The sequence below is a fragment of the Perognathus longimembris genome, chromosome 12 (genome assembly GCF_023159225.1).
Source record: "Perognathus longimembris pacificus isolate PPM17 chromosome 12, ASM2315922v1, whole genome shotgun sequence".
In the NCBI taxonomy this organism is placed as follows: domain Eukaryota; kingdom Metazoa; phylum Chordata; class Mammalia; order Rodentia; family Heteromyidae; genus Perognathus; species Perognathus longimembris.
This window is the reverse complement of record NC_063172.1, coordinates 48,613,459-48,685,547: the sequence shown is the minus strand read 5'-3', so window position 1 is coordinate 48,685,547 and position 72,089 is coordinate 48,613,459. Positions and strand designations below refer to the sequence as shown.

The 72,089-nt window shown below is 36.1% G+C and overlaps 1 protein-coding gene across 2 annotated transcripts; it reads left to right on the top strand.

Moving 5' to 3' along the window:
* The first annotated feature begins 22,852 nt into the window (after positions 1–22,852).
* Crispld1 (cysteine rich secretory protein LCCL domain containing 1) lies at positions 22,853–63,806 on the top strand. Of its 2 annotated transcripts, XM_048358714.1 has the most exons (15): positions 22,853–22,876; positions 23,830–24,149; positions 43,035–43,153; positions 43,470–43,602; positions 45,027–45,142; positions 47,035–47,135; positions 48,938–49,078; positions 49,250–49,310; positions 49,420–49,486; positions 49,687–49,817; positions 51,699–51,742; positions 51,826–51,898; positions 56,860–56,935; positions 60,996–61,126; positions 62,897–63,806. In XM_048358714.1, exons 2-15 carry the CDS (start codon positions 23,892–23,894, stop codon positions 62,946–62,948), a joined length of 1,503 nt encoding a protein of 500 aa, XP_048214671.1. In that variant the 5' UTR covers positions 22,853–22,876; positions 23,830–23,891; the 3' UTR covers positions 62,949–63,806. The 2 variants fall into 2 exon arrangements, with proteins under 2 accessions (XP_048214671.1, XP_048214672.1); XM_048358715.1 differs by lacking the exons at positions 22,853–22,876; positions 23,830–24,149; positions 43,035–43,153; positions 45,027–45,142 and having other exon boundaries at positions 43,535–43,602.
* Positions 63,807–72,089: the final 8,283 nt, after the last annotated feature.

The following is a 72,089-nucleotide window of genomic DNA, read 5'->3' as shown; positions in this document are numbered from 1 at the left end:
CACTGATAGCTGTTATCACCACCATTATCATACCCCAATTATTGTAATTATTTAAATGGTAGCAACAATAACTCAAATTCCTTAATGAAATTTTGGTGATTTGTAAGAAAACAGAGAGAAGCTTCTAAACCATCCTTTAATTTTTCTTGTTTTGGTAACTTTACAAACTAAAATTAACATGAAGATTTAGGAAATAACATTTTGAAACAAATCAAGATTATCATAGGATTTTTGCCCAACTGTTTCATTTTCTTAATGAGCTATATCCACATATGACTCAATGTTCAATCACACTCTTACAAGAAGTATCCTGACTACTCTGAAAAATTATTCTAGCCTGTTGCTAAATTCAATTTTCTATATTACATTTTGAATTTTGAGCTTCAATATATCAGTGATTTTGACCTCTTGATCGTAATTGCTTCCACTTTTTCTGTCTTACTTCCCCTTTATGAACATTTGAAGGAATTTCTTCAATGTTTTGTCTGCAATGTTCTATTTATTAATTCTTCAGGAAAACATGGGATCTCTTTTTTCTTTTTCTCTGTGTTATTTTAAACAGAAATTTCTTACTATTTAAAATAGGATCTGAACATTTATTTTTTCAAGGATTAAAAGGATCTTTATGCTCAAGTCAAACCAGTTGGTATTTTACTTTAGCAGTAGAATGGCAGTTTCTAGCAAAGACCTCAGTTTTTACCAAGGTCACTTTGGTAGTTAAATACTCTATCTTTTCAGTGAATTGTGAGTTCTCTGAAGATTATCTGACTTCTAATTATCATATTTATTTATTCATTCTACTGTTTTCTTCCTTTTCCTTGAATTTCTTAATTTAGGGCTTCGAATCAAAACAACTCCATTGTCAAATCTCAGTGACACAAACAAGATCATTAAAAACAAGTCTAAACACAAGCTTAGACTTCTTTTCCATAAATGAGACAATCATGAAGGGTATTAATTTGGACATTCCACACACAAAACTGGTCCTTTCCTTTTCTCATTTGTCAAGATGAGGTAATAGTAAACAGAGCTTGAAATTTTCCCTAATCACTGTCAAACCAGATTACATGTCATGTAGATATAAGAGAATTGGTGTCTGCCCAGCACCATCAAATCTGCACATGAGATATTCATCAGATGATGCTCAATACATGCTTGTTGGGGTATATTAAATTGATCCAACATTCATACTGTTTAGAATTATTTGAATAAATTTTGAATATCTTATCTTCAAATAATCCTATTGTTTATACTTGTGGAGTTCCTTTGGTGTTTGAAAATTAGGAAAGAACGTGAACGTGACTTTAGGTTAACAAGCTTCAAATAAAACATTAGTTAAGAATTAATTGAATTACAAAATTAAAACTAAAAGTAGTAAATTAATATTTATTAGTAATACAATTAATAAAACATAGTTCTTAAATAGATGCAAATTCTACAGTAGAAACTGACTTTGGGTAAGCTAGTATTCACCCTTTATTTCTATTTTCTAACAAGGATAATTTTCTGTGAACATATTCCAATGAACAAACATGGTCTTCATACCTACCCATTGATACTGCTGTCTTTAAGTATAGATTTTCAAAGTTATCTCTGCTCTAATAAAAACTGACAAATATAAATTTTGGGAATAGTTCAGCTTCCTAAAGAAACAAAAACTCCTAAACCATGAAATTGGTTATCTCTTTATACAAATGAGAAAAGCAAAGGCTGGGAATATGGCCTAGTGGCAAGAGTGCTTGCCTCATATACAGGAAGCCCTGGGTTCAATTCCCCAGCACCACATATATAGAAAATGGCCAGAAGTGGCTCTGTGGCTCAGGTGGTAGAGTACTAGCCTTGAGCAAAAAGAAGCCAGGGACAGTGCTCAGGCCCTTAGTCCAAGCCCCAGGACTGGAAAAAAAAAAAGAAAGAAAGAAAGACAAAACCTTATTTAAACATCATTTGGAAAATTAAGTGATGAAAGATACCAACTTGAATGGAACAGGAGTCTTCAAAGCTTTTTCCTAATACAAGCTTTTCATTCACCCTATTTTATCATTTAACACCTGTTAGGTAAGCAGACAGTAACCATTTAATGAAAGAATATGTAATATTTGTAGAACAAAGAAACTTGTCTCTATTTTTCTTTCCAAAGACATACCTTTGTGATACATCAAACATATGTAATAATACTAATTGAGATCACAGTGGTGAGAAGATTGTGATTGATGGACCATGTGGCTGCAGTCCAATTTTTCTCCTTATTCTTCAGCCTAGAAGGAGCACATTGTGAATTTTAGTGACACAGAGAGTATACCATGCATTGAAGTAAAGCATTGAAGTAAAGCCAGGCTGCCTTTGCTGTCATTATGGAGAACAAGCAATATCAGTTCAACTAGATCAAAGTGTTCTTGCTTGGTGATATCTTCAGAAACTTAAGAGGAATGTCACTTACATATGCAAGTTCATGCTCAGTTTTAGTAGAGGGATCAGTAATAGCAGTATCTATGTTGTTCTTAAATATACTAAACACATTTTTTTCTTTCTCTGTCAAGTGATAAAGCATTATTTTGGTCATGTGCAAATTTTTAAGTATAACTCTGCTTTATTTTTTAAAAACTATGGAGTCTCTCTAAATATACATGCTGTGAAATGAATTTCCTAAAAGTGGTGTATAATTCAGGAAAAGACAAAGGATAAGCTTTGGAATACTCTATTTTAAACAGCAATGATGAAACATGGGTAAAAGCACTGTAATTATTATAATTAGTGTTTATATTGAAAGAGATAATCACCCTAGATTCTTTTTCAGTATCCATCGATGATAAGGATATCTACATATAAGCTTCATTTGTTGATTTGAGAATGAAAATAATTGTGTTCAACTATTTTCTTGAAAGGAAGGGTGAGTTCCAAATGTTACCCATTCTATACTCCTTTTCTTTCTAAAGATTCAGAATAAATTCATACATAAGTTTTTTACTTGGAATAAAATAAAAGTTTAGCCATGATGTAAAGCAAAGATTTATTTTAGCCAGTTACTTCTAAAGAGATTTTTAAAGTATCACTTTCTGAGAAATACTCAAATAAACAGTTTGCTCTTAATTTCAACCCATTGTAACAAAGCTACATGTGATATTTTCCCTTTACAATGACTTTGGCACAACTTAAAGTGCATTTGGTTTGGGGCATTTCCTTTTCAGTCAAGAGAGAGCTTTGATACACAAAGTCACTTAACTTCTTTTTATTGATTCTTGTATCTCTGTTCAAAACCTGCAGACTATACTTGGATTTCACTAGTTTTCCCCAGTCATCATTTTTCTTTTCTAGAGTCTTATCCAGCACTCCACACAGTGTTTGCCTATCATATCTTAGTCTTCTCTGATTTACATGATCTTAGCCTTTTCTTATTTTTATGATTTTGAGAATTTGTACAGTATTTGTCAGGTATTCTGTAGGATTCATCTATATATTTGTCCTTTTTTCCCCCCATGATTAAGTGCTATTTTGAGCTTGGGGATAAAACCCCCACAGAAGTGAGGTGTTCCTCCTTTAATATCCTGTCAAGGAATACCTGGGCATTTCAGAGCAGTTTTGGATTTATTAAAAAAAAATAGAAAGCTAAGCCCAGTGTCAGTGGCTCATGCCTGTAATCCTAACTACTCAGGAAGCTGAGATCTAAGGATCACGGTTCAAAGCCAACCAGGGGAGGAAAGTCCCAAGTGGTAGAGTACTAGCCTTGAGCTGAAGAACTCAGGGACAGCTCCCAGGCCCAGAGTTTAAGTCTCATGACAGACAAAAACAAACAAAAAAAGAGAGCTGTATTTCAGAAGTTCCATATATGCCATACCTACTTTCCTATATTATTAACATCTTATACCAGTATAGTACATTTGTGATGAATAAAGAATGAATACTAGCACATTATTACTAACTAAAATTTATACTTAATTCACTTCTGAGTTTTTACTCAGTACCCTTTTCTGTTCCAGGAAGCCTGGGATAAACATTACATTTAGCATTGCGTCTTTATAATTTTTTTAAATTTTTTGTTTAGGTGGTACCAAGGAATTGAACCCAGGGCCTCATGCATACTAGGCAAACACTCTACTACTAAGCCACATTCCCAGGTGTGTCTTTATAATTTTAAGACTGCATGCAGCATGAGTTTCTCAGGCTTTATTTCTGAGAGTCTTGTCAGATTTGAAGGGTACCCATCAGATGTTTTGTAGCATGTTTTTATTAAGATTTGCTAGTTATTGGTGCTTTTCCAGTAATTGGTGACTTAAATCCTCACAAGTTTCTTAGTTTTATCAGGAAAAAAAGAGATGCTTTAGCAGAATAGACACATTGTGAACTGCTCATTTGTGAGCTAGGTTTTAAAATGTATACTGTAACATTTAATTACTTACCTTAATTTAATTAATCACTGCTAATTAATCTTGGTGTGATATCTGTCAGACTTTTATGATGTTATTATAGTCATGCTTCCTCTTTCTTTACATTATGTTGGAATTTGAAGATGTTGAGTAAAGACATATTTATACACACACACCTATTTCCTGTAGCTTTTTTCTTCTTGTTTCTTTCATTAGCGTTTTTTGTTGTTGCTGTTGCCATTTGGTTTTGAGAAATAAGTCCACAAATACTGGTAAAGTTTTTAAACCAGTCTGTTATATATTGTTAAAACAAGCTTCAAAGACTGCTTACTGTAACTATGGTAAATGTAACTAAAGAAAGCAATTTTCACACCTGGAAGAGAAGGCATGTTTAGAAAGGTAATTTGAATAATGGTATTCATTGTTAACTAGGTCACTAGCCATTCCTGGTCACTGGCCATGTGTGACCAAGAACTTCTTTCCCACCTCAAATCTGGTGAAACTAAGAAATTCCCTGGAATCCCAAACCTTAGCACACTTCATAAATTGTCCTCTAGAGGGTATCAGCTTCCTCACTAATTTTGAGCAAGAGACAAAGGGTTTTAGAAATAAGAGACTAAATCCCAAGGGTGACAGCAATTTCTCCCCCCAAAGCAGCTTTAATGTGTGGAGCAGTAGGGATCATTTCTCTTTTTGGCTGCATCACAATATTTATTAGACTTCAAAGGGTCTAACCATCCTTCACAACCTTCATTCTCTGAGGAAAAGAACAAATTCCATATCAATGTTTTGTGCAATTGCTTTGGACAAATTCCATTTATACATGACATCCCTCCAGTAATAACCAAGAACCAAACAAGACAGAAGAAGGAAAACTTTTTTTAAAGCATACTTTGCTGGTGGCTCACGCCTGTAATCCGAGCTACTCAGGAGGCTGAGATCTGAAGATCGCTGTTCAAAGCCAGCCAAGGTAGCAAAGTCTGTGAGATTCTTATCTCCAGTTAATCACCAGAAAACTGGGAGTGGTGCTGTGGCTCAAGTGGTAGAGCACTATCCTTGAGCTGAAGAGTTCCCAGGCCCAGAGTTCAAGCCCCAAAACCAATCTAAAAACAAACAAACAAAAGGCTTATTTTGTTTCTTCTAAAGTGCATGGTTCACTGGATCATGGCATTTCAGGTTTTCTCCCATTCATCATCTATTCTCTCTTAAAAAGAGACAAAAGGAAATAAACTAAATTTGAGGGAAATGTGAGTCTTGGCAATGTCTTCTTTATAAAGGATTAGAAATAGTACTTTTAGCTCAGTAGATCTTTTCTCCCAGTATATGGTTCCCCTGGTTTCCTGAATTTAATCTGAACCATAATCATCTCTAAGGACACCGAGCCATAATCATCTATCAGAATACTGGTCACAAGTATTTCAAATATTCCTAGGCTATGACGTTTTCTCTGCCTACCAAAAGTAATAGTGCTCAAAGAACCTATTTTAAAGCTATCCTCCAGGGCCTTAGTTTGAGGGCTTAGTTAATTATAAAACTTTTTAAAATAGTTTATAATAGCAGCTTTGTTTTGATTATTGAGTACATCTACAAATCAATGTCTTCCCATTTATTATTTTATCTTCTTTTAAAATGCAACAACTTTCCAGAAGAGGGAGCAATCTGTCCAGTCTCTAAGACCTTCTGAATAGAAATGTAGAGAGATGAACAAGCTTTAATGTATAATCAATAAAGCTTTGAAACTTAGTAGCTACAGTTTGCTGTAAATGTACTTTTAGCATTTTAACATTTTATTTTATATTTATCTAAGTTAAAGGTACAGGAAATTTAGATTTCTAGGTCATAGTAAGTAAAGACCATGTGTAATTTGGGATCAAATTGCTTTTACGTTACCTTACTTTCCTGAAGAAATTAAATGAATTTTTGACATGGAAAGGAATTATGGAATAACAGATGTAAGTAGGAGTTGTAATGACTTCAAGGTAACTATGATTACCAACTTCTTTCCCCTGTTGTGTTGCTGCCATTCTGACCATTTAACCATTAAAAGATCTGGGCAACGGTGACTCATGCCTATAAATCCTAGCAACTAAAGAGACTGACACCACAAGAATCTGTTTGAAGTCAGCAAAATGTCCTCAGAATGTCCTCTCCTACTAGCCAGCAAAATCCCAGACTAGAGGCATTGCTCAAGTGGTAGAGCACTTGAGCAGGCAAGCTAAGTGAGAAGGTGAGGCCCTGAGTTCAAGGCTAGTATACCAGATGAAATGGTGTTAGACACATTTTGGTCTTCTACTTCTTGCTTTTATGGCTTCTCAATATATTGTATAAATTGACTAATATAAATTATTTTGAAGCAGCAACTTGAATACTGGATGAAAGGAATGATGCATACAGTTTTCATTTTTATTACCAATTACAACATATAATGTATTATAAGACCTAGTCCAAAATTATTTTGTGCCTTCAAAAATAAGCAAAATATTTAGTTCAGCCTGATTTGTCTTATAGACTATTGTTTATGATAGATATAATATTAACTGAAATTGTATTATATATAAGTATACTCTTAAAGAATGAATTGATTGTATTGAAATATGAAATCATGAATATACAGTATAACATAAGATTCAGTTATTATATTTAAATATAGAACTATTTTGTTGGGGGAGGCGGGAGGGGAGAATGAGGGAGGAGGTAACAAACAGTACAAGAAATGTATCCAATGCCTCACGTATGAAACTGTAACCTCTCTGTACATCAATTTGACAATAAAAATTAAAAACAAAAAAGAAAAATAAAGAACTATTTTGTCAAGGCTACACTGATTGAATGAAGGTGAATTTTGGTTACTATGGCCTAGACATGTCATCAGTCTGAGACTCAGGAAGAATTATTGTGCCATTCTTAGCAGTTCACCTGGCTGAAAATGGCTGCAGGTTCTGCCATATTGCTGAATTCTCTTTTTCCAATGTCTCTTTTAAGCAAAAATGCACTCGTCAGCTCACTCAGTCTTGGGAGAGAGCCTTGGGAAGAGTGGATACAATCCAAGGGTGTTACTGGAATTAGGGCTCCGTGGGGCCAGGTTAGTATGAGGATGGTTGTGGTGTGGTTTTAAGGGTTGTGTTTTTTTTTTTTTTTAAGTTTCCTTCTGTGTGAAGCTGTCCCTATTTGAACCTCCCCTTCTCTCTTCCATGTGGCCTAGATGGAAAGGCAGAAGAGAGCTGGATTTCACATGGAGTCCTGTTTTCCTCTGTGCCAAATGTATGGTCTGGCTATAATATCTGTATACTATTTTGCTGCATAACGGTTACCCAGGATGCAATAATTCTTTAAATTGCTAGGATTCTAGAAAACACCTGGGAATAAAATTTATTCATAGTGACCCCATAAGTAATCTAATTCCCCATTTCAGTGCACAGTTCCATAGCACAGAGAGTCAACAGTGCTAATCAGACCTTTCTCAATTCAGAATATTGAAACATCTTCCCTCATCCCTGATACATTGTCAAAGGGTAACGAAGTTCTCTCCAAAGATAACAGAAGCTTTTTCTGTGAGACTATATGACTTCAAACATCAGTGAAATGGCATATGGCTTTTCATTTTCTTTAACAGTGGAAGAGTGTGAGCTTTGGCAAAAAGGTGGTGTTCTACTCTTCCATGGTTTTCACTGGAAAGAAGGCTCAAAATTCTCCAGTTTTCTTCCAGTTTTCAGGTTGGTTTGACAGCTAACATTATTGCAAGGCCAATAGGAACTAACAGGACTGGGAGCAACACTCTTCTCTCCTTAACCATTTGTTAAATTTGCCTCTCTTTTGACATATGTCGACAGGTGTGGGACATGCTGAATGGAATGCTCTGCTTAGAGAATAAGCAGAGGCAGGTTAACCTTGGAGCTGAGGAGGTCCAGGGTTCAAGGTTCATAACATGTCTGGGTTCCTGGAAAGAACAAGGAAATGCTTTCGTGGAGTCTTCTCAACATCAAGCTTTTGTAAAAATTGGAAACTTTTAATTTGATTCCCACTCACTCTTTTCCTCCATCACACTTTTCCTCCTTCCCAGTGACATGGAAGCACTCCAGAGGTGCTCAATGCATAAGCAATGAAGTATGATCCATTGAATTTAGAATTAGAGTAATAAGTTCGTATTGTCTATATTCTTTCTGGCTGTAGTTCAGTTATTGCTAGCTCTCTGAATTTGAAATGGTTCCTTTGATCAACTACCTTGATTTGGGGTAGGTGGGTGGACTGACATACCTTTTAATTAAGTGTTTGGGGAATGGTACCAAGTATCATCATGTAATGAAGACACAAAGATTATTCATCCAAAGTATAAAAGATTAGGTGTATTTGGAAGTATTTCATGTTGTAACAGATGTGTGTGTGTGTGTGTGAGAGAGAGAGAGAGAGACAGTGAGACAGAGAGAGAAACACAGAGACAGAGAGGGTGTATGTGTGTGTGTGTGTGTGTGTGTGTGTGTGTGTGTGTGTATCAACTTGGGATCATTGATTTCTTTCCAGGGTGTGTTGGTAGCTTGTTGTCACTCTAATGAAATATCTAACCCAGAATACTTATAAAGAAGAAAGTTTTACCTAACAGTTTTCAAGGTTCAAAGGCATGAAACCTACTTTGGCTCAATTCTGGTGTGGAGAGATAAAGTGGAAGGGAGAAAGGTAAAAGAGAGGGGGGGTGGGAAGGAAAAGATGGGGAGCAAGGCTTACCTCCTTTTTGGTCAGCTTTCTCATGGGAATTCAAGGGGGTCACATGAGCCCTACCTTCCAAGAGTATGCCCACCCATGACCTTAGGAACTCTCACTAGGACTCACTACATGGTTAAGGACCCACCACTTTAAATATTCACTATACCAGGGACTGAACATTTATCACATAAATCTTTGGTAGAAGGCACCTGATGGGACTGTATTCAAAGCATCATATAGGATAATGTGGCCAATTTTCAGGATCTGGTGTGGAGGTCAGCATTGTTACCAACAAATATTTACTGAGAACTGATTAGATTCTAGCCACTATATTAAGAAATGGGAACTTTAGGATTTCTAATTTCTAATCAAATTAAATTATTTCTTCTAAAAGAATTGGTCTATAACCTTGGATTGATAAAACACATTGTATTGTACATCACAACACATACCTGTTGGAGGTCATCTCTTTAGAGATGAGTAGGAAAGATTACTCTTTCAGAGTAAGAAACAGAAAGCCTCAGCAAGTTTGTGTGACTTTTCTGTGTGACTTTTATAAAGCACATAAGTGGTAGAGCTGCAAGCAGACATCATGCTCAGACTCCATGCTACCACTTTCTGTGCAATGTAGTTAAAATTAAACCTTGGTTAAAAAAAAAAGAATTGTTGGAGCATATTAGGTTTGTCTATTTCAATTGTGAACTCTGAACAAATCAATGAATATCTTCAGTTTCTGTTTCATTGTATTTGGGTGGAATGATAATTGTTTTATTGACTTGCTATGAACGTTTGTAGCCACAGGAGGTATTAGAAGTGGAGCTCTGGGAAGAGACTGCTCTGGGAGGGTAGGGGCGAGGAGGCCTAGACAGACAAATAGTGACAGGGTTACCTTTGTGTTTATGATCTCTATCTCTCTAATAGCTAAAAGATGTAGTTATCTATTAAATAAAAGCCTTCTTTGTATCTGACTTTCCTGAGTACATTCTTTCACCATTCTATCATCTCTCCTAACAGTGACTGCTATTCCTCCATGCTAGCATGTCCTTTCCAAGCAAGTTTTATAATTTGTTTACTCATATATAAATTTATATCAGCAATAGGATGTGCTTAATTGAGTTCTTGGTCTACATTATGGCTCAAAATGTCAATATGTGAAGCCATTCTTTTGGGTTACACCTTGTTTAAAAATCAACCTTTCTTAGTTTCCAGTTCTCATAATGGGCAGAGGGAGATTGGGTTCCAGGACTCCATGCCACAGTCTTTTCTGAGTTAGAAGCAGGATGGCAGATTTTTTTTTCAATTCCTTTATAGAACCAATACTGATTAAATTTGTGATGCATAAATTCATCTTTCCACAATGAAGACAATTTCTTAAAAGTCATTTATTGAATGGTCCAACTCAATTCTTCACATTGAATGCCACATTTATTATATACCATATTTTCAACTCTATGCAAAGTAATTGTGTATCAGTGTCAGTTCATTGGTTAAAATGTCAATCCCTGAACCAGCATGCATTTTTTTTGTGTGTGTGCCAGTCCTATGGCTGAACTCAGGGCCTGGGAGCTGTTTCTGAGCTTAGTTTGACTTAAGGCTAGCATTCTACCACTTGATCCACAGGTCCACTCTACTTCTTTTTTCTTAGAGTTTAGTGGAGGTAAGACTCTCCCAGACTTTTCTGCCTGGGTTGGCTTGGAGCTACCAGCACCTGGCTCCATCATGAAATTTTAATGAGAACCAGAGAAAACTTTGTAAATAGGACGTTACTGCGCAAAAGTCAAGCACAGGGACATTTGTTACTTTTCCTTTAGGTCTCTGTTGTTTGAACATTAGTCACCATAGGGTGCTGTCTATAAAGTGGCTCCCCACCAAATTGGTAGTGTCTTTTTGACTTGATGATAAGGCAGTAAAACCCTTTAGAAGGGCCTGTGAGCTACCATATCATGGAATTCACTAATAGACAATCTAAAAAAAGAGAGAGAAATTTGGAAGAATTCGAAGGTGGTTCTTAAACAAATTTTGTCAAATGTTATCAACTTCAGTATCCCAACAGTGACAATAACCACTGCTTTTCATATTTGATCTTTCCATGTTCTGACTAGAGGAGAAGTCATTGTTCATATTCCTAGCCCTTGTTCATGACTCGTGAACAAATCCTGAAGCCTTCTGAACCTGCATCTAGAATTATTGTGTTTCTTCAACATTTGTTCAGGTCAGTTTTAGAGAGGGGAGAACTAGGGTCTATTTAGATGTATTTTGTTTGTGTTTTTGTTTGCATTTGGCTTCATAAGATAAGGTATGATTATGATACATAAAACATGGGATTTCTCATACAGATTGTAGAAAATTCACTCCATACTTGTATTCAAGGAAAATAACTGAAACATATCTGAAAAGTTTCTACCTAGATAGAGTAATCGAGTGGAACTCATGGATTCATGTTATAATCACATAGTTCACACATTAAGCAAAAGCTATGTTTTCCTCATGATTATTCTCATGTTTGCTTCTCATGTTTTGTTGTGAACAACAGCCTGGGTAGGAGTCAATAGGTCACCATTCTGTCAAAATAGGCTTGAGATCTCATCTGGCATAGCCTCAAGGACTGATCTCTGATTTGAACCAAAAATTACAGAACAGTTTCCCAGAAAGCCCAATCAATTGAGTCTTTGATTAGAATTGTCAACATGTAGTGTCTACTTTTGGACCCATCCAATATGACTAGGTTCTATTTTATTTATAAACTCTTTAAAAGTGCAATAAATGTCTACAGAAACATAAGAAAGGGCATAGAACATGTCCATGTGTGCTTAGTGGCCCATTCTTTTGAAATCAAGTTCAACTATAATTGTATCAACCTTGAGGAGACAAGCAAAAGTTATTTCTTGCATTGGAAATCTAGAAATAGAAATGAACTGAAAAGAAAATAGTGGAGTTGGCAAAATAGGTGGAAATATTTCCTCACAATATGGACCAAATGCTGTTAGTTGTCCTTAGCATGAACGATGGCCTTTGAGTGTACCAAACTTAATTAAATGAATATAGTAATGAAATTTATATCTTAAACACATTTTAATTGTTGAGATACTATCCACACTGATTAGACCTCAAGTCCCAACTGACCTTTGGCTTTCACTATTCTCTCAAAGTCATGAAAGTCATGATTTTACATTTGACAACATACCAAGTCAAACCAAATCATGACATTTTTCTGGCCACAAAAACCCTCTTAATATTAGTGCAGTTTTGACATAAAAAATGTTTTGTAACAATTTAACTTAAATCATATATACATATACAGTAGCCCATGTTTATTTCTTTTACCTGAATTTTTAAATAAACATATAGAAAGAGAGAAATTTTCCTTTTAATATGTATTTTTGATCTAGTATTATGTCAATACTAATTTAGAGGTGCTCATTTTTATAACCGCTCAAAGATATTTACCATGTTATTATAAAATGGATGAGTAAGTAAAATCTAAATGACGAATAAAATACATTTCCAGAGGTTTGCTGAAACCTTCCCCAGGTATTTTCATGATGTTGATTACCATTGGAAGTCAACCAAAGTCCTGAGGACTTATGAATCAGGAAGTCATAATTACTGAGTAGTCATGAAATGCCAACACAGTGCTACTTCTGTCTAAGGATATTATATTCTCTCTTACATGGCCAAAAGTAGTACCGTGATGCCAGGGTTATGCCACCACAAACTGAAGATCAATTGCAAGGTCTATTTTACCAGATTAAATAACTTCTTTTAAAAAGTTCAGAAAGCAATCCTTAGTGAAATGAATGTTTAAGACTTAATCTTCTTAATATTAAAACTAACACAGGTATCAAAAAAACTAAGTTGTGTTTTAAAAGATATGGAAGAAAACAGGAACCGTGAATAGAATAGTAAAGTTAAAATGAGTAGGAAGGGGACATTATCTAACTTTAAACTATTTTTCTTTATTATTTCATTCCTTGAACTCCATTCTTACCCCTTGGTTTAGCAAACTCAGCCAAGGGCCGACTTGAAACGAGTTGTGAGAAGCGAGAAGTGGGACAGGAAACTCTGTCTGATAAAGTAAAGGCAATTTGCTCAATATGTGAGACCAGTGCTTCATCTTTTTAATAGATGGTCTGGGACCTGAATTGTTACTAACAGATAAGCTATTAATTTAAAATAGAAATTGAGTCTATCTCATGGGATTTGTACAGATAATGGTTTTTCTTATATATGCCCCTCTCCTTTTCTATAACTGTAGGCTATCTTTACTGTTAAAAATTCCAAATGTATAATTAAAGTTCCACTTTTACCTCCTTTTACAACATTAGATCTTGAGTAAACTTGGAGAGACCCTTGCTTTGGCAAATGGAGAAACGTGTCTGGAATTCTTCTGATTCCCTATTTAGCTGTTCTGTCTGCCATCTGGAGATCAGCCATTCTTCACTTCTCAAAACACACACACCTACTTCTTCCTTCCTGGCACAAACTTGACCTCACTTTTCAGAACATTTCTTCCTTTACATAATATTGTTGAGGGCAGAAAGCCTTTGTACTTTATTTTTTTTCCATACCAAGAAACAGTTCTCACCTCAACACTTCCTGTTGTTCATTTCTTCAGTCAAGTTCTTTCACACAATCAGATCTTCTTCTCAAGTCAAAAATCCCACTCAGTTTAAACTGTTCTTTCAAGATTGTCTTCTTCAGGGCTGGGGATATGGCCTAGTGGCAAGAGTGCCTGCCTCGGATACACGAGGCCCTGGGTTCGATTCCCCAGCACCACATATACAGAAAACGGCCAGAAGCGAGCGCTGTGGCTCAAGTGGCAGAGTGCTAGCCTTGAGTGGGAAGAAGCCAGGGACAGTGCTCAGCCCTGAGTCCAAGGCCCAGGACTGCCCAGAAAAAAAAAAAAAAAGATTGTCTTCTTCAAATGTACTTCTTTGTTTAAAATACTGCATAGTAATAGCTTCACACTGACTAAAACATTCTAATATTGGAATCAAGAAATTGTTAGAAAAGCAATGTGATTCTTCAAAGGAGAACCATATACAGAAAACAAATAAAAGAAGAACAGAAGGGAAGAAAAGAGAAGGAAAAGATTTCTATTCAAATAGTATTCCCTTGTTATCCCAGCTACGATACATGTCAGTCAGAGTGTGAGATCCTATCTCAATCATAACTATTCAAAAATGACTAGAGGTATACATGAATAGTAGACACTTGCCTAGTAAGTATAAGGCCCTGAGTTCAAACCCTGGCACCCCTTTTTCTTTTTACTTGTATATTTCAAAAACAAGAATAATGGGGTCAGAGAGGATTCTGATGAATATATTAGCTTTGAGAAAAAGGTGTAATCATTACATTCTGTTTAGTTAACATCTTTGCTGTTACTACTTATTCCATAGGGTTGGTATATTAAATATAATATTCATCAGTTAGTCTTTTGCTATCATAGTTTTGTACAGTACATAACATTAAAATCCTAGATGCCCAGAGACACATTTACTGGATATTTAGGGATATGATAGATTGGTTGTAGTCTTGACTGGCTTGAGCTAGATTAGGCTGATCTCTAAGATTTAGGCTAATCCATAGAAATCAAAACTAAAACAGCACAACCTACCTGGACATGTTCTTTTTGTGACAAAAAGAAGAAATTCGAAGAGGCTAGGTGAAAAAAATTCATGTCCCCAAAGGTGTAAATTCCTTATAAATATTCTATCATTTCCATCCACAATCTATAGAGCAAAGCAAGTCACATAGTCAAGCCTAAAATCAATAGCAAGGGAAACAAGGCTTGTAAACAAATAACTTCATCATTATCAACACGTGGGATAGGTTGAGTTTGTAATGAATGTTTAAAAAAAGGGGGGGGGGGAGGAGAAAAGTTAATTCCTTAAAATTTCGCATTTTCACACCTTTAAATTCTAGCAAATACATATTAATTTGTATGTGTTACGAATTTAGGATTTTCTATTTTTTTCTGTGTGGATTGTAAAAAATTGTTTCATGTTGTATTTCTATACATGCATATAATGTCCTGTGGTCAAATTCAACCCTTCATTAACTCTCTTCTCTTATTCTCACTTTCTAACAGATTGTAGTGGGCTTCCCTAAATATTTTAATACAATTGTCTATATTTTAAATTACCTGATATCAGGATCCTTAATGTAATTAAACATTCCACTTAACACAGTCTTCTTAAATCTTAAGACCTTGTTTTTCAAGAGAAACAACAATGAAAGCAATACTTGCAAAACTGTTTGGTGTAAGTGAACTGAACACCTCAGGGGGGGAAAGGGGGAGGGGGGAGGGGGGTATGAGGGACAAGGTAACAAACAGTACAAGAAATGTATCCAATGCCTAAAGTATGAAACTGTAACCTCTCTGTACATCAGTTTTATAATAAAAACTTAAAAAAAAAGACCTTGTTTTTACTGTTAACCTTCATTTTTATTCAGTGTCTTAAGGTACATATAGATTTTCAAATATAGGTACGAACTGCTTCCATATTTAGATAATTAGGAATTACTTTTTGGAGGAATTTAGATTTAAGATTAAAGGAAAACAGCAGGCACAGTGCCATATGCCCAACTGGGAGAGATGTTATAATTTGAGCAAGAATTTGGGCAAATGGCACAATGAGAGGAATATTAAAAGGCAGTGAAATGCAAGAATGGGTGCCAGAATTAAGGCTACAGCACAAACCAAGACAGAAGCAGACAAGACAGCAGCTAGAACTAATGCAAGTGCATGTTTCAGATTCACTAGAGAATACTAGTTACTTAAGCACATTTCCTATTTGTTCATGTGCTCTCATTTATAAAGTTATAAGTTTATAACTTTTGTTTATAACTTCATAAATCATAAGAAAATCTTCTATTTTGTGTTAGTTATATTTTTAAAAATCAAAAGCATTTCTAAAATCTGTGTTATTTCTTGGGTGTGCTCTTAGGAGGATAGTTAGAAGTAATATTGCAAATGAAAAGTTCCCTATTTACTTTCATTTCCCCAGAGTTTGTTCCTCAACTTGTCTGATTAAATTTTCTTATTGTCTCTTCCTGATACCTATTGCAGTAATTCTTCATTTTCACGCCCTACATACACAGGTATTAGTGCATAATTTCTTAATTGTAGAGGATATATATGTATTTACCAGTTGCTAGGAATTTTATTTTACTTTGTTAAATATGATTCTTTAGAGTTACCATTTAAAATGGACTTCAACTGATTTTGGTTTCTTTTGGGGGGGGTTGTTTGGGTTTTTTTTTTTTTTTGCAATCTTGTCTTCACTGGCTAAGTAATGATAGGAAAGCTTTCATCTCTCTTCTGTTGGAATGAAAAGCCTATTTCTGACATTAATTCTACAGATGAAAGGGTGAATACTTTTCCTGTTATAATGCACTTCTTTCAACATTCCTTCCAGGCAAACCTGAAAGACAACCTCTCTAACCTAAGTGCATTGTGAAGTACTTCGGCAGATCTAGAAAGAAAATGCCACCCTAAATGTATTTCAAGACTATTTCCCTAATATTAAGAGTTTCTAGCATCATCCACTTTGTTGGATATTGGCTTTAGTCCAGATGGTCAGGATTACATCAATGAAAAACTCTTCAATTTCCTAACTGTGATTCTTGCTTTCATTTGAAATATGGAAAGACAAACACTGTACACAACAGATCTTAGTATAGGCTGTAAAGAATTGTAAGAAATATGTCATAGATGAATAAAAATACATAGCATGAATAGTAAAACATTATTGAAATAGACTACCATTGTGAAATATACTTTTACTCTTCTCTCATTAGGAAACATTCTCTTGTATATGTTTAGTCAAGATATGTTTAAAAGGATAATTAGTTAGAAATACATGCATTCTGGGTTTCTTTGTTTTTTATTTGTTTGTTTCTGGTACCAGTACTCATGCTTGAACTCAAGATGTCATGCTCTTGTTTGGCTTTTTCACTCAAGATGGGCATAATCACTTGAGCCACAGCTCCACTTCTAGGTATTTTGCTGGTTAGTTAGAGATAAGAATCTCATGGACTTTCCCGTCCAGTTTGGTTTTGAACCATGATCCTCAGATCTCAGACTCCTGAGTAGTAACTAGGATTACATGCAAAAACTGGAACCTCCTGAATGCATTCTGTTTTATTTAAGAAAAGTTTATATACACTAATTTTAATCTTGGTCAGTGGCTTGGGGCAGTACCTCTTAAACTAGTAAACACTGAAAACCTGCTACAAGCAATGGGTACAGTTATTGTGGAGATAGTTAATACAATGCCCATTTTTTACTATTAAAGTATTCTCAATTACCTATTTACTCCAGTAAAAAGTGTTTTTTTCAAAGGACGTATCTCTAGGTAATGATCATCTCTATCTTGACCTGTTGTGTTTCTTTTGTGTATTTGTATGTGTGTGTCCTTTTTCTGAGAAATATACACTAGTCTCCAATTCAACCATTTGTTCATTTAACATGCATTGTAATACAGAGGTCGTGTAAACATGATTTTTTTCCCTCAAGGAGCATGTAGCATTGCTAGAGAAATATGACAAGTATGTGAATAGCTATAATTTGTAAAAGAAGATTTAGAAGAAAATGAATAGCAGTGAAAGGCTGTTTAGAGTAGGAAAAGTCTTTGTGGAGAGAGAGGATCTGGATTAAATATCCGGAAAGGAATGAATGTAAGAGATCTCAAGCAGTGGAAATAATACGGAGAAAGGCAGGGGGCACATTCTCCCCCACCTCCCATGGGATTCATATGGCTCGTACAATAAAATCACAAAATGAGTGATTATATTTGATGAATTTAATGATTAAAGAACAAACTTTAAATGTATGAAGAAGCAGATCTACTGCACATCTAAACATAAGTTTAAAAGTAATTGCCTTACTTGCCATCAAGAAGTAGTTTAAGGAATTCCTGGACTATAATATCAATATTATATTTTAAAAATCTGAATCATCACAATCATTTTAAATTCAAATAATGGTGACAGTTTTTGAAATTTACATAGAACAATTTATGGAGACTTCCACAGTGTTGCCTACTAGAACCATAGACATTTTATACAGTCATTGTAATCTTAAGTTTTTTCTTTTGCATGCATTTACACCAAATCCATTCCAGATGGATACAAACCTCATTGGAAAATGCATAATTAAAAACCTAGGAGATAGCACAGCAGATTTTTCCTTCATGTTCTTGGGATAGGCAAACACTTTTTTGATTGGTTCCACACATCGCTAATTAAAAAGATGATAAAATATACTTTGTTTTTAAATGAAGACAAATGAATCTTGGACATATGAATCTTGGGCCAGATGAATCTTGTTTGTATGCAATAAAATAATTCCAACACCAAGGACAGACAATGGAATCATCTACTCTATTCTTTCACTTGTGTAAAGAAAGATAAAAGACAAGAAAAGTTGATATTTAAAATTAACTATCTCTGGAAAAATAGGGAGTCAGATGTTAGAGAGATGGTTGTTGTACTCTCTGCATTTATCTGAGTAGTTTTAGGTATCAGCAAGTTGGGAAATTTCATTGAGCCACTAAAAATTTTTATTTTAACACATTTATGTTACTTTTCAATAATAAAGTATTAAGAATCAGTTACACTGTGGCATTAGAATAGAAAGACTATATTTGCTACTCACTAAAATTGTATCACATAACATAGACCTACTAAATATTATTGATACCACAGGATTTAGACATACTACTTATTACACATATTAATATATCTACAAATGTGTTTTAGTTAAGAATGAAAACTGTGTCCTCTGGTAAGTGAGGCTGAATACTATTTCAGTTCCAAGGAGAAATTCAGTTCACATTCCCAGAAATACTAGAGATTATTACTTTGATTTTTTTTTAATTTTGTGCTAGCCATAGGGCTTGAACTGAGGTCTGGTCTCTGTTGCTGAGATTTTTTTGCTTAATGCTAGCTAGCATTAGGACACTTGAGCCACAGCTCCCCTTCTGGCTTTTTTTTTTTTAATTGATTGGAGATAAGTGTCTCACAGACTCTCCTGTTTAGGCTGGCTTCAAACCATGATCCCCAGATCTTAGCCTACTGAATAGCTAGAATTACTGGCATGAGCCACAAGCACCAGGCTAGACATTATTTTTATCATGTCTATAGCCAGTTACTTCTTTTCAGAAGTTTACCAATGAAACCATATTATACTCTGATTAAAGCCCCATAACTTCATAAAATAGCAAATATAAAGCCTCTAGATAACTCTTGTAGAACTGTACCTAAACATTATTGAGTATTTCTATGTGCATGTGATTTTTAAATGCTTTCATGTATGAACTTACCCCAATATATAAAATGACCTAATGAGAAGACTAGTTATGGTTCATTCTTTTTCTTATTTGAATTTTATTGTAAAGGTGATGTACAGATGGGTTCTGACAGTTAAGTAAGGTAATGAAAGCATATCTTTTTGAACAGTGTTACCCACTCCTAGTTCATTCTTAAAGGTCTCAGGCTCCCAGATACCGAGTTGTAGCTCAATATCTAATGACATTTCGAACATCTGACTTAGGCACCTAAAAGTTCTATGTTTTAAAAGTCTGAACTACACTGATTTCACTTTCTAAAACATCAACCACAGAAAGTTTGTTCTCATAAATGTCTTCTAGTGAAGGACAGACTTACCAACAATGTGGCCATAGATAAGACATGAAGTCTTATTTAACATATTTCGTGGGTGAATTTGTAGCAATGCATATATACTCCCTTCTGCAAGTTCAGGGAGAGAAAAACACATGCAAGTACATTTAAAGATAATTCCTAACTAGCACGCAAATAGAAAATACAACATTAGCAGAAAAAAATGCATGTTTGTAGTAATATTTGTAGAACTATCTGTTAGAGTGTTATGTGCTACAAGTAATGAAATGTTCAAGTCAATGTGAGTTACACATGCATTGATTATCTCTTCCAGCAAGAAAAATAGATGCAGTTTCTCTAATGACTACTCAATGGCAGGGTGACTGACATACTCCACTTTTTACTCTACCAAGGAGTTTGTTCAAATGTGTTCAGATTTGCTTCTCTTTGACCCCCCCCCCCCATAACACATGTGTCTTTAAACTTCACAAATGATCGTTTTAGGAAACATTCCTTCCTTCCTTCCTTCCTTCCTTCCTTCCTTCCTTCCTTCCTTCCTTCCTTCCTTCCTTCCTTCCTTCCTTTTTTCACCTCTTTTCTCACAAGAGAACCCATGTCCTCTTCCCCCAAGTAGCTATCTTCCTTGCAGTAGCAAGCTTTGCATGTTCCTGGCATGTTCCCATCCAGTCCCTCACTGGTAGGGTTAGTTTGTCATGCCTGGATTGCACTCATCAGCATCTACTTTCCTGAGAAGGCCAGCTCCTCAGGAGTAAATTGGAGGCTACAGGATTAGAAGGAATAGGGGTGGAAGGCTGGTTGTTGGTCAGGGAAACCAACATCATTTGCCACAAGAAAGTAGCAATGCTAAAAACAACCATGGCTTTACAAGTAACAGCCTCCACCACAAACCAGAGGGCCATTTTGACACAAAGTTTGTGTGGAGAAGACATTGCATTCTGTCTGAACACAGATTTCTCGAAAAACACATTAAAATTCCAAACAGTAACTTCTTTGAGTGTTCAAGAACATTGTATTTGATTTTACTCTTCAAAATAGATGTATGTCAATTTGCAAAAGACACGTGTATATACTAAAGATCATCAACATGATGAATCTTTGTTATTCTTTAATAAATTAAAATATGACCAGCAGTAGTGCAATGAGTACAAGCCAATAAAAACATCAAGTCAAAAGAGATACATTTCTTTCTTGTTGGGAGAAAGGTTTGGGATTAAAACCTTAAATTTTTTTTTCTTCAGTGTTAGATTTTATATGTTAGGGTTGTATAGTGTGTAGAGAGGTATTATTATCTTAACTCACTTTTTTCTGATTTAAGTTCTCCTTGAAAATGCTTCAAGATAATGTGATCACTGTTGACATTTTTAAATATAATATTTGGTAGACTTTTAATATCACACAACCGTTAACAGTATAGAGGCGTGTACTTCATCTACAGTAACACACGATTATTATTTTAATATGAAATTTGGTGGTAGGGGACTTCTATCAATTTCAAAATGTATACTTTGGAAAGTACACATTTAACTGTCTTGTACTAAAGGCACAATGAAATTGTGAACTTACACCCAAGAAAGTTTCATGTGCACCAGGAGTCTATACCTTCTGATACACATGGTCCCACATAGCAGCAAAAGGAATTGCAAATCCACATTGGAAAGGATGAGAGCAACTGGGATGCTTTGAGGATGCTACCAGAATTCGTCATGTGCTACATTATCCCAGTGTTCAGGCATAAAGAAAACTTCTATGAAGATTTATTGCAGAAGGGAAGCAAAGATTATTTACATGTTTTCTTCAACAACAACATAACGATGTGCCTGGGAAAGCAACACTACACTCAGTGGAGTCTTTCCGAATTTAAAATTAATCCTTTTCCTAGATTACAGCATGCCCAACAGAACAAAATGTCTTCTCTATGCAAGATTTATGTACCTGGTAGGGCTAACGTTTGGATCCCTATCATTCCAGATAGCTTTTATATTGAGAATAGCTTTTATATTAATTTCATATATATACATATATATACATAGTCAACAAAAGAGTGCTGTAGTCATTTTGAAAAGACAATGCTCATATTTCTTTTTCTTCTCCCCCTTCTTCTACTTCTTTTCTTTTGCCGGTCCTGGGGCTTGAACTCAGGGCCTGGAAACTCTACCACTTGAGCCACAGCACCACTTCTGGCTTTTTCTGAGTAATTTACTGGAGATAAGAGTCTCACAGACTTTCCTGCCCCAGATAGCTTCGAACCGTGATCCTTATATCTTAGCCTCCTGAGTAGCCAGGATCACAGGCACGAGCCACTGGCACCAGGGCTGCTCCCTGTTTTATGCTTGCAATTCTAGAAGGCCCTTTCTTATGTGGTTGTCATCAAGGTTTAATGGAGGAACTTCTAGGTACTACATCCTGGAAACCGATGGAGACTTCTGGAGAAAACAAAAATAAAAGCCTTTCTCTCTGCATCTAGGCCCAGGTTTTAGCCGGATCAGATGGGGGTAGGAGGAAGTTTGAAACCCAGAGGCTGAATGGGGCCAGAGGAGTTGCGGGCTCCCTCCTTCACACACCTCTACTAGGTCGGAGAAGCCCCAAAGCCCGCCCCCAAAGCCCAGCGCCCAGCCAAGGAGAAGAGGCGCTGGCTGCTCCGGGGCAGGGGCTGGCTTCGCGCCAGCGTTGGGTGGAGGTGGAGGTGGGGTGGGCGAGGAGGGGCGCTTGGGTCACGTGCGCCCAGGGACCGCAATAAATGGCCGCGGGCGCCCGGGAGCTGGGCGAGCGCTTGGCGCCTGGCTCTGCGCTGAGACGGCACCCGGCTGGAGCGCGAGGTCGCCGCGGAGTCCAGCACGCGTCCCCGCCACTCCCCCCTGCTCATTAGGCTCGGAGACGTCCCGGCGCCCACCCTGGCAAACTAGCTTGGCGGCTCCCTTTCCGCGCCAACTCCGCGATCCAAGTTAGGGGCGCTTTGCCCGCCACTTCTTGCAGGTTTGAAAGGAGCCACGGGGGCAGAGGATTGCGATCGTCTGTGATCTGCGCCCTCCTAGCTTAGGAACCACACAGTGCAGAACTCCTTCACGACCCCGGCTCCGTGCGGGAGGTGAAGGCTGCGGGAGGCCGCAGAGGGCGGGCGGTCGGCGGTCCGGCGGCGCGCTGCTCTCCGGGGGAGCCCCACGCTGGAGGAGGTAAGAGCATTCCTGGAACGCCTCGCCCAGTCAAGCTGCCATCCTTTCACGAGCTCGCTCACTTCTTTTACAATTCTACCCAAGGGGGAGGGAAAACGCAGAGTGGCTGGGATCCGGAGAGTGGGTGGGCTCCGAGGCAGGAGCCGGCGCTCCTTGCTTTCATCTCCTGAGCTGGCGGCATTTGCGCGCGCTCGTACTGGATGGGGGGGGGGGGGGGGGGAGACGGGGGTGGGGAAACTTCCCCAGGGGCCGAGAGTTGGGGATGGGAGACCTGCTGGCCTTCTAGCGTGCTGGCCACAGGTTAGCAAAATTTCAGGAAAATGTTAAGGGTTCTTGAACAGGTCCTGGATAAGAGGAGCATCCTTTAGGGACCCCAACCTTTCCTTTGCAGTCGTTCCCTGGACCCCCTCCAGGCACCCGGAGACACCTGGATGAATAGAGTTCCCCCAAGTGTCAGAGTTTTGTGAACATTTGGAATGTCTATGAGCCAGAAATAAGGAGGAGGAAATAAATGGCCTCAACTACAACAAAAAATACTTTTAAAACGTTATAGAGCATCATGGGCCTCTGGATGGAAACAAAACATGAGAGGGAGAGGATGTCCATAGCAAACTATCGGTGATATGTATGTAGGTAGTCATTTAAAAGTTTTGTAATTGAAAGTTACATTCAAGCTTCAAGTCTCTGGACTACTTTAGCCATTTATTTTTGGTCTCTGGGGTATCTTGGAAAGTATAGTTGTCTGTTTCTTGAGAAATGTATTAGGAGTCTTCTGAAAAAAAAATTTAAGCACATGGGTTAGAAATCTGTAATTTCGAAATGTGGATTTTCGTTTATTGGCGTTATGTGGAATAATATTGGGAAATCTCTTTTGTAGCTCTCGTTTTGCTTCTCTTGTTCCAGAATTCTGTCTTTTGATAGTTTCATCCTAATCATGTGACATGTCCTTGTAGCCCAAAAGAGTGGAAGAGCCAGTGCTGGAGACTGTCCCAGGGAAATCCTAAGGTCATTCATTATGAAGTGTACCGCGCAGGAGTGGCTCAGAGTAACCACAGTGCTATTCATGGCTCGAGCAATTCCAGCCATGGTGCTTCCTAATGCAACTTTGTTGGAGCAACTTTTGGAAAAGTACATGAATGAGGATGGTGAGTGGTGGACGGCCAAGCAAAGAGGGAAAAGGGCCATCACAGACAATGACATGCAGAGCATCTTGGATCTTCATAATAAGTTACGGAGTCAGGTGTACCCAACAGCTTCTAATATGGAGTATATGGTAAGGATGGTTATCCAGTCGTCTATACAAAAACTATGTGTTTATGCTTTCAGCCGCCATGATTACATTACATTCCTGCACGCTCTTCTTTAATCCCTTACCTGTATCCTGTATGAATTTAAAACAAAACAATTAATATTTTCTTCCAGGATATCTTTCTCTACACTTTCTTTTGTGTTCCTTTGGTTTTAAGAGCTCTTTGAATTTTAGAGTATAATTAAACACCTTAAAATGTGGTGCTTCTCGAAAGTATTCTAAACTCTGCCGTTATTGGGCTAATTGTATACTTCTGATTAGCTAAAGTGTTGGTTTTATGTTTTAAAAATCACTTAGAACACTTATGTCTTTATGCTTAAGTGACAAATGGTGGCTCTGGAAAGTTCACTAAGAATTTGGAGAAGCCTTTGGGATTTCTCTCCTGACCCTTTGTTTCTTACAAATACATAAATGACATTGTGAAACATACATTTCTGTAGTTGCTTTATATTATGTTTTGACAATGGATCCCCCTCACTCATATTTATTAATTGTGAATTTTAAAGTATAATGAAGATTACATTTGTAAAGCATTTGATTTAGTCTTACTAATCTTCCATTTACTCAGCATAACTTAGTAAATCCAAGAAGCAAAATTACTTCTTTATGATACCTTACATACGTAGGAAATTTCAAAAATCTATCATATAACTCCCATTATTTAGGAATGCACTAGCTAACCCTGATAATAAATAGTAGTTGGTGAAAGCAAAGCTTAATGAACATTAAAAATGATCTTTCTCCTCTGGATATGTTGCAGTGTACAATTACTTTTAATGCATGTTAGTTTTTTTCTTTTGGGGCATTTACATTTATAAATATATTTTTATTTGTAAATGCAAAAATATATTTATGCATTTAAATAATTTTTAAGGAACATGGAATCATTCTATTTTTCTGTCACTATTATAAAATACTGAATCCTATGGATTGTACCTCTAAGAAGATATTAACCATGAGAAGATAATTGGGGCCCTGGATTGAGTAGGATTAAGATGTGGCAGTTACTCCAGCTAGCTGTGTGAGGCTGGGCACTGATCAGTTTCTATGTACTTCACATCCTTGCATCCAGAGGATGGTTGTGAAGATTAGATGAAGAGGAATATAACCTGTATGAAGTTTAGCTCCTCAGCAGACAAATTCCAAGGCCTCAATCTCAATAAATGGTACCAGTATATATATATATATATATATATATATATATATATATATATATAAACAGTTTTATTTCTCTTCATACTGTTTAATATTTAAAGAAATCACTTGTTCTCTTTAAAATCCTGTGCACAGTATATCTCTCATGCCATATAATCCTGCTTCTTAGGTATCTTAAATATTTGTCTAAAGTGAAAAGTTCAATAACTTCATCTGTGAACCTGCCTACAGAGCTAACTGTTGCTTTTACAAACTAGTGTCACCCTAGGCTTAATCCATGTGGATAAGACTTTTAGTTACTTTTTGTTTAAAATAGGAAGAACTTGAGAGGTCCAACCCACAAAAGGAAATTTGAGGATATTTGTGTGTGAGTTAAGTAACATGGGAATTGTGAAACAAAGGTTCTGTGATCTCTTTGCACATCTGACTTCCAAAAAATAAAATAATAACTGCCCGTTGTATGATGTCTGGCTGACCCAGGAAGTTTATATAAGTTTCTTTTTAGTTTTATTGGCTTCTTTCTCTCCTTGAAATGTAGATTCGGAAACTAGCCAGAATTTGTGTTGTGTTGTCCTTAGATACTATTAGCACTGGAACTTGATCTTGGCTCCCAACCAGGCTGCAGAACAGCTTTTGTGGTTCACTGGAATACTGGAAGACATTTTTTCAGAACTCACATTTAAGAGAGAAGTTGCATTTTTTATGCTACCTATTGGAAATACTGTTGAGCTGTATAATATATAGCAATGTAGGTACAGATGACCTACATCTTTTAAAATACAATTGATTGAAAGTTATTTAATGTTATTATTTAAAGGTATTTATGTGTGTATATATATACACACACACATATACATATACACACACGTATTCTGAGAAAACAAAACTAAAAACTGGCTTAAGAGCTGTTTTTATTTTATTTTTTAAAATTTGCAGTGTTCCTTGAAAAATGTCACCACTGTGGCCACTTACACTTTATCTATCATTTCACATGACATATTTCAATAACTAATTACCTTATTTGCAATTGGTGCTCATTCCAGTTCAAAGACAGCCAAGCCACATTCACATTTATTCTTGCCATACCTCTGCTCCTGCTCATTTAACTCATAGGGTTAAAAATTGATTCTGGGTAGCTATGTCTTTTCTTGAAGAGCTGTGTCTTTTGTTACTGCAAAGAAAGAATAGATGTCCTTGAAGATTTTCTAGTAAGTAAGGACACAAGATGTCTTGCTTATGTCTATGCCTAATGGCAAGGGAGCAGAGCTTAGTGGCGTGTTCCTGATTGTGAGGGTTCATTATTAAGGATGTTGAGGTGTGTGCTCATTTTTTCAAGGTGCTCAGGCCATACACTGAAGGAAGGAGGAGGTCTCCCTTCAGTTGGAGGGAAAAGAGCAGATATGCCTAGTATGCATGATAAGAATAGTTACAGAGAACTAGAGATACAGCCAGGTGATGGTAATCCTACTATTGTGGCAGAATCAGAAAAGAAAGAAATGAGTTGTTGATGAGAGGACTCAGTCCTCTTAAGAAGACAGACTACCCTCATCCAACTTAAAGTAAATTGAAAAACTAGAACCTTTGGCCATCCAGGAAGTTGTTGCTGAAAGAGGTTGTGGAGTTTAGAGGAAAACACTGACTTCACATCTAGGGAGCAGCAGCTTCCTATCTTATCTCGGTTGTTTGTTGTTTACTGCCATGTGAACTCCTTATATTGTGCAGATTTGGGGGATTGAACTCTGGTCCTCACACTTTCCTTTACCTTTTTCTCTCAAGGCTAACATGCTACCACTTGAGCCACATTTCTACTTCCCATTTTTTTTATAGTTAATTGGAGATAAGTTTCTTGGATTTGTCTGCCCTGGCTGCTTCCTACAGTGATTCCCAGATCTGATCCTCCTGAGTAGATGGGATTACAGGCATGAGTCAAGGGTGCCCTGCTTGGAGTGCAAACTCTTGTCAGTTTGCTGTTATTCTGAGCATTGTTTTTTTTCATTGGTAAAATTTGTGGAAAAATATAAACCCAGAGGTTATAATGAGATAAGACATTAAATATTGTTGAACAGGTCTGCATTCTTTGAGACCCATTATTATTATTATTATTATTTTTTCATCTCCATGTCTTTGTTTCCAGAACACTTCTAAGTTTGTTCCCTAGACTTTTGCGTTTGGCTTTCTTCCTCCCTGCAGGGTTTTATCAATTTTTTTAATTTAAATATCATGCATTCATGACATTCTGGCCTGTATGTTCATTGAGAAACTCTTCCTGTATTCTTTCTCTCATTTCATCCTGTCCATTGGATCACCTCTATGTTTTTTCACTGTACAATAACATCAAGAAGAAGATATCTATAAAGAAAACTAGAGCTGCCTTATTCTCCTCACTGTTCATGAAGCTATTTTTTCCTTGACTGATATGCTATCAGTCAACTGCACAAAAACTCTTTTCACTTCAAGTTAAATAAAGTCCTCTATAATTAACTGAAAAAGGAAGCTCAATCCAATATTATTTCCTTTCACATTGAACTACTCCTTGATCTTAATGGTCAGTGAGTTTTACATGCCTCTTTGCTCATTCAGTATGCACTATGCCTCATGTCTGTATTCTATCTCCTCCTTAAAAATACTGCTATTGTCCTTTCACAACTGAACTCAAATGTTGTCTTTTCCTGTAAAGCTTTCTCTGGACTGCTCATTTCCCTACCACACTCATAAAGTACTTTCATTGTAATGTATTTATTGCATTATACCTTTATTTAATTGAAACAGTTGAATGGTTCTGCAACTTTGAATTCTTAGAAGGTGAGGATATACCTCATCTAGCCTTATAATCTAAATGTCTAGTACATAGAAGTAGTTCTTGGTAAGTGTTTATTGATTGAATATTGTTGAATGCTCAATAATATGTTGAATGAAAGGATGGGAAGAAGAAGCAGGTAAGATCCTACATGACATAATTGTGGAATACATGAAAGAAAGAGAATTGAAATAACAAAAATTTGAATATAGGACATCACCAAAACCAGATATTGTTGTGGGAATTGAAAACATTTGAGAAACAGTCATAAATGCAATTATGAAGGGTTTGTTCTATTTTCATAAATATTCATAGGATGCTAAAAATATGTCCTATACATAGTACATAGTAGTAAATACATTCATATATTCTGGAATTTAAATAATGAAATAAGTTAATGAGTATTTACTTCTTGTCTTAAGTAATTATTTGGAGGGATATGGTATTTGAATTCAGAGACTAGTGCTTGCTATGTTGGTGTTGTACTATTGAACCATGCCTCCAATTTTGTGCTCTGATTGTTTTAAGGTGCTGCTTTTTGCTGGGGAACCATGTAAACTGCAACCTTTCCATTTGAGACTTCTCACTATATCTGTGAAGGCAGGCTCCCACCATCACCTCCAATTTCTTCCATTAAGATGGGGTCGTACAAACTTTTTTTGTCCTGGCTGGCTTAGAACCACAATCTTCCCTATCTCAGATTTCCAGGTAGCTTGAGTGCCAAGTACACCCAATTGCACCCAGCTGCTCTTATCAAATTTTAATGTAGCATCTCTTAAAATATGATACATTGACTAAAGTTTGAAATGGTTTGCTTCTGTGCACAATGTACCTATGTCTAGAACATACTTTAGCAACCAAGGCACTTGACATAAAAAGAGCACCAAGGCCAATTATGTGAACTCCTTCCAACTATTACTACTATTTCGATGTCTCTGAGAATTGTTGGCACAGAGCTGGAGGATTGAACACTGTGCATACTTATTTTCAATCCACATATGAAAGATGATAAAGGAAAGTATTGGCCCAACATATCTTCTGTTTCAATATAACACGTGATTCCAGAAACAAGACATGAGAAAACTAGATTGTTCAACAGAGGGATACCAATTCAGATTTGCAAAAAGGGTCTTTAGCTTGTCAGTTGTTCCATTTTCTAGCTTGAGTCCATAGTATCTGTCTTTTTTTTTCATCAGCAGCATATATCCAAAATGCAGATGAAGAGACATGGGCTTCATAGTTTGTTTGCACATTCCTTACTGTTTACATATTACTGAATCAAAATGTCTCAGAAATTTATTGCAATTGATGTTTTATTATAGCTCTTGAGTCCTACAGCAGTAGTTTTCTCTCTGTATTGGTACTTGTCTAGTAATTTTCAAAAATTAATTTATTTTAACTTGTAAGTATAGTGTCTATACATATTTAAAGATATATAAAATTACTCCATTACTTTATGAAATGCCATCATTTAAACTTGCTACAATTTTTTTAATTCTAAAGTTAGATGGCTTATTTAGGATTCTTTTTTATTGATAGAATTCATGAGTTCTATTATTAACCTTAATATTTGCCAGTCCTGGGGCTTGAACCGTGGGCCTGGGTGCTGTCCCTCAGCTCCTTTTGCTCAACTCTAGTGTTCTATCACTTGAGACACAGCTCCACTTCAAACGTTTTCTGTCTTTAGCTTGAGTTAAGAGTCTCACGAACTTTTCTGTTCAGGCTGGCTTTGAACAGTGATCCTCAGATCTCAGCTTCCTAAGTAGCTACGATTACAGGCATGAGCCACTGGCTCCTGACTGATTTTTTTTTTTTTCCACTAGTAAAGACATTGGCACTTTCCTATATTTTCCCTGTTGGAAATTCCACAATGAATGACAGTACTGTAGGAGGAAAGTGACATTGCAGACGAGTTCTACTGAATTTAGTACTTACTCTGGAGTAACTCTCTGGAATTCTGGGAGATTAAGAATTCCTCCTTATATATGGGAAATAAAACTGGTCATATTTGGTAACTCCTAAATGGATGTTGGAAATGTAGATTACGTTGAAATATGTTTCTTACTTTTACATATGGTTGGGTTTTCCCAAGATAGTTTTATTTACAGCTGTTAGAAATCAAAGATGTTAGAAATGTTATCTGTAAAAAAATAGTTTTATTTACAGCTGTTAGAAATCAAAGATGTTAGAAATGTTATCTGTAAAAAAAAGTTTGTGTGTGGATTTAATGCTTTCCACTCAAAAAATTTTTTTCTCCTTAAATGCAGGCAGCTTAGGACTTTACAAAGGCCAGGGAAGAGATGTGGTAATTCTATTATTCATTTCATCCTTAAGACATCCCTTGGGAGGTTATATTCCAGGCATTGTCTGGGCCCCATTAGTGACCGTTACACACATTCTCTCTTGCACTGAAAATGTGAAGAATAGAAATGAGAATCAGCAAATTAACACAGATGGGTGAAACCATAAAAACTGAGGTTACAGGTTTAACTGGGAAGAGCAGATATAGGTGATTGTAAAGATGTTAATGTTTACTTAATGAAAACAATTTTATTTGTACATTTGAACAGAGGAGGAGCTTAGATTCTGCTAGCTCAGGATTATTGTTCCTTTGTTGAAATAAACTTTGGCTGGTGAAAGTCTAGGCAAGTGTGTGGGCAGAGAGACAAAAATTGCAATTATCCAGTCAGTGGTGGCTAGACTAGAGGCAGCCATGAAGGTGATAAGAAGTGGCAAGTTTAAATGTGACCTATTTATAATCATGAAATTAACTTGAAAATTTCGAGAAAGTTTTGTGGCAAGACCAATGAAATAGAGTTGACTAGCCAGTCCACCTGTAGACTTGGATTTCCTGAATTTAGTGCAAAATCCAAATTTAGCAAGCCTTAGCAATGAGGTTTTGAAAAGTGGTGGCATTTTCATTCTCGTTAAAGTTTCAGTGGAGAAAATTCTAAGTCTCTTACCTTCCAGAATGTTTCCAGAGATTCCAGAAATGAGCAATGACTTGATATTTAACATAATCCCAGGAGAGTAGAGTTCAAACCCAAACCTCACATATCAGATGGAGATACCTTCCCCCTGGACCTGCCCTCTGCTCCCCAAACCTTCTAGGTCACTTTTCTTTAATAGAAGATGAGAGAGAACTTTAGCATAAGCTGTAGAGCACAGCATCTTGTCAAGATGATCATTGCATTATCATGAATGTATTATTGATTTCATTTTGAGATAGTACAGATTTTGAGTACAAGATATGCCTATGTACTTCCCCCCCCCCCCCCCGCACCGAGGATCTCACTTTTTAAAATAGCAAAGGATACAAATATACACATTTTTGATAGGGAAAGGTGGAGCTCAACTTGGGACATATTAAATTGCATACATATCCAAGTGATTTGTCAAGTATATAATTAGGCATGTAGCAATTTCTATTGTTAACTTGGAATAAAAATTTAAGATTCATCTACATGTAGATGGTGAAATCTCAAGGAGATATGAGACTTCACAGGAAAAATTGTAAATAGAGATGGTTAAGAAGTGTGCCCTGGAAATTCCTTTAAGTGAAAAGTGGGGTAGAGACTAAGAAAGAAATTCAGGAGAGAATGGAGTCCAGGAGGCCAAGTCAAGGAGAGATAATTAACTCTATTTATAAAACATGAGTGAAATAAGACTGACAGTTTTATAATATATTTAACAATAAGGAAGTCAATGGAGATTTGACAAAAAAATAGTTTGGATAGAATGAAAGTAGTCTAAAACGGGTTAAAGGAAGAAAAAGATCGGAGATCTTCACTCTTTTAGTCTTTAAATATGCCACATCTTCTCAGGGGCAGAATAGTCTCCATGTTGACTCAAGTTAGAAGTTAGCTTTTAAAGTTAGCTTTAAAAGTTTAGGAGAAATAAATCAGTTAATAAATAATTCAAGAAATATTCAACGTATCTAAAGTAACTTTCAATGGTTAAGTAACTTTCAATGGGAAAACACAATTTCATCACATTTTTCTTCAGTTACCTTATATTGAATGCCTTTGAGAAGTTGAGAATATTTTTATAACTAAGTATAATCACGGTTAAGCCTACTAGTTCAGGAACATCATCTTGCTATTGCTCAGGTTGTGTTCTTACACTTTTTTCTTTGGAAATTCATGCAATTAAATAACCGCCTTTGACTTAATTTTATTGGGTTGTTATTACAACAAGGACACCTAAGTAATCATTTCCACATTTTCTTGAATGTAGGTTGACTTTATGAGTTTTAGAAGCTGTGACAAGTCTTTTATAATTTGTTAATTTATGTGCCTTGGTAATTTACAAAGTCTTAATGGCAGGAGTAAGTTTGGAGTTTCACAAAGGCCAGTATAACTGTGTCCTTCGGTGGTAAAAGAAGTAAAAACATAGCTGACATGTAAACACAGGCTAGTGTGAAAAAAAATTTGGATTCCACTGAGTGAAATGAAAAGCCACTGGATAACTTTTGCATGCACTGATGATCTTGTTTCTGGCACCATCAAATTAGTTTGACTTGAAGGCTGTGGCTGAAATCAGGGGGCTGCGTTAGAAAGCCATCATGGCATTTTTCTGAGTGAGAAAGGGTGGTAACTTGAGACTAAGATGAGATTGGTAAAAATGGAGAGATGTGGGTAGTTTGGGTGACTATTTTGATAAAGAGTAGGGTCAAGGCTCAGGAGGAACTGGATATTCCCTTCTGTGTTTTTCATCTTCTTGGTGGGTAGTGAACCATATGCTAAGGCAGAGAGAAGTGTAGGAGACAGGAAGGATGAAACCAGAGGTGTCTTTTTAGGTAGTCTCAATTTGAGGTGGCTTCCAATCCTCAGTTGCAATTACTGGCTAGTGAAGAGGTTGGACTTCAAATAAAAGTATAGAACACATATAGCTATTAATAGGAGCTCCGCTAAATAAACTGGTAAACATCATTCAAGGAGAGACTTTTATGGACAGGAGTTAAATATCTTGGATTGAGTGCAGCTTTGTGTAGAGACTGAGCAGAAAGGAGTTTCCAGAGCAAAAGGTTGGAAGAGAGGATAGAAGACTGGTGGTCTCAAAAGCCAGGGGAAGAGAGATCAACAAAGAACTCCTACTTTGATAGAATTGCTAAAAAGCTGAGATGAGGAAGAAAAGTCAACAGTGGTAACCCTCTTAAGAGGAAAATCAGTGGTAAGGTATGCCCAGAGAGGAGAGAAAGGAAGGGATGAATAAAGAGATTTTAATCCCTTATAATGTTTCTGTGAAGAGATCAAAGAAATGAGAGAATAACTAGAGGGGAATATGGAAACTCTTTCTTTCCAGAGTATGTTTATAGGTTAGTGGGAATCAGTAGGTTGACAAAACACTTGAACATAGGAGGGAGAAAGTCAGCTCATTTATCTCAGCAGGAAATCTGAGGCTATTGGTATAGAAGCAAGTAGAGAAGGGCATTTGATAAAGAAAAGAAAACTTTCATGTGAATGTTTCTACTCTTTTTGAGTGAGCTATGATGCAAAAGCCTCAGCTGAGATTGGATGAGTAAGAAGGAAGTTAACAAAATTTAATGAAGTGCAATTAAGTGAATTACTTACAGATGTCTTATTGAGGGGATGAGAATAGAATCACCTAATTGTTTCAAATTGCCTGTAAGTTACAAATAGCGGCCAGGGGAGTCTTCTTAGATCAGGTGTATTTGACAGAACATTGAGAGAGGCTTAGTCAGTGTGTGGTGAGCTGTGGGGCAGAACATTTGATGATGAGAGCTGTGTGAGATAAAAAATGTGTGTGTACCCTATCCCAAAGGAAGAAAGTGTGGCAGACACGATCTGCATGAACTTATTCATGCTGCTTGAGTGGACATATTTTCTCAAATGATGAAAAGAACTTTCTTTTATCAAGTGTGACTCATGGGAGACTTGAGCCCCATAGTCTACGCATTCTTCTGCGTAACTATAAAGAAATATTTCATTGTGATAATTAATGGTAGCATTAGTTTAAGATTTTAGTGAAACAGTTAATACAATTTGTAAACTTCAGGTTTATAATACTCAGAAGGATTCATATGTATAAACTATATACTATATAGTATGTGGATGTCTGTGTATAGTATAAAAACTTCAAGTTTGTTAAAAGTCTTAGTCGAAATGTCTTAGTGGAACTTTAATGCTAGCAAAAGACCCCAGTTAGTTAATTATCAAGAGATGCAAATCAATGCTAGTAATAAATAACTGTAATCATTTTTTAATAATGAATATAGTCTCAGATTCATGTTCTGAAAATGGTTACTTCCTCATTGAAACTTTTTGTGGTTGATTATTTTGGCTTTTCAATGATGAAAAATTTTAGGCTTGAATTTTGCCTTAGTCCTATGAATACCATGTAAATTAAAATCAAGAGATAATGTGAGGTAGTTAGCTAATAAAAGATTTTGAGATTTTTTATTCTCAGATACACACTTCTCATAAATGAGGGTACATGTGAAAAAAAAAAAAAGAAATTCCTGTGTGCAAAACTGGACAGGAATAAGGTGACCTACAAGAAATGGTGAGTGAACAGGCTTTAATAGTGATGTTACAACTTCGCAACAACTAAGGCCTAGAAATATGGCTTATGTGAGAAGACAGAATCATCACAGAGAAACAGAGAGGAGGGGGATCAAAGGGAGTAATATATAAATTGCCCTCTAACTGCCTCTGCCTTCCACTGGCCAAATCCATCGGGAAGCTAAGGGCATGAGAACCTGAGAACACTCAGTGTGAGTTGCTGAATCTTCGGTAGCACAGAACATGGCAGCAGGGGATAAGATGGCTATATGACAAGGGATAAAATAAAATGCTAAAATGTTCTTTCTCAGATATTCAGTCACAAATGTATGAAAAATAAACACACACATAATGCACTAAAAAAATCAGCATTCTCATTCTGTAGGATCATTATAGTTATTGTGTAGATGTTCAGGACAATAATGCTAAAGGCACATCCTAAAGTAATGCTGAAAAGTCTGATAAAAAAGCTATGATCACCAATCTGGCTTTGAGCTTTCTAACTGACAAAGAAAACAGGATACTATACAGTTACATGGCCCTCATTGACAGAAAACACTGTCTTATCATTCTTGAGCTTTAATGTAGTATTTCCAATATAGGAAAAAAGGAACTGATTCATTTCAATAGTATGTAAACCTATAAAATGCATTTGGACGTTTCTTATATCCACCTTTGGCTTAAGGAAATGGTTTAGTATTAAATTGTAGTTGGCAGTTTCTCCACGTTGGCTAAACTTCTCTTTTACTAATTTATTTCAGTATTTTTTTAAATTTGTTAATCTATTTTTTTAGTTGTGAGACTAGAAATAACCAACATAAGTACATTTTGGTGACTTGTTCTAGGGAGAAGCCAAATGTCCCTTATGAATACAATGAACTAGAAATGTGAATGGACAGGTGCTAGAATTTGCTGATGGAATTATGGTCACTTGGGAAAATCCTTTTACTTGGTGTTAGTCATGTCATTAAGATGTATCCCTCTCAAGGACAACTGAATAAAAATCTAAACCTTAACAGGATTCTCTGTTAGCTGACAGAACAGTAAAGTTTGCTAGCGGCCCATGTTGAAGGGTGGGATATTAATGCCTTGACATGAGGATATAATATTAATTAGAAATCTTGTAGAAAATGTAAGAGTTGTGTCAAGTTAATGGCTACTACCTCATAATGATAGTCTCCCTATATCATGCATATGTTATCATTCTGTACAGTAGTACTCATTTAATATTGAAACAATGAGTTTAGTGGAAATAATCTTATGAGTGCACTTGTATATTAAATTTCCCTGGTAGAAATTAATTTTGGTTTAATGAAGCAGTATTTCTCTACATGATTAGGATACTGCCAGATTGTAAAAGCCAGTTTAAAAAATAGATGTTAAGTGAAGCTTGCCTTGTAGGCCTCACTTCTGTAATTTCCAGAAGATCTTAATATGTGCGTTGCCTTGAGGTATTGCTGCTTTCTCAGAAGCTGGCAGGACCTGTGTGTCTGGAAACATAAAGTATTTCTTTTGAAATTTGAGCCTCATTCCTTTTCCCTCTAACTACAAAGTCTTTTTAGCACCGGTGAAGCACAGCGGTTAAATACCCCAAAGTAACCTCCAGATCTTCAGGAATGCATTGCAAGCCTTTTCCACAGTGCTTTTTCATACCTGGTGACTTAGTCACTAGAAGAGCAGACACCCTTTCACACTTTGTTTATTTAGTTCATTGGTGTCTGTTTGGGTAATAAGAAAGTGGCTTAAGTGATTGGATAATGAGGAAATATATTTGGAATCAGCACTGGATATCTTCTATCTAAACTGTTCAAGAGTGTTACTTCCAGAGAATAATAAATTGTTGGAATGTTTTAGAGAGAAAAATCACTGAATGACTCAATCAGATTTGTGATTACAGTTTTTTATTTGAATGGAAGACCACAAATGATTGGGAGGGATTTAAATTTGAAATAATATGTACAATTAACAAAACTCTCTTTTCTAAAGTAGTAGCCTACCAAGATTAATTTTGTAAAGAGATTTCTCAGGAGAAAAGATAACTGTGCAAGTGTTTGGCTTCTTTAGCCCCTGCTGTATTCATGAGTCGGATGAACATTGCTGGTGTTTTTGTCAGCTGTTCAAAGGACTTACATGGGGAAATCTGTGCCTTCTTTCAGATTTATTACCATCATGTTTCCGCGACTAAGCTGAAGAGAGGCCTGGTTTTATTTAGTTTTTAAGGTCTTCCTTTTCATCTTACTGGGACATTTTATTGCTTTATGTTGTATTTATTAATGTTGTAGAACATTAAAACTAATGACTTGGAAATAAATGATCTTTAATAATTAAGACTTAGAATTGGAAGATCTGAAACACTCTCAGATATGTCATCTTGCACATCACAGAACAGCTTTGCTTCTGTGTGTGTGTGTGTGTGTGTGTGAGTGTGTGTATGTGTTTGCATATGCGTGCATATGGTAGTACTGGAGCTTGAAGTCAGAGCCTGGCTCGGTCGGTCGCTTAGCCTTTTGCTCAAAGCTGATGCACTGCCATTTGAGTCATAGCTCCCCTTCCAGCTTTCTGGTTTGTAAATGGAGATAAGAGTTTCTGAGATTTTCCTGTCTGGGTTGCCTGTAAACCATGGTCCTCAGATCTCAGCCTTCTGAATAGCTAGGGAATGTTCTTTTCTGTATTCTCTGTGACCGGCACTGGACTGCTATTCTTGTTTAATGTATTGCAGTAATGATCTTGAATCCATAAACAGTAACAAATTTCAAATATGAATATTGGGATTATGAAAATTTGGAAAGGATATAAACTTATCAAGGTGAAAAAGACAGACTTGAACATAGTTAATCTTCCTTAAGAGAGAAAATGATTTTCAGCATCACAATATAGAAATAATTACATTACTAAAGACTACTTTTTTTTCCAGAAAAATAGTGATAGAAGTTACTGACAATCTAGTAGTACTAACTCTCCTAAAAACTGCATGTTGGAATGATTTCCAGCTGTTAATTTTACTAGAGTAGGACAACAGATATTTGAAATTAGTGTGTTAATATTCACAGTCAGTTACATTTCCACAGGTATCTAGATAACAACATAATTTTGAACTCTAGAAATACAGTGTTTTAGTATTGAAATCCTCAGGGCTATTTTTGTGCTTTGTCAACATTTAAACACATACATACATACACACACAGGAATGAGAAAGGCTTTATGTTTGATGGATTGAGATAAGATAATCTTTGGAAACAAAGATTGTTGATAGTTTTCTCAATGTTTATTTTAGTCATCTAACTTCACTGAAGAAAGACATTACTGTGCTCTAAGAAAAAACAACTTACAGAAGTAGTTGGAAACTAGAGATGCCTTCGTTTCTGCATACCCCAAGTATTCATTTTTATGAAGAAATGGTAATTTTAGTGTTGGTTGTCTTTAAATTAGCACTGGGTGAAGAGTTTGGGGAGGGGGAACCTCTGAGTTGAATATAAGCCATTTAATTCTTGGCTTTATTATTTGATGCTGCCATATAAGCTTGAACTCAGAGCCTGGGTGCTGTTTCTTAGGGTTGTTTTTTTTTTTTTCTTAAGTCTGGCATTCTACCACTTGAACCACACTTTCACTTCTAATGTTTTGCTCATTAATTGGAGATGAGAGTCTTGTGGACCTGTGCTGGCTTTGAACTGAGATCTTAAGATTCATATAGAGTAGCTAGGATTACAGGCATGAACCCTGGTGCTCTGCTTTCCAGACTGCCTTTTTCTGATTGCTTGGTGATGGAGTCTCAGAGAATTTTCTGCCCTAACTGGCTTTGAACCACATCGTCAATGTCTTAGCCTCCTAAACAGCTAAGATTATAAGTGTGAACTACCACTGCCTGGCTGTATGTCTTAAAGAATCTTTTTAATCTATATTATTGATCATTACCTAAACACTCATGCTTGCTTAGATTCTTGAAATAATAACTTTAAATTGTCACTGATTAATATTAGTTACTGATTGAGATTTGGATTTAGTTTCATAATCATCACTTCAGTTCTTATATTAAAATAATATATGCTCTCACCTTTGTAGTTTAGCCATGCTTTCTTTTCTGTTTAAAATGACTTACACAATAATACTTGTCATATCTTAAAAGCAGTGCATACTATAGGTACATAGTATTTACTAAATAAGTGAATTCTAGTTCTCGAAGTGATCTTTCAGAGTTACCTTGTATCCAACTGACAAATGTAAAGGCATTTGAATATATTTTATGCTTTATTTCAATTTATGTATGGCAAATGTATAAACAAACTTTCGAAACATACATAATTGTAAGTTTAGCGCTAGTTACATATCCTCCTTTAAAAAAGGCCCATCTTCAATGTGTATAGAAAACTGACATCTAGATTCTTAGAGTCATGTAAAAACAAGAATAAATCAACCTTCAACAGGGTCTTCAGGACTTCTCTCTGGGTTCCTCTGGGTGCTCCTCACTCAAGGCACCTTACATATTGTGGAACTGGACTATGAGTAGTTGAGGAATTATCCATAAACAGGCCTTCTCCTTGGCTTGGGGATGCTCACACATCTAGAACAGTTCCTGATCTCTCTGCAAAGTGTGTCCCTCCAGCTCTTCACTGTCACTGGACAGTTGGTTCAGGTTAGTCGATCTGTCTTTAGGAGAACCAGAGAGCCTAACCTAGCCTGAGAAGTCTCAGTCTCTTGTTTGTTAGAGCTGAGAAGCTATCTCCTTCAGAGTGACAGGGGAATTTGCCTTCCCCTTCTGTAGGAAAAGTACTTGAAAGCAATTACAGTATTTTCTAGGCATTCTTTTCAACCATCTAGGATCAATATACAATTTTCCTTTGGTTCCTGGCTTCCTTTTGAACCTGAGCTTGTGGATAAGGACAGTAGGACAGTTTTGCTGTCACTACACACACACACACACACACACACACACACACACACACACACCCCTGACTTCCAGGAATGAAGACACAATTTTGTTTGTCTCTTAAGAACACCTGCTTTCCAGGCAATCTGCCTGAAAACTTGTTTACTTTTGAGGAGTGATTATTTCTCCTGCTTCCTGAAACAAAAGAAAGATGATCATTTTGCCCATTTTTGGGGACAACAGCCAATTTATTATTGCCTAGCTAAATGTTGTTGGAAAGATGACAACAACAACTTAAAGTATATATTTGTATAATAAATAAAATGCGTAATTATAAAATTGAGTAAAAAATAGTGAAATTAACTAACAGCAGGTTCATGTTTATAAGTTAAGTGCTTGCCTGATAGTTATTTGTATATGTTAGTGGTATGTATGTCTTGAAAAAACTGGTCATCTTGAATATTTGACATGAATGCAAAGTAAAAACAAAAATTGGATTTTTGCTAAATACTAACGATACATTATAATAAGAATCTGCTTTGTCAAATTTTTTGTATGAATTTTACTCCAAAACTTGAAAATCTTTTGCACCCTTCCAGGGAGAGGAAGTGTTCATTTATGAATAACTGTGTAGGTAAATAAACTTCTCTACCTGTGTACATTTATATGTGTGCATGTTTCTCTATTCATTTCTTCCTGATATCTTTCCTTTCAGTTTGTGGTCATAATTAAGTTCTTTTTTTTCCTTAAGATTTAATTTAATTAATTTATTTAAATTTTTATTATCAAACTGATGTACAGAGAGGTTACAGTTTCACACATTAGGCATTGGATACATTTCTTGTACTGTTACCTCGTCCCTCATTCCCCCCTCCCCCTCCCCTTTTCCCTTCCCCCCCATTAATTGTTCAGTTCATTTACACCAAACAGTTTTGCAAGTATTGCTTTTGTAGTTGTTTGTCTTTTTTTACCCTGTGTCTCTTGATTTTGGTATTCCCTTTCAATTTCCTAGTTCTAATACCAGTATACATGGTTTCCAATATGCTCAGATAAGATACAGAGATAGTGTAGGTACAACCACAGGAAGGGGTTACAAGAAGATCATCAATAATAGAAGCTAAAATCTAAGAACAAAGCAAGCAAAGTTTTCCATAAACCTTGACTCAACCTTTCTTAACTTCTGTCCCATTTCTCTTTGCTACACTGTGAAGAAAGTGGCCAATCCTTGTGTTCTCTGCTTTTCTAACTCTGTGATCTGATTTGCCTCTTTATTGTTGATCTGAATTTACCTGAATAGCAAATCATTACTTAGCAAGCCTCCTATTTCTTGACCTCTCAGTTGCATTTGGCTTCATTGCCCATATCTATTTCTGATTATCTAGTTTCATCATTTCTGTATAATTAAATATCTTTGCTTTTAGGTTTTTATCTTTCTGATCCCATATTTCTGTCTTCTTTTACTAGCTTCATTTTTCCCCTATTCACAGTTGATAAGTTCAGAACTCTTTTACCCACTGCTCTTCTCATTCTGGATTACCTTCTGTAGCAATTAATCTCTGGGCAAATAATTAAAGAATTAATGACTTCAGAGTACATATTTTTCTTCTTTTTTGTCAGTCGTAGGGCTTGAACTCTGGGCGTTGGCACCTGTCCCTGAGCTCTTCAGCTCAAGGCTAGCACTTTACCAGTTCTACCACTTGATCCACAGTGCCACTTCTGGTTTTCTGGTGGTTGATTGGAGATAAGAGTCTCAAGGACTTTCCTGCCAGGGCTGGCTTTGAACTTTGATCCTCAGATCTCAGCATACTGAGTAGCTAAGATTATAGGCATGAGCCACCAGCACCTGGCTTCATATTTTTCTCCTAAACTGCAATTCTCACTCATTTGCTTGTCTATCATTGAAATTCTACCAAAGGAGCACATAGATACACTTCCATTATAACAGTCTCCTCTCTGTGTTCTTTCTTTCCATTGGATAAACAAACCAGTTGTCACCTTTCCTTTTCCTCCCACCATTTGCCTTCAGTCATTCATCAACCTGGAATAACTGAAATGTGTAAATATCATTTATCTATCCACTGTCTCGTAATTTTATTTTCTAGCCTTTGTCTTCAAACTGTTTCTTGTTGTTTTAACATGCTCAGATGCTGTAGCAGATGTGCCAAGACTGAACCTAGTTCTACCTGAGTCTATGATTTCACTAGCACACTTAATATACTGTCTATTTTTTCAAATTAATAACAACTACTAGACACAGGACTTATAAAGCTATTTCAATAACCACTTTGTATCTTCTTTTCCTTTATAAATTATTTTGAAATAAATTAATCACTCACTGAATTTTTCAGGTTTATTATTCACTCACGTGGTTAACAAGCTCTTATTAATTCCCTTATGTATATGATGAACACAGAACATTAAAGATCCTAGCATGGGTTAAGTGACTGCCCCGAGTGATTCACAGTCTAGTGAAAATAGACATGTGAATAAATATTGATCCATCTGTGAAGTCGGTGGGTGTTAAACCAAGGAGGTTAACAAACTTTTGAGAGGGTGTAAAGAGACCAGACTGTGTGAAACTGGATTTTGAAGAAAGAGTTGGAGTCTACATGAGAAATAGCTGGACAGGGATGTTCATGAAGAGGAAATAATATCAGCAACAATAATAAGCAACAAATACTTTAGATTTCATGTGTATAGAGATATATTGGATTTCTTAGAGGAACCACAAAAATCTATTAATGATCATTTTGATAATTCTTTTTACATTTTTCTTTTCTCTCTCTCCCTCCCTGCCTCTTTCTTTCCTTCCTTCCTTCCTTCCTTCCTTCCTTCCTTCCTTCCTTCCTTCCTTCCTTCCTTTCTTTCTTTCTCTCTCTCTTTCTTTCTCTCTCTCTTTCTCTTTCTTTCTTTCTTTCTTTCTTTCTTTCTTTCTTTCTTTCTTTCTTTCTTTCTTTCTTCTCTCTCTCTCTCTCTCTCTCTCTCTCTCTCTCTCTCTCTCTCTCTCTCTCTCTCTCTCTCTCTCTCTCTTTCTTTCTTTCTTTGCTATTCCTGGGGCTTGAATTCAGGTCTTGGGCGCTGCTTCTGAGCTTTTTTTTTTTTTTTGGCTCAAGGCTTGTGTTTTACCACTTGAGCTATAGTTCTCCTTACAACTTTTTCAGTGATTAATTGGAGACAAGATTCTCACAGCGTTTTCTGCCTTGGCTAGTTTCAAACCACGACCCTCAGATCTCAGCCTCCTGAGTAGCTAGGATTATAAGTGTGAGCCACTGGCACCCAGTTCACTTAGGTAATTCTAAACACTGTACGCATACAGTTGGGGAATAGATGTCAAGGAGGTGGATCAGGAAGATTGAATTGAAATAATTGAGATGATAGGTAAGAAGAATCCAGATCATCCTGTTGACTGTGCAAAAAGGAAACTCCAATAATCCCACAGTCAGAAGACCTGGCCATGTTCTTTGTTTGCACATTGGATATTTATACCTTGTTTCTGTTTTGTCCTGTAGACATGGGATGTGGAGCTGGAACGGTCTGCAGAATCCTGGGCAGAAACGTGTTTGTGGGAGCACGGACCCTCTAGCCTGCTGCCATCCATTGGACAGAACTTAGGAGCACACTGGGGAAGGTAGCTAAAAATACATCATTGTCTCTTCCTGCTCGATACAAAAACTTTGCAACTAAATGCTTACTAATTCATCATTGCAAGTTTTCAAAGACTTGCTCCTATATGAAAAACAACTAATCACAAAACAAACAACACAATCTCAAATGTTGTGCAGAATACATAGTCTAGGTATTTGACTCATTTTTAAATCAGTGAATATAGTGGATATAGATATTCAAAATTCGTCAATATCTTTCTCTCAAACTTCATCATTTTTTGGTGTATTTGGTTTTAGATTTTCTCCAAGTTGTTCTTTGTGCTTATTTTCCTCTTATAGATATAGGCCCCCAACATTTCATGTGCAAGCATGGTATGATGAAGTGAGAGACTTTAGCTACCCCTATGAACATGAGTGCAACCCATACTGTCCATTCAGATGCTCCGGCCCCGTATGTACTCACTACACACAGGTATGTGTTGTGCACATTCCATTTCATTCCTCTGGCCTGAGTTAGAGTAACTACAGAAGAATGTAGTTCCTGAATGTGGGTCATTCTTATGTGTTACTTAGTATGCTTTATTAGAAGAACTTGTAAAAGTGTTGATCACTTGGAATGGGCTTGTCCATTTTTACCAGTAATAAAAGCAGCTATCACAAACCTGTATGTGAAAAGATAATATTGCAATCATTTCATGAACTATGTTTTAATGTGGCTCCTGTGCATGCACATAGAAAGCAGTTCATCTTCAAAGTTTTATTCTAAGGCTACAAATACACCTGGTTTACCAATGACACTCAGTAGCTGCATGTTATCAGGATTTTTATGTACAGTACTCACATTTGTAAGTGTTAGATATGTTCTGAACTTCCAATTAAACAATGGAAGGTGGATTTGAATAGACAAAGCTCCCCAATGATGAGTTTTTGGTGCTATGATTAGTGAGTGTACAGCAAATAATGATTCTGTACACCTTTGCCTGTGACAAGATTAAGGTTAGCTTCAAATGACAATGTGAAAGACATTCAGACACTTTAAAAATTGTTCCAGTGCCTTTTTTTAAGATACAAACTTATCTTTGCTGGTTGATTCTTCATAGAAACATTAATAAGACATAGAACTTTTGAATTTTTTAGAAAGTTTCTAATTTGGAGGTTTTGATTGTGTGTGTGTGTGTGTGTGTGTGTGTGTGTGTGTGTGTGTGTATGCTGGTCCTGGGGCTTGAACTTGGGACCTGCACACTGTCCCTGACTTTTTTTTTTTTTTTTTTTTTTTTTGGCCAGTCCTGGGGCTTGGACTCAGGGCCTGAGCACTGTCCCTGACTTCTTTTTGCTCAAGGCTAGCACTCTGCCACTTGAGCCACAGCACCCCTTCTGGCCATTTTCTGTATATGTGGTGCTGGGGAATTGAACCCAGGGCCTCATGTATAGGAGGCAAGCACTCTTGCCACTAGGCCATATCCCCAGCCCCTGTCCCTGACTTTTTTTTGCTGAAGGCTAGTACTCTACCACTTGAGCCACAGCTCTTCTTCTAGCTTTTTGGTAGTTTATTGGAGATAAGGACTTTCCTGCTTTGGCTGGCTTCAAACTATTATCCTCAGATTGCAGCCTTCTGAGTAGTTAGGATTACAAACGTGAGCCACTGGCACCCAGCTGAAAATGTTGATATTTTTATTTCAGCTATTTTAAGCTATTTGCCTGCAGTTATTTTTTTAAATTGAATTAAGTACAATGCAAAATCTTAGGTAATACGCCCCTTTAAATATTGCCTTTTTTCATTTTGAACAGTACGTATTGTTCTCTCAATGTCGGTGTTTTATTTGTTTTCTTCCAAGAGATGTTGTTCTCTTATTTTGTCTCAGCCTGTTTTCTAATTCTTTCTTTTCTGTAATGTAGGTAGTGTGGGCAACAAGTAGCAGAATAGGATGTGCCATTAATTTGTGCCACAACATGAATATCTGGGGACAGACATGGCCCAAAGCTGTCTACCTGGTGTGCAATTATTCCCCAAAGTGAGTATAATTTGAAATGTAAATTTATCCTTACAACATGTATTTTCATCATTTTCAGTATATGTTGGATAATGTTTTTACTTAGTGTATCTAATATAGCAATGCTTATAATTGCCTAATGCATAATATCAGTGCTTAGAAGAAGCATAAAAATAGATACAATCTTTGTGAAGAATGTTTTCAATTTACCTCACCTACATATTCTATATTCCCATAAATAGTAATTTTGATGAGAAATGATCCACTGTAAATTGAGAAATGTACTTTCATCTGTGCCAAGACCATGAGAGTAAAAAATTCCATATTCAGCTGAGTTCCAGTTCCTTGTACCTACAATCCTCGCTACTCAGGAGAATGAGATCTGGAGGATCCCAGTTCAAAACTAGCCTGAGCAAGTAACTATCAGAAAGCAGGGCTGGAGGCATGGTTCACATGGTAGAGCTCCAGCTGAGTAAGCAAGCCAAGCAAGTAGGATAGGAGGCTTTGAGTTCAAACACTGATACCTCCAAAAAGTTGTTTTTTATTTTTAGTTTTAAATTCAAATTTATGGCCTGTTTTATTAAAATCATAGAATATAAGTGAATATCCCATTATAGAATTTAGTTTTTTTATAAAAGTTTGTTTTAAAAATATTCAGCTGTATATATGGCAAATTTTTGGAACATTTTCAAAAAGATGAGACAATGATCTGTTTTTGAATGTAAGAATGCAAAATACTCTGTACTATAATACATAAATGTCTTAAATGGAACACATTAAGAACTCATTGATGCAAATCAAAACAACATCGAGATTCCATCTCACCCCAGTAAGAATGTCATATATCAAGAAAACTAAAAATAACAATTGTTGGAGGGGATGTGGCCAAAAGGGAACCCTACTTCATTGTTGGTGGGAATGTAAACTGGTTCAGCCACTCTGGCAAGCAGTATGGAGATTCCTCAGAAGGCTAAATATAGAACTCCCCTATGACCCAGCAGCCCCACTTTTGGGTATCTATCCAAAAGACCACAAACAAAATCACAGTAATGGCACCAGCACAACAATGTTCATTGCAGCACAATTTGTCATAGTGAGAATCTGGAACCAACCCAGATGCCCCTCAGTAGACAAATGGATCAGGAAAATGTGGTACATATACACAATGGAATTTTATGCCTCTATCAGAAAGAATGACATTATCCCATTTGTAAGGAAATGGAAGGACTTGGAAAAAATTATACTAAGTGAAGTGAGCCAGACCCAAAGAAACATGGACTCTATGGTCTCCCTTATTGGGAATAATTAGTACAGGTTTAGGCAAGTGATAGCAGAGCATCACAAGGCCCAATAGCTATACCCTTATGAACACATAAGATGATGCTATGTGAAATGAACTCCATGTTATGGAAACAATTGTTATATCACAGTTGTAACTACTTTCAACGTCCCATGTGTATCTGTAGCTTCCATTATTGATGATGTTCTTGTATCACCTTCCTGTGGTTGTACCTACACTATCTCTGTAATCTTATCTGAGTATATTGGAAACCGTGTATACTGGTATTGGAAGTAGGAAATTGAAAGGGAATACCAAAATTGAAAGACACAGGGTAAAAAAAGACAAACAACTACAAAAGCAATACTTGCAAAACTGTTTGGTGTAAGTGCACTGAACACCTTTGTGGGGGGGGGGGGGGGAAAGGGGGAGGAGGGAGGGGAGTATGAGGGACAAGGTAACAAACAGTACAAGAAATGTATCCAATGCCATGAAACTGTAACCTCTCTGTACATCAGTTTGATAATAAAAATTTGAGAAAAAAAAAGAACTCATTGAGAAGAATCTCATATGGTGATACTTTGTATCATCTGATAATTAATGCTCTTTGTAAAACAGTATATCATCTCTTTAGGGGAAACTGGTGGGGCCACGCCCCTTACAAACATGGAAGGCCCTGTTCTGCTTGTCCTCCTAGTTTTGGAGGAGGCTGTAGAGAAAACCTGTGCTACAAAGGTGAGTACTGCATTGTTAATATATTCATTTTGCTCTGTATTTTCAATGTAGCTGTCTGTGTACTAACTTTTCTTGAAAAAATGTAAAAGCAGGCTTTGGGGGTTCAGCTCAGACACAGATTTCTTCTCATGCTTGAAGTCTTCATTCAATCCACTTGACACAACAAAAGAAATGAACAATGGAAAATCCAAAGCATATTTAATTATTGAATGGCTTCTAAAACTGTATTTCACATATTTTGAAGATGTCACTTAATATATATGTATACATATATATATTACTATTTGAAAGTTTAAATGATGATAATAATAGTGTTTATTATACTAATGTATATTGTAAGGAATATTTCATGATTATTTCAGATAGCCACTTCTATCTATTTTCTTCTTTGAATTTCCTCCAAGGTGACAGTATATAGTCTTAATAGTCCTTTTGACACAGTGTTGGTCAGTTACTTTCATAACTAGTTACAAGTTTGTAAGTATGGCAGTTTAGCACAAATCATTTTAAAAGTTTAAAAAACAACTTTTCATGTGTTAAGCCATGACCCATGCTCATTGAATTATATATTCCGTCTCAGTTTCTCATTGCAAACTATATAATTTGTCATGTCATTCTATTCCAAAAATGTATAATAGTATCATCAAACCATTATGAAATTAGTACTCTCAACTGCTTTTTATCATTTCCCATTTATAGTGAGTAAAGATCAAATGCATATGACAGAACTTTGGGAAAAGTTACATATAGTTGTTCAAGTGACACCTGTGCAGCTTTGTAGTTTCTGCTTAATGTTGACTAAATGAAGATTCATATTGATGGTGTTACAAAGCATTAATCTACGGAAGCCTTTTTGCAGCGCTTGTGACGGGATATTCATTATCTATAAAAAGCAGGCAAGAAGCACTCATTTAAGTCAACCTGTGCTCTATTTCATTTTTCAGCTTTTGCAAGTGTTTGTTGCATCTTTTCAGTGACAGTGCTGTTCTTTCCATGCTACCAGCCACTTTCCTGCCTCTCATCAGTGATCACTATGTCTTACTTAAATGTGGCTTTTCTCTGAATTCACACTTCAGTTTTCTCTAGGTTTGTGTTCTTGGACATGGAAATAAAACCTCTTCAAATGTGCCACTGATGAGCCTTTGATATTGGCCTGTCTTAATAAACCTATTTCAAGCTTGTGATTATTCTGTATTTTATATTGTACAGAATTGTGAGAGAAGGAGAGAGAAAGAGATAGAGAGAGAGATAGAGACAGAGACAGAGAGAGACAGAGACAGAGAAAGATACAGAGAGAAAGAAAGAGAGAGAACCTTTCCATGGAACTATATACTGTAAATATCCAGGGCATGGGCATGTCAATCCTTCTTTAAGCTACATTTCCGTTGTGCTGAGTTCTAAATGATTTTTCTTGATGATTCTAGAAGTAGGATTCTATTGGGGAAGTCAAGCTCAAATTTCCTAAGCTCTGACTTTATTAGATCACGGCATCAATTTCAGGGTATTCTCATGAAACACGGGACTATCAGCATATTGTATCAGCAAAGTTTAGAAATGACTATATTGAATATTGATATTAGCCTCAATGAATGAAGTGCTCAAACAAAGGCTTATGGGTATATTTCATTTACCTTAGTGCAGTGCAAGAGGCCATCCAGAACCTGTGCCCCTACCCATACCAAAAAAGGACTGTTTTTCTTGTTTTAAATATTAAGCAGGTATAGAAAAATAATTCTACTTTTTAATAATTCCTGCTCATAGAAGATGAAGTTCATATGTTTTAAATCCTTTCTCTTTAACAGAAGGGTCTGATGGGTATTATCCAGCCAGAGAAGAGGAGACAAATGAAGTTGAACGGCAGCAGGCACAAGTGCACGACTCCCACGTCCGGACAAGATCGGATGACAGTAACAGGAATGAAGTCATCAGCACCCAGCAAATGTGTAAGACCACTGCACATTTATATAGAGGACATATCCATCTATAGTTTATCTGAGTATTTTTCAAATGGAAAGAAATACGCCACTATAATGTACATAATAAGTCACAGGTTACTTTACAACAGGTTAGAAGGATTTTACCTTATCAAAATTGTGTTTGTTTTTTCCTCTTAGCCCAAATAGTTTCTTGTGAAGTAAGACTACGAGACCAGTGCAAAGGGACCACCTGCAACAGGTACTGGCTACTGTTATTCATAAAGTCAGCTGACGAAATTGAAGACTCATTTGAATTAAATACTGACATTGGGTAGTGCTAAATTTTGTTCTCAATTATTTTCACTTAGATATGAATGTCCTGCTGGCTGTTTGGACAGCAAAGCCAAAGTAATTGGCAGTGTACACTATGAAATGGTAAGCACACCAGTGTGATTATTTGGGAGCAGAAACCCTGTCATTTAATACATAGATTTTTACTATGGATTATACAATTTATATTAAATACATATGTGTATACACACATTTTTCTCAGATATATTTATGTTAAAGTCATGTACATAGTTATTTTATGTAAAATTTGAGTATTATCTTTGTATTGCTTTTCTTTCTTTCAGCAATCCAGCATCTGTAGAGCTGCAATTCACTACGGTATAATAGATAATGAAGGTGGCTGGGTAGATGTCACTAGACAGGGAAGAAAACATTATTTCATCAAATCTAATAGAAATGGTGTTCAAACCATCGGGTAAGTAGTCAAATGATCATTTGGGTCAGATGATCTTTAAATTATAAAAATGAGCTAACCTAATTTTAGAACAAAGTTTAGAAGAATTTATATATGCAGAACAGAAGTAGCTTTCTTTTAGGCACATATTTTCCATTAGTAAAAAGAAGAAAAAGGAACTAAATTTGAAGTCAAAGACTTTTGCTTATCAAATGCATGTTAAAACTCTTGAGTTTTCAAAGGTGATGATGAATGTATGGATTTAGAGTTAACTCAGTGTGAAACAACACATTTTCCAAATAGGCTAGAAGATACCCTAGAGAAGGTGCTTTGCATATTCTCTGCCCTGGTTAGAGAAAATGCTTACTTTATGTCACAGCAATTTTGTTAACAGGATAAATTGGGTAAAAGAGAATTTTGAAAAGGTCTCTGATCTATAGTGGTATATATATGTAGGTTCACACAACATAAAAAAATTCAGTACATTTTAAGTCTAAAACCCTATGGATTTTTATGTGTAGAAAGCAGAATAATGTAGGTTTGTTGTTGTTTTCTTTTTTGGTCAGCAGTGGGGCTTGAACTCTGGGCCTGGGTGCTGTCCCTGAGTTCTTCAGTTCAAGGGCAGTGCTCTACCATTTTGAGCCACAATGCCACTTCCCATTTTCTGGTGGCTAATTGGAGATAGGAGTCTCACGGACTCTCTTGCCTGGGCTGGCTTTGAACCTCAGTCCTCAGATCTTAGCCTCCTGAGTATCTGGGATTTCAGATGTGAGCTACTGGCTCCTGGCTAATAGAGGCTTTTGAAATATCTTTGTTTATTATATTTTCCCCCTCAAAGTAAGAAATTAAGCATATTGAACCTTCTAGGAAATATGGTATAGTCACAGTCTCTTTCTTTTCTAACTATATAAATTATACTCCACAATAGGTTTACAACAAAATAAAATATTATAAAAAAATTCACTAAAGTCTTCAAATTTTTGGAAGGACCTTTTATATGTATAATTTTATTGAAAAGCTTGATGTGGAATTCTACCCATTAGCAATAACTCTCTTTAGTAAAATGTTCATTAGTTTATCCACTCAGAAAATTTTATTGCCATTAATGAGTATAATTATTAGCTGAACATTGAGTGCTGTATTAAAAATTCATTCTCTTATTTACTGTTTTCCCCTCGTAAACTTAATTTGGGATTGTCAATTGTAGAAATGTTATTGAAATGTGGCATGCACTATGTTTAAAGGGTAATTTATTTGGCACTTCAAACTATTATTTGGAGGGGTCACATTACAAATAATGAATAGTAAACACTGAATTTTTTTAAGTTTTTATTATAAAACTGATGTACAGAGAGGTTACAGTTTCATACGTTAGGCATTGGATACATTTCTTGTACTTTTGTTACCTTGTCCCTTGAAGATGATATAAATAAAAGATTCTTGAGATCTTAGACTTTGAATCATGAGCAAATGAGCATACCATGTTAAATAGCATTCTTTTCCACCTAACCTCTGCTATAGATGTTTTCCTTAAAATTTGGGTGCAAATAAACCAATTATAATTTTGACATATAATAGTGTACCTAATTTTGCATTCCTGTTTCTTAATAATTCATGTATTGAGAAGTTCTTTCATTTGCAGTAGACTTGTGAAGTAGATATTAGTGTGAGCAAAAAATACTTGCAAGATACTTTTTGTTTTATAGTCTTCTTGTAATATTACTTCTATTTGCTATAGTAAAGGATTAAGTAACTTGGTTGTATTCTTGTATCACTACCTATGTAACTATTTGATTTAACTGATTAATAACCAAAGTACATACAGACATGTAAGTTCCAAGAATGGTCTTGATGATGACACTTGTAAGCAAGTGATTGACACTTCTGTCTTTCTATCTCCAGCAAATATCAGTCTGCTAATTCCTTCACAGTCTCTAAAGTAACAGGTTAGTATTTTTTCATCATTCTTTTATTGCTGTGTGGTATGTTTTTGCTTATTCACTTACTATTACATGTTTTAATTCTTTAGTTCAGGCTATAACTTGTGAAACTACTGTGGAGCAACTCTGCCCATTTCATAAACCTTCTTCACACTGCCCAAGGTAGGTGTGAAGGTGTGTGTGTGTGTGTGTGTGTGTGTGTGTGCACGCGCGCGCCTGTGTGTATGTTTGTGTGTGATCCCTTGTCTGGTGATTTATGTTTTTACCTGAAATTCTGTTATTTGTAGGACTCAAAGTTGTGAATAATCTTAAACTGTTAAGCAAAAGGGACCAAGCAGTGAGATCTCTTTGATCATGCATACTGCAGTGCTCCTACTGTGTCTGCTCCAGATGCAAAGTGCTTTCTGCTGCTCCCTAATAGCAGCATCTAGGCATGTGACCTGTATGTTCCTGTGCTATAAGGAGTTTCGTATTAGCCTACTTGTGGTATTATAACAAAATGCCACAGGTTGGATGACATAGCAGAATTTTGTTTCTCACAGTTCTGCAGTATGGGAAATGCAAAATTAAGTTTTTAACTGATTTGTTCTTGCTAGGGGTTGTCTTCCTAGCTTTCAGATTGTCACCTTCCCTGTGTGTCCTCACAGGGGTTGGGACAAAGAGATTTCTCCCTTTTATCTCTTCCTTTTATAATTTTTTTCTTTTGTTAATTTAATTTTATTGTCAAGGTGATGTACAAAGGGGTTACAGTTACATAAGTAAGGTAGTAAGTACCTTTCTTGTTTTACTTGTTACCCCTCCCTCATTATAATTTTTAATTTTTATTATCAAAGTGATGTATAGAGGGGTTACAGTTACATAAATCAGGTAATTAGTACATTTCCTTTTGAACAGTGTCACCACTCCCTCATTCTCGCCCAGTTTTTTCCATCCCGTCTCCCTTGTCCCAACGTTTCTGTGCTTTTCCTTCTCCTTTCTAAACCAGATAAACTTACATACAAGACAAAGGGTACAGAAATCAAATATAGTGACAAAAGAGAATAAAACAAAGAAAAAAGGAAAGAATTTTTTTTAACTAACCACAAACACAATAAAGAAAAACTACTTGTTTCAATTTCTTGGAGTTCACTTCGATAAGCATCCTTTTATATGGCCATATGCACATAGTTATTGAGCCCTTGTGATTCTCTTCTAAGAATATCCTCCTTTGTTCTCACTGTGTGAATGTTTAGATGGCAGTTTAGTTAATCATGACTAGGTGTAATTATTTGTCTTTTGCTATCCATTGGGTTTACTTGTATATTTACAGCCACATTCTAATTATTAAATGAGGGAAACCATGCAGCCTGTGTTTCTTTGGGTCTGGCTTACTTTGCTTAATATAAATTTTTTCAAGACTTTCCCTTCAGTGGATGAATGGACCAGGAAAGGTGGTATATATACACAATGGAATTCTATACTTCTATCAGAAAGAATGACATTGTATCTCTTCTTGTAAGGACAGGCACTAACCTTAATGGAAATGAGCCCCACTCTTAGGACCTTATTTAACCCTAATTACCCCCATCAAAGGCTACTTCCAAATCTGGTCATATTCAACCAATGAAATTTGGAGTGACAAAAACATGGAATCTCTAATAAGTTCTTCCAACAGAAAATAAAATGGTAGAACTCTTATTTTCTAATATTGTTATCTAATTGCAGTTGGTAAGTTAAAATACTCAAATCTCCATTTTAAAGAATTAAAATGAAGTTTACCTACAATAAAATAATGAAAGGATGACTGCATTCGTCTTGGCCAAGCTGAGGTGAAACTGTTGTGTCATGGTCTTGCACCCTAATTTGTACCCAGGAAAGGTGTTATGTTCCATTATAGCCAGTCCTCAGTCTCCCCCACTGCTTTCATTAATGCAAACATCCATATCATTTCTAGAAGCCATCAACAATATTTACAGGCATAACTGTAGTATGATGTACTGGCTTTACTTAAAATATTTAAGGGCCCTATTTTTTATGGCAGTTTATTTACTTTGGAGAGCCTTCATTACTTAATTTTTTTAAAGCCTTCATTCCTTTTAAAGTAAAATCAGAGCTGGGCATGAGTGCTTTACACTGCTACTCAGTAGGCTGAGATCTGAGGGTAACAGTTTGAAGATAGCTAGGCAGGAAAATCTGTGAGACTCTTATCTCCAATTAGCCACCAGAAAGTCAGAAGTAGAACTATGGTTCAGGTGGTAGAGAGTTAGCCTTAAGCAAAAAAAAGAGCTCAGGAAGCCGGGAGCTAGTGACTCACGTCTATAATCCTAGCTACTCAGGAGACTGAGATCTGAGGATCTTGGTTCAAAGCCAGCCTGGGCAGGAAAGTCCGTGAGACTCTTAGCTCCAGTTAACCAGAAAACTGGAAGTGACACTGTGGTTCAAGTGGTAGAGTACTCGCCTTAAGCTGAATTGCTCAGGGACAGAGCCCAGCCCAGAGTTCAAGCCCCATGACCGACAAAGAAAAAACAAAAAGCTCAGGGACATTGTTCAGATCCTAAATCAATCCTCTGGATAAAAATAAAAAGAAATAAATTTTAAAATCAGTATTTCATTTAAGAAAAAATGAGATGGTGTTCATAAGAAAACAGAAGATATTAATATAAAAGTGATTATTTCTTTTTCTGCTAGCAGGTAGTTTCTCAATTATAAGCATGAAATAAAAGATTAGTTCTTCACATGGGAATTGCTAACCTGCTTCCTATTAGAAACCCAATTCTTTTTGTCTGTATGACAAGTAATGATGTTACTATGTGACAGTTAATAACTAGGGAGTCATCTGTCTTAGCATTTCATTTCTCTTCCACAGCTTAGACAAAGTCTATTCTAGAGAGAATGACTGGAGCAAATAAATTTTAAATATTTAACTGTGGAAGAACTTGAAGGGACCAGATTTACCTGCACAGTGATATCCTTGGGATGTTCCATTACTGTCAGGACAACCCAAAACAACCTCCTCAGTTGCTTAGTACCATAATCTTGCAGAAAATATGGGTGGTGTATTTATGTTAAGTATGATTGTATGGTTTTGTGTGCATGTGTGTTTATGTTTTGTGTGTATTAATGAAAATAGTAAACATATATATAGGCAATTAAGTCTTTAAAATCAATTGAATATTCAATGTAAAAAAGTGTCATTAATAGTTCTCATTATTTTTATTCAAAACTTACAAAGTATAGGTCAAAGAATATTTCCTAAGTTACTACTTTTCTTTTCAATAGCGTATGACAGGTGTCAATAGAGATTAAACTCAAACAAGAAAAAAATTCTCAAATCTTTCTTTTAAGTAAATTCAATTTAGAATTGCTAATTTTGACCATCTGTAAGTGAAGTTCCAGGACTGAGTGAGACTACAAAGCATGATACCAATGTAGAACAGGTGGTTTTCTACCGTAGGATGGGTAGTGAGTATGGTTCTCACCATGAAATCTTTTTCCCATCAAGGATGTCTACCTCCTATAGATACCTTAAGACGTGGTTTTTTTCAATAACACCCACCTTTTAACTCAGTTATTCTAATGCATATTCACTTAATATATACATTTAAGTGGCTCTGGTTAAGGTATATACCCTGGGATATACAAAATTATATGAATTTTTAAGAGATAGAGCTCTGACTATGTCTTAAAAGCTATCTAAAGGACCTCTGACTCATTGACCACCTTTTAGAAAAAAACACTGATTCCATCCTGTGCTACCAGTAATTTTCATGTGGTAAATATTGAGAATCTCATTCAGTATATAAAATAAAATTTTTTGCATTTTATTTCTTTTTAGCACATGAATGTGTATATGAATGAGAAAGGGAGGAGGGAGGAAGAGGGAGGAGAGAAAGCATTAAGAAGCCTTAATTTTTCACTGGCAAGTTGACATTTTTGTGAGCTCTCAAGATGGATTGAATTTTTTGTTATGCAGTGATAAATTCACTGTATATTTAAATAAGAAGTCTTTAAACAATGTCTTTAAATGAGCTAAGCTAATCAGTAAGTCAACAAGAGACCCAGAGAAAGCATATTTCATGCAGAAAGGAGGAAGCAAATTTCATGCAGAAAAGAGAAGTGCAAAGGGCCAGAGGTAGTAGCATCTTGCTTGAGGAATGACCATCAGGCCATGTGCTTGAACAAGCCTGGTGAGAAAAAAACAGTAGACTATAAAGTTAGCTAACAATGGTTCCAAATATGCAGCGCTTATTCTAGGGATCTTCTCATTAATTCTGAATGGCATGGCTAACCATTGGAATATTTGGGGCAGAGAAATGACATGCTTGGATTTGTCTGTCTCAATACAAGTGTGTGGAAAACACTGGAGAGGGTCAAATCAAGCAAGGACACTAAGTTTAACAGTAGATGATGACTTCATGTTGCCATGGTTGAAGAATTTAGGAATGCCCAGATCTTAGAGATATTACAATTGATAATGGATAGCTGTTACTGATGGGTTGAATGTAAGGTGTAAGATAAAGAAAGAGAAGGAAGAAGGACAGAAGAAAGGTTTGGGGGTGTGTGGCTCCTGTAATAATGGTGTTCCCCTGTATTATGAATGAGAGCTGACAGATGAAACATATTTGGGGCCAGGAGAGATTAGGTATTTGGTTGTAGACCACCTAAGGGAGAGTTCTCTATTAGAACAGGTACTGGAAAACTGCGAAAGGTATACAAATTTGGAAAAAGAAACGTCCCCACTGGAGATGCTCACTTGAAAATCAACTCATTATACATAATCATTAGCACCATAAAATTGGATAAAATACCCAAGGTGTGAAAGTATAGAAGAAAAGCTTGGGAGGTGAGACAGATTTACTAAGCTACACAAATTGACTGCTGAGTTCTTAGCACTGAAGTGAACCCTTAATTTAGAAGGCTTCCTGGCTAAATGAGAAAGAAAGAAGGATCATATATTAGTGAAAACTTGGAAATGTATGAAGAAAAAGGAAGCAATTGTGCCTAGGACCTACCTTATATAATTGACCTATTTCAGAAGAGAAAATGTGAGAAGAGGTGTAGCAATGTTGACTTCGCTTCTCTGTATAAAGATTTTCAAAGAATGGTTGGTATTATAAGATAACTTTATACGTAATTTTTTTCAGAGTGTATTGTCCTCGTAACTGCATGCAGGCAAATCCACATTATGCTCGTGTGATAGGATCTCGAATCTATTCTGATGTAAGTACCTTAACTTATACAGCTCTCCATGTGAGTAGATAAAAATATATGTTAAGTAGTAGTTCATGTGTATAAGCCTAGCTACTTAGAGGACTGAGATCTGAGGATTGCAGTTCAATGCCAGTCCAGACAAAAAAAAGTCTGAGACTTTTATCTCCAATTAAACAGTAAAAAGCAGGAAGTAGAGGTTTGTCGATCTGTAGTGTGCCAAGGATTATAGGAGTGAGCCACCAGTACCAGGCAAGGTAGGTATCCATTCTTGAGACATGAGGGTATTCTGTGTGTGCAAGCTGGTGTGTTTATATTTCATGCCACAGACATGTATAAACCTTTGCCAGTCTATAAGCCAAAGAGCTAAAAAAGCAAACAGGAATATTATTTTGAATATGATGGGAAATAGATGAAGTAAGAGAGTCTGAAATATGAACATCTCCATCTTACTTCTTTTGACAAGTTCATTTAGATCTGGATTGTTTTTGTTTTTCGTTTTGTTTTCCAGTTTAGTTTGAAATTCTTCTCCAGTTACAAGTCTTTCCTGTTGCAGATTTGCCTTCTTCTCATCTGCCGCTTTCATGTCTTGGGTGGTAACTTGAATTTGCTAGTGCTCACATTTGTGCTGGTAGCCTTGTTTCAAACACATTAAAAAAAATAATGTTGTTCTATCAAAGTCATAGTCTTTCTTTATATCTCAATTATGGCTGCTTCTCTGGGAGATACATTACTGGCTCTCCCAATGCCAGGATGAAATCATGCTTCTTTCGAACCTTATTACTTTATGTTTTCCTCTTTGCACTTAATGTGTTTTTAGGTGTTTTGATTGTTACCTTGGCCCTTTTATTATTAGTTTGTAAGATTCTTGAGGGCAGCCGGTGGGCAATTCACTCATCACCTTTCCATCACTCTGTCTGTCAACCTGTGAAGAAGAGGGGCTTATTTCTGCCTTGACACACCTCTGAACTCACAGTGGTATCCGCCTCCAAGCCATTTTCACCCACACCAATATGTGTTAAAATAAAGAAACAGAAATGGGCATATCTGGACTCATCCAAGATTTCCAAGATGTCATTCTTTCCAGATTTTCCTTTCCACCACTGGAACTTTGTGGCAAAAGCCTTTCAAAATATTCTGTACACTTCTTTACTTTTCAGTCATCTCTTGCTAGAGTTAGAGCTTTGCTGGAATTTTTTTCCAAAGATCACTTTATCTTTGTATTTAAATGAAGTGGGTAGGTGTTGTGAAGTATCTTATGGGTATCTTGAAAATTCATTTGTAAATATGATGATTATTATCACATGGATGCAGAGATAGAGATGAAAACCATTAGCAGCCTGTTGTTTTTGTTTTTTTTTTCAATTTTCACAAAGGAGATAGTCTCTTCAATAACAGCTAATATGGGAAGCGGGGATTGAATCAATCAATTTCCACTCCTCTCTTTTCCTCCCTGCTGTCTCTTTCATTCCACATACAGAGTTGGATAGAATTTGTATATTCTGCTGCCCAAAATTTTTATTTAGTTTTAATTTCTCATCAATTGTGTCAACTTTTGCATGTGTTCAAAAGATTCCACTGTATTCCCAGATACATTCTGCTTCATTTACAATAAAGGATAGGTACAAAAAAAACCCACAAAATTCTGACCTTTGAACTTGGTAGGAATGCAGGCTGACTACATAGCTGTAAGCAAATTCCCAGTGTTCTGAAAACACAGTAAGTGCTTGGGACTTAGTGAATGTTATATCTAAGCACTTTTGCCGCCTGGGGGGGAAATACTGATAATACCTTTTTCACAGAAAAGGATAAATACTAAAATGTGTATGAAATGATTTTCTAATTCTATCTGCTAGGAATCAAATTGAGTATAATTATGAATTCAGTTTGGAACTTTAATACTGAATTAAATACCTCCTCCAAGTAAGGACACAAGGCTTTGGATATACAGTATTTTGTAGCATAGAAAAAGAATGAAAAGGATTAAACAGCTTGGCCTTCAGGCTCTTTGAGCTAATAAATACTGACAGATGGCACAGAGTTCAGAGCCCAGTGAGAAAGCAAGATCATACAAGAGACACACACGTAGACTTTTAAAGCACAGTTAAATCCCCACAGGTGCATAGATATAAGAAGAGAACTCAATAGGGGCATTGGGGAAAGCAGACCTGTGCAGGTAGTTAGGAGGTGAATTGCTCCTAAGTCCCAGAGTTCAAGTATTTCCTGTATGAGATTACCTCCGGCTACTGTCAAACTTTGGTAGAACCGTTAGATTAAAGCCAAAAATTAAGATCTACGGAAGACTTTGGTAGCCCAAAGAAGTTATTTGACTTTGGGAAGCCAGTAGTTAAAAAAATGCAAATGTTGGACCTAAACAACAAATTTTATCAACAGAAAGCTCCTGTTTGACTCTAATATATAACTATCACAATTGCTAGTATTTCTGTCAGAACTTTCAGACATGGGTGATAGGCTTTAAATCTAGGTAGAAAATTGACATTATTCTTTAGAATTTCTTCTTAAAGCACTCAACCACTTGAGACACTTTTTGTTTTGGTTATTTTTGAGATAGAGTCTTGTATTTACATCCAGTCAAGTCTGAACCATCATCTTCTTACTTTGCTTCCCACATAGCTGTGGAAACAGACACACTCCACCATACCCACTTGGCTTTCTTTTGTTTTTCTGAATGAGATGGAATCTCAAACATTTTGCCTTGTCTGGTTTTTGAACCTTATCTCTGCCTCCCAAGAGGTTGCAGGCAACTATATCCAGTCTTCCTGGAGTTATTGTGTCAAGCAACTATCTCTGCATAGATTATATTATTTAAAAGGGAAAAAAGTCTCCCCACTTAAGATATTTTCTATTGGAGCCCTAGAGATGTATACAACTATGGTTGAGTCCTATATAATCCAGAAGTGAATATAAATAAGGTACGTATTATACAATCTATGAACATATGTTCTACACCAAATGAAACATTATTTTTCTGTTGTTGTTGTTGGTGGTTGTGGGGCTTGAACTCTGGGCCTGGGCGCTGTCCCTTAGCTCTTCAGCTCAGCACTAGGGCTCTACCACTTGCACAGTACTACTTCTGATTTTCTGGTGGTGAATTGGAGATGAGTCTCATGGACTTTCCTGCCTGGGCTGGCTTTGAACCATGATCCTCAGATCTCAGCCTCCTGAAGAGCTAGAATTATAGACATGAGCCACTGGTGCCAGACTAAATGAAACATTCTACCATAAACTTTATACTATGCTAAACTTTGAGGATAAGCCCTTGAAGAGTTAAAGGGGGGAAATCTGTTTTTGTATTGCTTTGCCTATAAAAGTCTGCTGTTTGGATAGAAAAACTATTTTCTAGATTGAATGATGGGGAAGCCTAACCATGACAGTCATCCTTAGGGTCTGCCCTTAGACTGGCTCAGAATTGACTTCGATTTTGGAAACATTAAAAATTGTATTGTTATGGGGTAAGAAATGTTACGGGGTTCGAGGCAGGGGATTCTCTGTCCCTCCAAGAGTCCACCACTCAGAGACAGTCTCAAGCAAAAAGATGAGTTTATTGAGGAAGGAAAAAGCGAACTGACCAGCCAGGGATGCAGCGCAGACTCAGGAGCTGAAACTATGCCAGTGAAAAGCGGGCTGACTGGCCAGGGATACAGTGCAGACCCAGGAGCTGCCACTGTGACCCCAAGCAGTCCTCAAATTGGGGTTTATAAAGGTAAAAGCGTAGCACAGATGTAGGGGCTTGACACAGGGGGTAGAGTACACAATAAGTTCACAGATGTAGGAGGTTGATGCAGGGGGAAGAGCACGCAACAAACAAGTTAAGTAAGCCATTTACAGAAGCAGAATTTTGGGGTCAGGTTAGCCAAATCTACTCCCCCCCAGCATTTCCTGCCATGTTTTTTTAATCAAGATGGAGTCAGCTGTACTCCCTACAACAGTATGACAGCTGCTCGCTGGCCATGTAGACAGAGGTCAGTAACTTCTGTCCACTAGAAGAGTAGACTGGGCTCATTCAGCTGGCATTGCCTAATAAAGTACATTTTTTTTCTTGCCTCCTCAGATGTCCAGTATCTGCAGAGTAGCCATCCATGCTGGAGTGGTTCGAAATCATGGTGGTTATGTTGATGTTATGCCTGTGGACAAAAGAAAGACCTACACTGCTTCTTTTCAGAATGGAATCTTCTCAGAAAGGTAAAACGAAGCAAACATGCCTCCATGTCATCTTCAGTACACCATCTGCCTCATTATTGCTGATTGCTTTGCAGCAGTTGTAAATGAAGTGGCTGAGCCAGTTTGTTGCCTTTGCAACCTTGTCTAACAAGCAACCAGGGATGGGAGAAGCTGCAGTACCAGAGGGCCCTGTCTCCTGCAGGCTTGTAAAAATCAACATGAAAAATCGGATTAGGAGTCAGAACCACTCTTTTGTTAATGGATCTTGTAATTAGGAAATTTCCTTTATCCTCTTTTGGATTTTCTAGATTAGTTTTGATAGTTAATTCTTTCTAGATGAGCTAGGCTCAGAATATTTCTCTAATCCAATGATCTGACAAAGAATTCAACCGAAATAATGAATTTAATTTTGCCTACAACCATATTTTGTGTGCAATTGAAAGTTGGTATAATGTCAATGAACTCATTTGAGTTGTCCAATTTGTTGCTAAGTATTTTGGTGATTTCGGAATATTCGTATGATTCAGTTTATCAGCTATTGTTAAACACAGATAAATGAATCTTTAGTGATTTCTTTTTGCTACTGGCATTTGTGAAAGTAATACTAAGTTTCATTTACTTGTGTATATTCAAGGAAATAATTGCCTAACTTTTAGATATGTCCAGAGTTCTTCCAAATTGCCATCAGATGAGTCATATACCTAATTAGGATGACCATTCTTGCTACATTTATTGTTATTGTTATTATTTTTAAATATTTGTATGAAGAAGATGCCATTTACCAAAGCAGTTTATGAATATAATATATCTTGATCAATGTCACCTCTTTCAGCATTCTTAAACATCTCTCCCTTTCTCATACATCTCTCCTTTACCCACCTCATCCCTCATGCTTCTTACTTTTGTAGGATTGGATTCTTGTCTGCATTTTCCCTCTTTTCTCCTCTTTATTCATCTACTCCTCTTCCTTTGTCCCCATCTCACCTTTTTCAAGTATCTAATTTATGGTATTTTATTTTGTTGAACTTTCATTTTGGTTTTCTAAGTAATTATACTATTGAGCTCTCCCTCGAATCTACTATATTTCAGTTAAAACATTGTATATACTTGCTTATTATCCAACTTTCTTATATGTGGCTGTGCATTATTTTTAATTCACTGTAGAAGTACTTCCAAAGAGCATTGAGTTATGTTCCTCCCCCTCTTTTTCAATTTTAGTAAATAAAGCTTAGGACCTGATAGATTTGACAATTAAATTTACTAACATTTTTCTTGAAAGAAACAGTGGATATTGAGAGTTGATTTGTATGATAGCAATATAATTTAAGTTTAGTCAGACCTACAAAATAAACATCAGAAACTAGAACCCTGCATTGTATAAATATTAGCCATTTTTGTTAGTTACAGTTAATTTTTCAGTATGTAAATAGACTGTGAACCAGTCTCAGAATCTTAGAAAAGAACACCTACCTCTCCTGAAATATATTTCATTAGAATCCAAGGAAAAAATACATGAAAACATGATCTAGAATCTTTAAAATCCTAGACAGACTTTTCCTTTCATACATCTTAAATTTCTTTAGTAAACTTGTAGTACAGCTGACACCAACATATTAAGAATGATGTCATCCATGCCAGAGCTTTCCAACAACTATAAATTATAGTAGTTTAAGGAAGTTAACCATCTGGATTCACAGAACTGCTTCTTTGACTCTCATAAGAAAGCATGATTTATTAGAAGGATTATATGTACAGATGACATCAATGTATTTTTTGTGTGTATTTTTGCAGTTTACAGAATCCTCCCGGAGGAAAGGCATTCAGAGTATTTGCTGTCGTGTGAAATGGAGTGCTTGGAAGGGGATCATAAAGACTGTTCTAAATGCCATATTTCTGAAGTTTGTATAAAACTGTAACATTACTGTACAAAAGATAGCAACTATTTAACCCCCTACAAGTGCCAAATGCATATACATCTTGATAGACAAAGTCTATAAAATAAAACATGGGACATAGCTTTGGGAACAAAAATAATGAATATGTAATGGTTTTAGAAATCCTGTGTTAAATATTGCTATATTTTCTTAGCAGTTATTTCTATAGTTAATTACATAGTCATAATTGTTCTACATTTCATATATTACATGGTGCTTTGTATATGCCACTAATAAAAATGGAGCTAAGCAGTGAATGTGAATGGCCCACAGAAAATTATCTGGTGCACTAAAACCAATCGATTTTAAAACTGAAAGAAATCTTTTATCAGATTTTTTCCCAGTCCCATGCCATATTACCCTACTCTAAATCTCAAGTTGTTTTCTACTTAGTACCTGTATAGTGTTCTTCTTTTTTCAGTTTAGATATATACAGTACTAAGTCCTGATATTGCACTTATTATTTTGTATAAAATAATATTTTAATATTCAAGTGAACCTGTTAAAAATCTTTGACTCCTTTGGAATGACTTTAACTGTAAGTGGAATAAAGTCAAAGTTGTGGTATGTGGTATGACTAGTGATTATGTAATGTTAGAGTCACACATTTTTGTTTTATATCCTGGCACATACTCCTGCAGGCCAGGAAGTATAATAGCAAGAACAAAGATGGACCGATGTCTTATCTCACCATTGCCACTGATTTTCATAATGGCAAATGGCCTTGTGTATAAATGTTGCTATATTATGGTACCTAGAGTGGTGATATATTTGTTTCTATGGAAAATGTATTGTGCTTTGAGACTACAAGTCTATATGTGTTACTTTGTGGGTACTTTTTTTCTATTGGTGAATTTATTCATGTCCTGTAAACCTATTAAAGTTAACCATGATTCAAAGAAGTATTTTCAGTTCCCTTTGCACACATGCCTTGGCTTAGAAACCATCTTAAGAGTAGTGAGCATTATTGATATAAATAAGTCTTCTAAATTTGGGTTCTTGACTTTAGCATAAGCAACATAGTAAACTTAGTTATTTAAGTACACTTATGTGGAAGGATAAGAGTCATAAGTTTAGAAGTTTTTTTCATCAAGAGAAACAAAATAAGAAGTAATTTTATAAAAATGAGGAATCGGATTGCAATTTTAAAAGGCTAAACAAGATCTTAAATACTTGAAGTATTTTAGAAAGTACATGAGCAGGTGTTTAGGAACAGAAGAAAGAAGTTGAAAGTACATACTGGAATTGGGAAAAGCAAGAGAGCTGACTAGTTCAAACTAGAAAGAAAAAAGAATAAACATACATAGCTGAAAGAAAGTGGCTTATAAACTAAAATTCTCACAATTTTTTTGGAAATAATTGGCAAGCAATTCAAAAGTTATATGCTAAGAAAATGCATAGCTAAGCACTGGTGACTTGTGCCTACAATCCTAGCTACTTGGGAGATTGAGATCTGAGAATTGTGGTTCAAAGCCAGCCTGGGTAGAAAAGTCCATGAAACTCATATCTTCAAACAATCACAACAACAACAATAAAAGTGGAAATGTAGTTGTGGCTCAAGTAGTGGAGCTCTAGCCGTAAGCACAAAGCACCCAGGTCCTGCATTCAAACCCTAGGATTGGCATAATTAAAAGAAAAAGTGCAAATATTAAAGCAGATTTTTTTCAAAATACAGAGCAAGTGACTTTGTGTTTTATTCCTCCCACCATCAACACTGAGAATTATACAATTTCTCAAATGGGTCCCTACACTGGATCCCCGCTGTCAGCCTCCTGTCCTATAGTTGCAGGTATCTCCACTTAGAGCATACCCATTCTCTATGAGAGCATCTTCAATCTTGTCTCTAGAATTGGTCTCTTCTTTGAGTTTCCATTGCTTAAGAAAACCAGGCTCCACCAGGAAAGCACTTAAGAACCTCCATAGTCTTGATTATTTTGCTTACTTATTTATATCCCACACAAGGTGCAACCTTGGGTAAGTTATTCCACTTTCTATCCTTCTATTACCTCACCTGTAAAAGGAGACATGGTATCTCATAGAGGTTGCTCTAAGAGCTAATTGAGTATGTGCAATAAGAAGAACATTACTACTGGGAATGTGGCTTAGCGGTAGAGTGCTTGCCTAGCATGCATGAAGCCCTGGGTTCAATTCCTCAGCACCACATAAACAGAAAAAGCCAGAAGTAGCATTGTGGCTCAAAAGGTAGAGTGCTAGCCTTGAACAAAAAGAAGCCAGGGACAATGATCAGGCCTTGAGTCCAAGCCCTAGGACTGGCAAAAAAAAAAGAAGAACATTACACATATAATATATAGTCAGTATATGTTAGGTTTTAGTACCAACACTGTAATTTTATTATTTTTGTACTTGTATTATTTTGTCATTATTTAGCTGAGGAAAACTATATTTCTATCACATTATACTACTGGTCCTCTTAAAAAGCATTTTTATTAGCATATATTAGTTGTGAAGAGAGATCTTATTGTGACATTTTCAATATTTTTATAAGGTACCTTGATTATACTCAGTCCTTCCATCTCTCTCTCTTGTTCTTAACTTCCCTTCTCTTAAAACAAATTCAGCCAGACACTGGTAATTATTAACTATTTAAGAGGCTGAGGTGTCAGGATTATAATTTGAAGCCAGCCCAATCAGAAAAGTCTGTGAGATTATCTCTAGTTAACCAGAAAAACAAAACAAATCTAACAACAACAACAAATATCTGAACTGGAGGTATAGCTCAAGCTGTAGAGAGCCAGTCATGAGCAAACAGCCGAGCAAGAAGTGGAAGCCCTGAGTTCAAGCCTCAGTACCAGCACATACACTCACACCAGCACACACACACACAATCAGCAAATATTGTTCTATTTTCATACATGTATATAAGCCTTTCAACTAAATTCTGTGCTGAGCCTTTGATTATTCACTAAACAAGAATTCACTAACAAGAATTAAATACCATTTACTTTATGCCCATTGATTATTTTAATGAGTGTTTTCCTGTTATTTTTAGTTCATTGAAATTAAGACTAAGTTCTTTGGGCATTATAGCACTTTTAACCATTTCTTTACCTAAAAGTATACTTATCTGAGGAATTATTTTTCCTAACTGGGTTGGCCTATACTATTGAATGGATATTCTAACAAATTCTATTCTTGAGGATATAGATGAATGATTCTGCACTTATTGTAGTGGAAAGTGAACACTGAGACATAGTGTTACAAGTAATAAAATGGTAGGTATCCTGTATGTGGATTTAATGTGTGTCAAAAACAATAAGCATCACAAATAAGAGCAATATAAAAATGAACTTCTTTTGTAGTCATTTGAACAATTTGCATATTATCCTGTCCACTTTTCTATTCAATATTGTATTTAAAAATCTTTACGGCTCTTTATCATTTCTAAACTGTTTTCAAAAGAAACTTCAATTCTTCTAAATGTGGTGAGCTAAGCAACAAAGTAAAGTAAGCTGTCATTTTTGCAAGCATACCAAACTTCAGATTTGGAGGTTAAGCAAATTTATTCCACAAAGAATTGCATTGTTTAAGTTGATTTTAAAACGTATCTGAGGTGATATTTCTACCCTGGTACCATAATATTCATGAGCTACAAAAATAGTTTAGTGAAATAATCTGATCCTCTTTTACTAATTTGTTAGAATTAAGGCTAAGTTATATCATTTTTGAGATTTTTTTAAAAGGCTCACTCTAGGACCCTGCTATTAATATTAAAGCTGAACAATTAGATAGTCTTTATTCCCCCACCTAGTCTTAGGTCACATTGCACAAATCAATCAGTGTGTAAAATAAGTATGGTAATTAAGCATCCTACACCAGATCATTAAGTTTTGGAAACTAAAATTTCCAATGATACCTAAAAATTCTTCCTAATTAAATCTAAAATAGTTGCTGATTACATATAGGACTTCAGGCATTCAAATGGAAAACAGAGGCCTATATAAAACCAATGGAGATGTTCAGTGTTAAAAGGAGGTCTATATAGAAGAAGTTAAGAATGTATATTTAACAGGACTGGAAATATGTAAGCAAATACTGGCCTCTCTTATAACTTCCAGCTTTAATTCATCCAAAATACTGAACTTCTTCAATCCACTGTGGACTGTGCTAACCACTGTAGATAAAAGCAAAACTTCCAGGAATTTAGAGACTAGTGGGAGACATTCAGACAAATATGTGATCATAAGACATGGTGATAATAGGACTAAATTGTTACAAAGATAATATAGTATCATTAGAGCATAGAAAAGTGGGGCTTCAGTTGGTTTAGGAGGAGGACAGAGTGAAAGTAGCTTTCCTGAGTGATAAAAAAACATTAAATCTTAGGGATCAGTAGGAATCATACGGGAAAGAAAAATTTGTGCAGTAAAAATAAAACCCAAGAAAATACAAATGTATTATTGAAGTAACATTCTAGGAACAACAGTGCAAAGAAAAATAAAGAAGTCAAGATGTGTGTTGAGTGCAGAGAACAGAGCAGAGGTACTATATAATAAATCTGGGCCCATTAGTGGGGCAGGAGCCAAAACGGCTCCTTACAATCTCTAAGGATGCGAAGCAATCTTGGAGCATAAAGATGTGCTCATTTGTCATGGATAGGAGGTGACAAGTGTCACTTTGCTCAAAAGACAGACATCAGAGTTTAAGCAGAGAAACAGAAGTATTAAGTAAATTCTATGTGACCAGCATTAGCGTTTTATAGAATTTAAATTCAAGTACTCTGATATACCAGGTCTGTAGAGTTTACCTCTAAAGTGATTACTTTCTCATTAAGGAACATTAGGGTCTTGACTTTGAAAACTAAAATTGACATTTCCATTTTATTCAGTCCCAAAGCTCTTGCCCCCCACCAGATCCCTTTCTTGCTATTTTCATAGGGACTCAGAATAATTTCATTAGTTTCCCCCCCCTCAAAAAAAAAAAGCATTTTTTAAAATACTCGTATACAAAATTTTACAATCCTGGCACAGGCCCTTAATTTGCAAAATGCAGTAAATTGTAGAAAAGAAAACTTTTTTTTCAGAAAATGCCAGAAGAGTTTGAAGTTTTTGTGTTGTAGATGTTATTGGACTGCTCTTCTAAAAAATAGACTGAATTACTTTTCGTTCCCCACCTCAAGACAAAGAAAATAAAGAGAAAGGCAAACTTGCTCATAAAAGAATGGATGACTAGAATCATATCAACAACTAACTCGCTGCACATAGAGCCTCTCTGTTCAGCCCCCACATGAGAAAAGGCAGTGATGAGGAAGGGGGCTTTATTCCATGTAGAAGTGAATAGAACTCTGCTTTCTTACTTCCAGTCAAGTGGACTCCCCATCTTCATTCTTTACACACCATCTTCCTTCACCCTCCCATGAGCCCAGTGTTCCACATCTCACCACACCCAATGAAGCCTTTAAGCCTTAAAGTTCATCTAGTTAAACAAAGAGATTCCTGAGTTTAAAAACATCTGATTCTTCAAATATATGTGTGAAGGCATGAAGGGTCTTCCAACAAAAAGCACAAGTAAGGGAACATCCCATCAGCTTGCCAAAGAAGCAGGTATTTCAGAAACAAGCACCTGTAAAAACATTTTCCTAAAGCCTTTTAGAGAGGTCTGAATAGATTTTTTTATGGAGAAGAAATAATTGTAGAACAGAGGAAGTACCAGGTTTTAGAACAGATTAACAGATGGGAAATAAGAAATTCTTTGAGAGATATAGAAGACATAACAGAAAATTCTTTGTTGAAGACAAATAAAAAATGTGTATAGTCATGTGAACACATGATAATATTGGACAGTCACAGGAATGACATACTGCTAGTGAGACATTTTGTATTTCTCATCAACTTTGCCTTTCTCTATGTGGATAATCCATATAGGATTCATTGAAATTCTCTTAGATATAGCTTGCATACCTAAAATTCTATATAAAAATTTCCTCACAGCATTGAGAGAAAAATTAATGTAGCTGAAATTGCCTAGCATTTGTGAATACTAATCAAGTGATAGTTATATGTATCTAATGTATCTACAGTGACAAATGTAGATTTTATTTCAGATTTTTATGAACTATATTTGTTTTATGTCAATTTTGTTGAAGTAGAATTTAGATACAAAAAGTATGCTTTCAGTTGTTTTATGAGTTATGTTATTTTCCTAGGGTTTCTGTATTGAAGTACCAGTGGCTGAGTACTTTAAACAACAGAAACTTATTGTGTCCCATATGGCTATTCAAACAATATTTATTCTGTGGATCTATAATATGTAAGTTCTTTCCATCTTCTACTATGTGCTACAGTTCCTTTCTTTAGTTCTTATAGTTTTCACTGTGGAGGTCTTTAATATCTTATAGTTTGTGTCAGTCAGCATGGCCTCTGGAGCAATCAAGAGATCTGGCAAACACAAGAGGTATCATTCAATATGATGTATCATATTGTGTTATGGTAATAAAACTTTTCTTAAACAAATAGGAATACAAAATAAAATACTGACAAAAGCATAGTATAGTCAACTGAATACATATGATAGTAACAACAACTTTTCTTTATACCAACTTTGAATACAAAATATACACCAAAGACTCCTGTGTTGAGTACTTGTTCCCCAGGTGGTGGTATTGTTTTGGTTATGGTGGAAACATTAGGAGGTGGGGCCTGCCTGATAGAAGTAGGTCACTGTGTTATATTCTTGCAAGCTATACCTTTCAATACGATTTCCAATGTTTTCTTCATTTGAAATCTCATCAGCGTAACCTTTATTGTGCACATTCCTACCTACATTCTGGTCTTCAGACCACTGGGCCAGAATTTGTTGTGAAATTCCACTTATATTATTGTAGATTTGCTGTAGGCCATTCCTCCAAACTTCTCCAAATTTCTCCTGCAAGCCATTTACAAAGTCTTCTCCAAATCATTCAGGTATCTTATTAGCCAGTCCAGTTCTTGGTATTGATTTTCTTTCTCTTTTTCTTTTCTCTTCTTTCATTCTTGTTCATTCTTTCTCCTTCCTTCTTTCCCTCTTTCATTTCTATTTTCTTCCTTTTTCTTCCTTCCTGCCTTTCTTTTCTTTCTGTGCCGGTACTGCGGAATGCCTTGTCTTCTTACCTAGTTCTTTCTCTTAAGGCTAATGATCTAGCACTTGATGCCTCCACCTTTTGCTTTTGTTTTACTGGATAATTGAGACAAGACTCCCAGATTTGTCTCTCTGGGCTGGCTTCAAACATCAATCTTGAGAATTCAGTTTCCTAAATAGCTAAGATTACAGAGGTGGAGGTGAGTCATCAGCTCTGAATCTTGGTGTGAATTTTTTATTTTAACTTTCTGTAGCTATAATAAACTCTTTAGATAATAAACATATGAAGAGAAATAGTTCATGTGAGCTCATGGTTTTGGAGATTTTAGTCAAGGCGAACAGGCACATCCATTGCTTTTAAGCTTCAGGTGTGCATGAAGGCAACAGCAGGAAATGTGTGGCAAAAAAAAAAAAAAAAAGGAGCTACTGAGCTCTGGGCCAGGAACCAAAAAAGAGACAGAGAAAGAGGCCTTGGTCTTATAATCTGCTGTGAGGGTTTGCCCCACCTGTAATGGCCTGAAAACAGCTCATGTGGCACCTCCCCTTCAAGGATTAATCACCTTCAGATGGCCACTCTGAAGACCAGCCTTTAACAGATGGGCCTCTAGCGACCACTGAAGACACCACAGATAACAAAGTGTTAAGATAAGATTTGAGTTAATTTTGCTTAGCATCATATTGTGTGTTCATATGTACATAGCTATTGAGCTATTGTGATCGCCTGCTAGTGTTATCCTAGATGTGTACTAATTATTCCTGATGAGGGAAACTATAGAGTCTGTGTTTCTTTGGGTCTGGCTCACTTCACTTAGTATGATTTTTTTTTCCAAGACCTTCTACTTCCTTACGAATGGGGCAATGTCATTCTTTCTGTTAGAGGCATAGAATTCCATTGTGTATATGTATCACATTTTCTAAACTAAATAAACTCCAAGTTATGGAAAAATAGTTTATCATTGTTGTTATTTTCAACATATCATGTGAAATTATGCCTTTTTCTTTTGTCTTTCTTCCCCATGGTTTTACTCCTGAGGTCACTGTAACTGATTTTGGTACCCTGGGTATTATATATACGTTTATTGGAACTTAAGAAGGGAAGGGGAACATCAAAATGGAGAGACAAAGGATAAAAGATGAACCAGTGCAACAGCAATACTTACAAAACTATATGCTGTAAACCAACTATGCAACTCATGGGGTGGGGGAGGAAAGTGGAGAGGGGTGAAGGTGGAAGAAAAATGAGAGGAGGTAACAAGTTGGATAAGAAATGTACTCGCTGTCTTATGTATGAAACTGTAACCTCTCTATGCATCACTCTGATAATAAAGAAAAAAAAGATAGGATTTGAGATGTAATAAATGAGAGGATTTTATAAAAACTAAAATATGAAAATATAAATTAAGAAATGCCTTATGTGCTCATTTTATACAAATATCAGTAAATAGGTTTTATTATGTATATTGCATTCTCTTTACTGTTTTTTATACAATTTATCTTGTTTAAACATTTGCCTTATGTCAATGGGAGAAATACAACAATCCTGAAAGGAAAGAAGTATTTCTTCACAGTGAAAAAAAAACCAGTAAGTCCAACCCACAGATAATTTCCACTGGTTCTAATGGCTCTTCCCCAGCTCTTTTGGTCAATATGGTGTTCTGCTCAACAGTAGCTCTCAGTGTAGCACTGCCAGAGAAAGCCAGGCTGGGCATGCAGAGCCAAAGGCTCCTTCACGTCCTCACACACTGAGTAAATCTTTGCTTACTGGCAGACGTGCCCACAGGTTGGAGCACTTGACTGGAAAGGAGAAACAGATATAGATGTGAAAACCTGAGCTTGGGTGAAAGAGAAATGGAAAAGTCCAGGGAAAAAATAAAGGCAAAGGAATCAAGTAGTCTTTTCCTTAGAAATAATTTTTAAAGACTTTAGAACGATTAATTAAAATGAGAAATGCTCATATCTAATTTATCATCACAATT

Coding starts and splice junctions, on each gene's coding strand:
- Crispld1 (XM_048358714.1), top strand. CDS start 23,892: ATGAAGTGTACCGCGCAGGAGTGGCTCAGAGTAACCACAGTGCTATTC. Junction 49,311..49,419: donor AAAGGGACCACCTGCAACAG/GTACTGGCTACT, acceptor ATTTTCACTTAG/ATATGAATGTCCTGCTGGCT. Junction 51,743..51,825: donor CACAGTCTCTAAAGTAACAG/GTTAGTATTTTT, acceptor TTAATTCTTTAG/TTCAGGCTATAACTTGTGAA.